The sequence below is a fragment of the Gracilinanus agilis genome, chromosome 3 (assembly GCF_016433145.1).
Source record: "Gracilinanus agilis isolate LMUSP501 chromosome 3, AgileGrace, whole genome shotgun sequence".
Lineage (NCBI taxonomy): Eukaryota > Metazoa > Chordata > Mammalia > Didelphimorphia > Didelphidae > Gracilinanus > Gracilinanus agilis.
In genome coordinates, this window is record NC_058132.1 from 478,796,944 (window position 1) to 478,869,032 (window position 72,089).

At 35.1% G+C, this 72,089-nt stretch overlaps 2 pseudogenes; both read right to left on the reverse strand.

The window, feature by feature from the left end:
* Nucleotides 1-10,421: 10,421 nt before the first annotated feature.
* Nucleotides 10,422-10,521, reverse strand: LOC123243397 (annotated as a pseudogene).
* A 48,911-nt stretch (nt 10,522-59,432) lies between these two features.
* On the reverse strand, nt 59,433-59,521 carry LOC123243514 (annotated as a pseudogene).
* Between the last annotated feature and the right edge of the window lie 12,568 nt (nt 59,522-72,089).

Genomic DNA, 72,089 nt, shown 5'->3' on the forward strand with positions numbered 1-72,089 from the left:
TAGAGAAGACAAATGTTTCAAGAATCATACAAGTGAAAATGAAATATCACAAAAGAAAGTACAGTAAAACATGAAAAGTGCCAAGAACTGACAAAATATTGATAAACTGATGAAATATTAATACTTAATAAGCTAAATAACTCTCCTATAGTGATTAAATACATAACAGTGACCTGGCAATTGAAGTGGCTATTACTGATTCCTTTACAATGTAGTGCATTTTTCTGGAATTAGGGCAGAAAGAACCTGTGGAGAGGCCATTTTTAAAAGACTATTAAGGAGGTGGAGCTAAAATGGCCACAGAGTAGCAAGAACTTTCTGAATCTCCTGCCAATCAATCACTACAAAACATCTCAAAAGGGAGAAATCAAAATCAGATGAGTAAAGGGGCTCTCCCATGGGTTGCAGCCTCATAGGTAGGCAGTGTTTGGGGATTTCCATGCTGTAAAGGTGCAAAACTACACTAATCAAAACACAAGCTGATCACCCCTTCCCCATGCCACCTACTGCACTGTAGGCTGAGCAATCTCCAAATTCCTGGGGCCTGGCTGAGGGCACCACAGACTTATCCTTGAGGGTAGTACAAGGCATTGGCAGTGAGACTTGGGACTCAAGGCTGAAGAGAGGAGAGCTTGGGGAGGAGAGCTCTGAGATGAGGCAAAAACAAGACTGGCCACAGCAGAGCCAGCAGGGACCAGAAAATAACCTCAGGATAAAACACTTTAAACTATTCTACCCAAAGAACTACCTGGAAGATACTACCAAGGCATGTAAATCTACTACAGATCCATGTAAGACAGAAACTAAGAAAGCAATATCCACCAACATGCAGGAACCGCAGTCCACAAGTAGCAAAAGAAATAAGTAGCAACAAAAAAATCTTTTGACCCTGGATAATTTCTATGGAGAAAAAGAACAAAATACAGAAGCAACAGCAGAGAGTGACAAACAAGCAAACACATCCAAACTTTCAAAAAAAATGGAAATTGGTCGCAAACTCTCAAGGAACTCAAAAAGGAGTTCAAGAAACAAGTAAGAAAGATAGATGAAAATGGGAAGAAAAGTAGGAAAAAGAAATGAGTGTAATTTAAAAAGAATATAACAACTTAAAATACAAAATTGCCTACATGGAAAAAGAAGCTTAGAAATCAGCAAATTGGAGACCAGAACTGACCTGCTGGAAACCATGAAAAGCAGGAAAGATCAAACCAAAAAGGAAAATCAAAAATTATAACTGAAAATCAGTCTTTAAAGACTATAATTGGGCAAGTAGAAGCTAATGATCTTATGAGTCAGCTGAATTAATAAAGCAAAATCAAAAGAATGAAAAAAATAGAAGGAAACATGAAATATCTCATTGAAAAGACAACTGACCTAGAGAATAAATCCAGGAGAAACAATTTGAGAATTATTGGTCTCCCTGAAAACTTGGAAGAAAATAAAATCTTGACATCATATTATAAGAAATTATCCAAGAAAATTCATCTGATATTCTTGAAAAAGAGGGCAAAATAGATATTGAAAGAATACATAGAACACCCTCTATGTAAAATTCTCAAAAGACAACCCCAGCAATGTAATAGCCAAGTTCAAGAGCTTCCAGAATAAGGAGAAAATATTGCAAGCAGCCAGAAAAAGACAATTCAGATATCAACAGTTAGGATTACATAGGATCTGGCAGCATCCACACTAAAAGACTGCAAGACTTGGAATATGATATTCAGGAAAGCAAGAGAATTGGGTCTACAACCAAAAATCACCTACCCATCAAAGCTGACTATATGCTTTCAGAGGAATGTATGGGCATTTAACAAAAGAGAAGACTTTTATGCATTTCTAAAGAAAAGACCAGAACTAAATGGAAAATTTGATGTCCAAATACAAAATTCCAACTCAACATAACCATAAAAAGGTAAACAAGAAAGAGAGGGAAAAAATGTGTAAGGAATTCAGTAAGGTTAAATTGATTATATTTTTATATGGGGAAAATGAGATCTGTAACCCTTAAAAGTTGTTTTCATTATCATAGTAGATAGAAGAATTATTCATAGACAGATGTCATGGTACTAAATTATTTAAAATGACATGTAAAAAAGGAGAGGAGGATAGAGGATGGTACTAAGAGAAACTTAAAGGAAGAAGAAAATAGGATAAATTATGCCACATAAAGAGGTACAAGCTGGGGGTGGGGGGTGAAGAATAGTATTATCAGAAGGGGAGGAAGAGAGAGGTAATACATAATACTTAAACCTTACTTTCAGTGGGATCAGTTCTGACAGGAAAGAGCAGTCAGAACTATAGGGATATAGAATTCTGTCTTTCCTTACAGGGAAGCTGAGAGGGAATAAGATGGGAGAAGTGGGGTGGGGAGTTGTATAAGGAACTAAATCAATTGTACAAAAAATCAAGTCATTCACCAATTGATAGATGGACAAGGGACATGAATAGGCAGTTTTCAGATAAAGAAACCAAAGCTATCAATAAGCACATTAAAAGTGTTCTAAATCTCTCATAATTAGAGAAATACAAATCAAAGCAACTCTGAGGTACCACTTCACACCCAGAAGATTGGCTAATATGACCGCAAAGGAAAGTAATAAACGTTGGAGGGGATGTGGCAAAATTGGAACACTAATGCATTGCTGGTGGAGTTGTGAATTGATCCAACCATTCTGGAAGGAAATTTGAAACTATGCTTAAAAGGGCTTTAAAAGACTACCTGCCCTTTGATCCATCCATACCACTGCTGGGTTTGTACCCCAAAGAGATAATAAGGAAAAATATGTTTACAAAAATAGTTATAGCTATGTTCTTTGTGGTGGCAAAAAACTGGGAAATGATGGTGTATCCCTCGAATGGGGGATGGCTGACCAAATTGTGATATCTGATGGTGATTGAAAACTATTGTGCTGAAAAAAAATGATGAACTGGAGGAATTCCATATGAACTGGAAAGACCTCCAGGAATTGACGCAGAACAAAGGGAGCAGATCCAGGAGAACATTGTATACAGAGACTGATATACTGTGGCACATTGAATGTAATGGACTTCTATACTAGCAGCAATGCAATAATCCAGAATAATTCTCAGGGACTTATGAGAAAGAAAGCTATCCACATCCAGAGGAAGAACTTTAGGAATAAGAACACAGAAGAAAAACATATTATTGATCACATGGTTTAATGTGGATATGCTTGGAGAAGTTGACTTCAAATGATCATTCTATTGCAAATATTAATATGGAAATAAGTTTTGAACAATGATACATGTAAAATGCAGTGAATTGCTCATTGGCTTTGGGAGGTGGGTAGGAAGAGAAAAGGTAAAGAACATGAATCATGTAACCATGGGAAAATATTCTAAATGAATTAATTAAATAATTTTTAAAAAAAGACTGTTGACCATTGCTCTGGAGGAGTTTTTTTCATAGGCAAGGTAATTCAAAGAGTGGAATACTAAAGATTGGGGGGGAAAAAGCAAGAAATATTATGGAAGAAATTCATGTTTTTGCTCAAGCATATACCAAAACTGTTGTCAAAAGAAGTTTTCATGAGTCTCTACATAAAAATAAAGGGAGGAAAATTGGTGGAGGCAGTAATAAGAAGCTAAATAGAATTTTTAAGGGGAGGGTAAAAAGAGAGAGAGAGAAACAGAAAAGAGAGTGGAAGGAAATGCACATTTAGTAATCATATCTGTAAATATGTATGGTATTAATAATTCCTGAAATATTTGGTAGAATTTACCAGATGGATTTACAAGTGAATTCTGCCAAATATTCAAGTAACAATAATCCCAATATTATATAAATGATTTGAAAAAATAGGTAAATAAGAAGTTTTACAAAATTTTTATGACATAAATATGGTTTTGATATCTAAACAAAGGAAAGCTTATTTGTCTTATTTGACAGAAAATTTTTAAGTCAATTTCTGTACAAAAATTTTTAAGTAAAAAATTTTTTAAGTAAAAAATAGCAAAAATATTACAGCAATATAAAAGTTGTCAAAATCTTAAAAATGTAATGCTATATTGCACAGAATAACCGATTGCAACCAAAAGAAAAATGATATATGAAAAATTGTTTAAAAATGTAAAAGAGTAGGTATATGATGGTGATAGAATAATACTATTGTACTATAAAGAATGATGAACTGGAAGATTTCTATATGAACTGGAAAGACCTCAATGACCTGATGTGGAGTGAAGTGAACAGAACCAAGAGCACATTGTACATAGAAACTGAAGCATTGTGGCATGATCAAATGTAACAGAAGGCTACTAATAGCAATAAAATGATAAAAGACAATCCTGAGGGACTTATGAGAAAGAATGATATCCACATTCAGAGAATGAATTGTGGGAGTAGAAATGCAGGAGAAAAATATATGAATTTTCACTTGGTTATATGGGTATGTGATTGGGAGTTTTGGTTTTAAAAGATTACTCTATTACAAATATGAATATTATGGAAATAGTTTTTTAGCAATAATAAATCTAGAAACCAATGGGGGAAAATGTAAAAGAGTTGTAAAGTTTGTTTTAGATCAAAAGTTACCAATTTTCTTTGTTCGAGTTAATTGATTCATAACTTTAGATGACTTTATTGTCAATGGAAAGACAAAAGAAGATATAAGAAGAGACTGATGAAAGTATTGGATTGGTTAAAGCACATAAGTCTGAAGTCGTGATCCAACAAGGGTCAGTTTTGAAGAGGTTCTCTCAAGTATGTGCTTCTCATAATATCTAAAGGTGTGAATACAGATCCAAAGCAGTTAGAAATGCTCCTTAATTGTCCAAATCCATGGAATATTTGATGTCTTAATATCTTTTCTAGGGTTTGGCAGTATAATTAAGAACCAGGCTGCTTTTATTGATAAACTAGCAAAGGAATTAACTTATGACTGTATGAATGAAAAAACTCACAGATCCACTTGGGAAAAACAAACAAAAACAAACATTGACAGACTTGATTAATACCCATGTATAGATTGTTCATATATTTATGTATATCAGTATTTTTATTTATGTATATTATATATCAATTGTATATTAAATATTTTATATGATTTATACGTAATTTATTTTTATACATGTATATATATATATTAGTATTTGTGTATGTGTGTGTGTATATATGTGTGTACCAGTAATAGATTATGTAGTTCCAAGGAAGCTTTTTGACTCACCCATAGTTGCCAGACTAGAGATTTGTCAAGAGAGCAAAGGTCCCAAGAAACTGAATTAACCAGCAGAGGACTGAATTCTATTAAGACTCAATATCCTATTCGCAAGGTTTAGTTTTCTTTTTTTCTGTGAAGTGTGCTATCCCTGAAAGAGTAAGGTTTTTTTCCCCCTATTCCTGTATCTCCATCACTGTGGACTCAGAGATGACCAATGGACATAAACATAAGACTCATCATAAAAAAATTAATGTGGCTGTTCCAAGGCAGAGGAATTTACCATGAAAGGAAGAAGATGGATATAGTTTAAAAATATAAAAGCTATGCTAACAGACCTGGGTCTGAAAGATACAGAATGAACTCTTTTAGATATGATAGGACAAGATTCCCTCAGTTCTATTTCAATCTAGGTAAATTCATATATACTCTCAAACCACTTTTTCATACTCCAGAATTCAGCATTTTTCAAGGGTCTCACAGCTAGGCCTGTGGTATAGGAAAGGATTTAGAGTAGAATCACTATAATGAATAAACTGAATGAGCAAGGTGAAGTCTGCCTTCTTAATGCCAACATTTCCCACTTTTTCAGTAGCCTACGTGTACCTCAAACTGACTATAACATCTAGAGGTTCTAGACAGTAATCTCTGTGGGAAAATGTTAGTGTTTGCTCTTGAATGGTAGATTGTTGAATCAGCAGTGTATTTTATTTTGACTTCAACCTGAGATCAAATCATAGTTATAGTTTCAAGAAATTCTACCTCATGAAGCATCTTACTGCTTATAACATAAAACATGATGTAGCGGTTTCTTCAAAGTCTGCAATGGTAGCATAATAAATGATTATCATTGAAAACATCCATCTGTGATACCCATTAAGCTTGCAGAAGTTCTTTTATAAGAGCTTCCAGCCATTTTCCTTTCTACCTAATTTATCAGCCTATCATGCAAACAAAAAAGATACAAGCCAATGATCATAAAAATTAAATAGTCACATTCTGGAACTTTATGTAGAAAATAACCTCATGAGAGTTTGCTCAAAGCCTGAAAAGCAATTCTTAAGGCTAGGTTAAATAGCTTACCATCCCTGAGGTTATGGAGACTGGACATCAAATTTTAAAGAGCAAACATCTTTAAAAATAGGAATATGAGAATCCAAGTTTGAAAGTCCTGATGTTTAGCATCTGTGTTGGTGATTTAGGGTGCTTGGTGAGGCATTTTTCAAGTCAAAATTTTCAATAGAATATCACCATCTTATGGCAACTGACAAACATCATATTTAATAGTGTGGAGGTAGTCTGGTTTTTCTCATTTTGCCTCATTTAATAATATCATATGATGGGCAGATGGGGCAAATAAGGGACTTTGGAGCATACCAATCAGTTTATAATAGATCTCTAGTTTCTGCTTACAGCTTCCATGATAATTAGTAATTCATAATAAATACTCATAAAAGTCATAAAATACCACTAATATATTGTATAAACAACCTTATTACATTCCTTTCCATGTTTCATTCCTGTCTACAATATGCCAGAAACATCTCAACCTTATCATTACCCATTTGGAAGGAACCTCTGCCTCTATGTCTTCTTCTATTTGATTGGTTCCTCTCAGAACATTCATTTTAAGGGAATGCCCACTACACACACACACACACACATATATTTCCCCCCTCACTAGGACATAAGTTCCTTGACGGCAGAGACCATATTTTTCCCTATTAAGTAAACACTTCATAAATATTTCTTGACTTAACTTGATTTGGCATAGATAATGAACGCTTCTTCTAGGCTATGTTGCTCTTAATTGTAACAAATTGCTAAAAAAATTGAGAGGAGAGGCAAGGAAAGGCACATTCCAGGTATGTAAAAACACTATTCGAAGGTACCTTTAAATAAAAATAAATAATGCCCCAAAAGCCTTAGATTTAGAAATGACTTCTGGATTACTGGCTCTGCTTTTGGCCCAGGTTCAAAACTATCAGCCAGGGAAAAGAGGTCAGCCATCCATGCTGACTGACAACCAACTCCCGCTCAAAGGCAGTCTAGCTTTCATTCATTCATTTAATCATTTATTCATGCCCATGCTCCCATTTTTAATGGAGTTAAGAACAAACTATTTTTGGAGGGGAAATTGTTCAGATAGACTATATATAAACTTATTAATTTATAAAATTTCATGAAGCCTTTAACATAGGATAGCATAAACCTTTAAAAACCTCAGTGGTAATTTCCTAAATACTCTTGTTTAAATTAAGGGCATATAGGTGGTGTAGTGGACAGGGTGCTGAAACTGAAGTCAGGAAGAGTAATTTTCTAAGTTCACATCTAGCTTTGTGACTCTAACAAAGTTATTTAATCATGTTTGCCTCAGTTTCCTTATTTATAATAATGAACTGGAAAAGAAAGTGGCAAATCAATTCACTATATTTGCCAAGAAAATCCCAAATGGGATCATCAATATTCAGACATGACTGAAAAATACCCAAAACTAAAGAATAGTAGTTTAAATTTCTCAAGTTACAAATTCATACAAATTTTTTTGTTCTCACATACATTTCTGTAGAAGCTAATTTTTTTATTCTCACAGAACTTATACAGCATAAATTTTTTTTCCCATTTTTATTTGTCAACTAAAACACACTTCCATATTGACTATTGTTGTAAGAGCAAGTCCATACATAACAAAAACCCTAAAATAAAACCAAAGATACACTCATGTGAAAAACAACTCCAATACTTCTTTCTCTGTATGTGTATAGTATTCCCCATCATAAGTCTTTCAGGATTGTCCTAGATCACTGCATTACTGAGAGTAGCCAAGTTTTCACAAATAATCATCATACGATATTGCTGTTATTGTGTACAATATTCTCCTGGTTATGCTTAGTTTGCTCAGTATCAGTTCTCACAGATCTTTCCAGGTTTTTCTGAAATTATCTTGCTCATCATTTCTTATAGCCCAATAGTATTCCATTACCAACACATACCACAATTTGTTCAGCCATTCCCCAATTGATGGACATCCCCTCAATTTCCAATTCTTTTACTACAAAGATTTTCATAGAACTTCTTAGATATTCAAGACTTTGTGTGCTTTGGTATAAACGAGTTAATATGAAGGGGCACAATATCTGTTATTAAGAGAAGACTTAAAATGATCTAGCCAAAATCAGAAGGGAAACAACAAATTGGGAAAAAATCTTTATAACAAAAAACTCTGACAGGGGTCTAATTACTCAAATATACAAGGAGATAAACCAATTGTATAAAAAAAAATCAAGCCATTCTCCAATTGATAAATGGGCAAGAGACATGAATAGGCAATTCTCAGATAAAGAAATCAAAGGTATCAATAAGCACATGAGAAAGTGTTCTAAATCTCTAATAATTAGAGAAATGCAAATCAAAACAACTCTGAGATATCACCTCACACCTAGCAGATTGGCTAAAATGAAAGAAGGGGAGAATAATGAATGCTGGAGGGGATGTGGCAAAACTGGGACATTAATGCATTGCTAGTGGAGTTGTGAACTGATCCAAACATTCTGGTTGGCAATTTGGAACTATGCTCAAAGGGCTATAAAAGAAAGCCTGCCCTTTAATCCAGCCATACCATTGTTGGGTTTGTACCCCAGATTTGAACCCAGGAGGTCCTCTCTCTAGGTATGGTTCTCAATTCACTGATCCACCTAGCTGCTCCTTCACCTATTAAAGCAGATGTTTTTAACTATAAGTTTGTTTTTCTGTATTTCCCTGTGTTTCTATGTGATTTTAGCAGGGCTAATCAAAATTCATTAAACCTTTTTGATTTTGTTACTTTTTTTCTATTTAAAAAAGACCTATTCCAGCCATACCATTGTTGAGTTTGTACCCTAAAGAGATCATAGATAAACAGACTTGTACGAAAATATTTATAGTTGCACTTTTTGTGGTGGCAAAAAACTGGAAAATGAGGGTATGTCCTGAAATTGAGGAATGGCTGAACAAATTGTGGTATATGCTGGTGATGGAATACTATTGTGATCAAAGGAATAATAAACTGGAGGAATTTCATGTGAACTGGAAAGACCTCCAGGAATTGACGCAGAGCGAAAGGAGCAGAGCCAGAAGAACATTGTACACACAGACCAATATACTGTGGTAAAATCTAATGTAATGGTCTTCCATACTAGCAGCAATGCAATGACCCAGGACAATTCTGAGGGACTTATGGAGAGGAATGCTACCCACATTCAGAGGAAGAACTACAGGAGTGGAAACAGAAGAAAAACAACTGCTTGAACAAATGGGTTGAGGCAGACATGATTGGGGATGTAGACTCGAAACTACCACGCCAATGCAAATATCAACAATTTGGAAATAGGTCTTGATCATTGACACATGTTAAAACCAGTGGAAATACACATCAACTATGGTGGGGCGGGGAAGTTCAAGAGGGGGGTCAAGGGGAAAGTAAGAGCATGAATTATGTAACCATGTTAACTTTTCTAAAAAGTAAATATTAATAAATGTTAAAAAAAATAGAAGACTTACTCAAACTCTTTTAGTAGTTTGTGTTTGTGTCAATGAGTTGTCTCAGCAGGAGTGCTACTCCAGGCTTAAGAATAAAATTCCTTCTTGTCAGTAATCCTCTTTTAATTAAAATTTTTTTTAATTTAATAACTTATTAAAAATAATTTTGTAAGTTTTTAAATAGTCACTCCTTAGTTTCTGGAGAAAAATGGGAGGAGACTAAATCTATTTTTATGCAAATTCCCAAAATCTCACCTTTTACTATCCCCAGCTCAATTTGGAAATCTGTATTTAAAAAGAACATGTTAATTCATCTAGGGTCATAAATTAAGCCTCAGTTCGTGTGAATCCCTTGAAGGCAGAGAGCATATTTGTAAAATGCATTGAATAAGTTGCACATAAATATGTAAAAGTAAATTCCTAAAAGGATGAATAGTTATAAAATATGGATTAAAAACACAATAACCAACTAAAAAAGCATTCAGACTTTTTAAGATTCAGAGAAAAAACAAATTGATACAACTCTGAGATTATAATGAATAACTTTATGCCCGTGTGCATATATATGTATATATATATACATATATATATACATATATATAACATTCTCGTTTGTTCTTCACAAAAAACCTGTGAGATAAGTATTACAGGTATTATTATCCCTATTTTACAGATAAGGAACTAAGGTTCTAAGAAGTTGATTAGTTAATAAACATTTAATTTTTTTTTAATATGGAGCTCTTCATGAATTTATATGCCATCCTTGCATAGGGGCCATGCTAATCTCTGTGTCATTCCAATTTTAGTACATGTACTGATGTAGCAAGCATTCAACAAACATGTTTAAAGCACCTAAAACATACAAAGCATCATGTTAAGGAATATAAAGAAGGTCAAAATATAATCCCTGATCTCAAGGAACTCAAAATTTAATGGGATACATGATACACAAACAACTCTTCAGAAAGAAAGCATATACAAGATATTTAGAGAAAATCAAAAGAGGGAAGTTAGCAGTACTAACAGGTATTGGCAAGGAAAAATGCCATCTCCATGTTAGTCATGGAAGACACCATAGGGAAAACAAAGAAGAGGGATTTATGTTTTAAAAAATTGTATAATGAGAAATTTTTTAGACAGGAGCAAGATGATAGGGGGAGTTTTAGGTAGTACAAGGTGGAATGAAAAGTTTTGGAAAAGTTTCTGTTTCTGTGGTAGGTGGGAGAGCAAGTCAATTAGGGAGATATAAAAGTGTTGAAGTGAGGATCTCGTTAAGATTATATAATAGCTATGTGATGGATGAAGTCAACATAGTCTCATGATCTTCTCTACCTTCATTCAGCAGCACATGAGTAGGAACTAAGATAACAGATGGTAAGACTAATCAAAGGCTGAAATTAGAGAGAGGAGGAGAGAAAGATAGAGGAGAACAAGAAAAGAGAAGAGTGTAGAATTGAAGTATTTTGCGAAGTAGTTAAAATAAAGGGAGAACAATGTAAACAGTACAGGGATGGTGGCTTGGGAAAAAAGTGTGGAAGTGGGGGATTGGAGGTCATGGTAAGAATGAGTTCCAGTGTTTGTATTTTCTAGACAGATGAGGATTTGAGAGATTGGATATCATGCCCCTAGTAGGAGCTCCAGGTATGCCTTGGCACAGATAAGGTAAAAGCTGACCTGTCTGATCTGAAGGATCCAAGCATATAATCTAGAAAGTAGAAAAAGCTGAACACATATGATAAGCTCAAGAATGGGGTCATAGTTTATGTATATGGTAGAGGGGCAGAAGTTTTTGTGACTAGATGTCTGGTTCTCCCCAGGCTTTTCTTGGGAATATTAATCTATTTTCACTCTACTCCTGAGATAGAGAACTAGAAGCTATGTCTGAATAGCTCAAAGTCTGGCTACAGCAAGAGGTTGTCTGCAGTTTTTAGAAGACAGAAGGTTTCCTAAATCTCCCAGGATGAATCTCAACTTGTTAGAAAGCCTCAGTCTTGCAATGTTAACTACAAACGTATCAGAAACATATGGCTTTATATTTCTGAAAATATACGTGGACTGGAAAATTAGGGAAAGCACTTCCACAAATACATTTTACAGGCAGCAGACATTTGAAAAATAGTTTTAAGATGTCTTGTTGACCCCAGAACATTGCCAAGTTGCCCAGCCCTGATTTAAACACAAGATGTCTTTGGAAGTTTCCTGTTGTTCAAATAGAGTTGCTCTGTCAGTTATACTTAAAATGTGTTTCTTCAGACTTGAAGGTGAATTTCAGCAACATTTGCAGCCCCAGCTAGCTAGAAGCTCAGTTTCAATTATGTTTCCTCAAAGACTTATAATGAGAGATTGCGTATTCAGCCTGGTTTCACAGAGATCCCAGAACAAGGCCTAGAGTTTGCATAAGGAGACGAGAGCAGCGCTCCTTCCCAAAAATTTTAATCAGAGACTTATGGAATGAGAAAGTTCAGAAAATCTGGAGTCCATTTATCAATCCTATTAAGAGTCTCTTCTTTCCTTTACTTCTTTGAAATTACCATGCTCTACATGTCCTACAATGTTAAGGGCATCTTGGTATATTTTTCTATCTAGGGGGTCAGAAGGACAAAATAAAATCTGAACAGTCAGAATCTAGTGGATATTTCGTAGATCAGCCAAGTTTTAAAGAAAAAAGGGAGGGAAAAATGTTCTAGACCAGTGATGGGCAAACTACTGCCTATGGGCCAGATGTGGCCCCCTGAAATGTACTATCTGACCATAGACACCATTCCTAATCTGATGAATACAATGAGTAGGATACAATACAATGAAACTTCGAAAGAGTTGCCTTAGAAACAGAATGATAGATGAGCACTTCCTTTCCTTTTGCTCCCTCTTTAAAAAGTTTTCCCATCACTGCTCTAGGCAAATATATTCATGCAGCTGGTCAGTCTGGATGATTTAACTAGAAACTTTTTTTCTTAATTCAATAAAAATTAAAATATATTATGAGCGAGGTATGTTCTTATGTGTTGGGGACAAAAAAATTAAGGTGGTTTGATGAAGAGGAAAGAGTGCTAGCTAGAGATAGCAGAACTTCTGATGCTTACAACATGTGGAACAATGGGCAAGTCACTTAAACTTATGGGGCTTCAGATACTTTATGAAGTGAAAATGTTACACAAGATGGACTCTGATGCTCTCTATCTATGATCCTAAAATATGGCTCAGGGTCTAGTGAGAATGTCTTTGCCCTAAAGTAGCCTACAACCTAACAAGTAATGGGATACTAGTTTGACCATATACATAAATTAAGGGTCAGCAAACTCTGGCCCAAAAGCCAAATCTAACCTGTCGCTTATTTTTGTATAGCCATGAGCTAAGCACATTTTAATTTTTAGATGGTTGAAAAAATAAAAAATGATAATATATCTGGATACATTGAAAATTATATAAAATTAAAATTATTTCATCCATAAATAAAGCTTTATTAACATATATCTATACTTATTTGTTTACATATTTTCTATGTCTCCTTTTGTGCTATAATGGCAAAATTTAATAGGTGAGACATAGACCATAATTGTGATCTCATCACTTTACACTGCTGTTTGGTGCACTAGAAATCACTGTGATAAATTATAACTCAATAACATTTCATTCTCTACCATAATATTTTATTAGTTTACTATTCTTATATTTATTTATTCATTCATTTGGTTATTTTCATTCCTTGTGAATTTGTTCTTGTTTAATCATTTTCCCAACGAGCCCAAATCTTCATGATCCCATTTGGAGTTCCCTTGATAAGGATACTAGAGTGGTTTGCTATTTCCTCTGCCAGATCATTTTGCAGATGAGGAAACTAAGGCAAGCAGGATTAAGTGACTTGACCTGAATCCCACAGAAAGTAGCTAAGACTGGATTTGAAATCAGGAAGAGGAGTCTGGAGTTCTATCCATAGCACCATCTAGCTGTCAACTTACAAGTAAATATTCATTTCAAAACAAGAGAAGAAAGGGAAGCTAGGTGGCTCAGAGGACTGAGAGTCAGGTCTGGAGATGGGAGGTCCAGGGTTCAAATCTGGCCTCAGACTAGCTGTGTGACCCTGGGTGAGTCACTTATACCCGATGCCTAACCCTTACTGCTCTTCCATCTTTGAACCTATACACAGAATTGATTATAAAATGGAAGTTAAGTTATAAAATGGAAGTTAAGGGTTTAAAAAAAAAACAAGAGGAGAAATGAAAGTTTCGTTATGATTTTTTAGCTCCTAATTTGGAGAAAGAAAGTGAATGGTTACAATTCCCTGAGATCAAAAAAAGAGGTATACTTCTCTCCTCGAGTGTCTGTAAGTGATTAGAGGAATTTGGAAACAATAACTAGTTGATCAATATGGGTACCAGTGTTCAGATAAGGTATTTGGATTGTTTGAGATGTACAATTTTGAGAAAACTCCTTGCATCAATCTTTGGAACTGAATTTCTGGTCAACATAGTCTAGAGCAGGGGTCTGCAACCTTTTTGGCCATGAGAGCCATAAACGCCACATTTTTTAAAATGTAATTTCGTGAGAGCCATACAATATGTTTAACACTGAATACAAGTAAATATGTGCATTTTCTGTAAGAACAACACTTTTAAAGTACAATAAGTCTCTGAACTATTTTTAATAACGTTATTATGTGCTAACCAATGATGAATAAAGTACTTCTTACCATTAATGTGACTTCTGTTGCTGCATGGTTTGCTGATGGATTTGTAGTCTGGTTGATATGTGGTGAGGTTAAGCTTCATGCAGGCATTGAGACTTCCATCTGTTAAACGTGATCTTAGGTTGGTCTTAATGTATTTTAGATGTGAGAAAGACTGCTCACAATACATACGTAGAGCCAAACATTGTCAGTACAGCAATACTCACATGTTGCAGTGTGTGGTATGTGACAGGAAGGGTGTTCCAAGTTTTGACAATCAGCTGATTCGCGGGTTAAAGATTTTTCATTTCTCCCCACTTGTGATTGCTCGCCAACTCTGCTTGCTGTAGTGCAAGTTTTTCCAAATCTTCATTCAGTGACTTGAACTTATTCACTCACATGTCTGAGGCCTTCAGATCAGCAGCTTGAAGCTCGAAAATCTCTGATGGAGATACCGGGGATGTAACTCAGGTCAGCACTGTCCACTGCACACTCGTGTGGATGGGTTATGAACTTAAAAAGATGAGTGTGCTCACAAAATTCTCCAAAGCGTGCTTTGAATGACTGCAGAAGATTAGATGTGAAGCCTGTTAGCTGCTAAAGATCGAGATATTGAGCAGGGTCATTGTTGTGCATGCATCTTTAAACTTTCCCAGTTTTTTAAAGTGTAGTAAATGACCTGTTTCAATGTCAGTGATGAAGAGTTCTAGCTTATTTTCAAATGCAAACACTGCTTGTTGAAGGGATAAGAATGTATTTCCAACACCTTGCATTTTCACACTGAGCTGGTTTCAGATGTTGAGTTCTGTCTACAAGACAGTAGAACTTCAGAAGCCACTCAGTGCTGGCTAACTCAGGATGCTCGACATTTTTCATTTCAAGAAAAGTCCGGATTTTGCTCAGACAAGCTACAAAAGGGTTGAGCACCTTCCCTCTTGACAACGAACGCACATTGCTGTGCAGAAGCACACCAGAATAATTATTCCCAACTTCTTCCAGCAGTGTTTTAAACTGGCGATCTTTTAAAGCTTGGGTATCAATAAAATTGACCACCTGAATAACCAGTGACATCACCTCACCAAGCTGCTTGCCACACATCTGAGCACAAAGCACCTCCTGATGTAGGATGCAATGAAAACTTAGGATGGGTCTCTTTTCATGTGCACGAAGAAGTGCTACAAATCCTCTGTTTTTCCCCACCATGCACGGAGCACCATCAGTACACACTGAAATAAGTTTATCCATCAGTAGATTTTTTCATTAGTGAGCTCAGTGAAAGACTTGAATAAATCCTTCCCTCTTGTTGTCCCTTTCAAAGGCAAAACAGCAAGACTTTCCTCACACAGTGTGTCACCAACAACATACCTTGCAATCACGCTGAAGTGGGATAAATGGCTTATGTCTGTTGACTCATTCACACAGAGAGAAAAGAATGGTGCTGCATTTAAGTCCTTCAGTTGTGTTTCCTCAATTTGATTTGCCATCATTATCATACGATTGTGAACAGTTTTTGCCGACAGAGGCATGCCTTTTATTCATTTGATTATCTTGTCTTTATCTGAAAAATCATCAAAAAGTTCACTGGCAACATCAAGCATGAATGTTTTGGCATACTCCCCATCTGTGAATGGTTTTCCGTTTCTCACAATTGCTAAAGTATCAGCAAATCTAGCCGAATTCCATTCACCTTGTTGGGTCCAAACACGGAGTTGCTGCTGACTAGCTTGCACTCTGCACAGTAGCTCTTCACATGCTTTCTTCCTGCTGTCCCCCGCAGGATATTTTGATGCAAATGTAGTATGGCGTAGGTCAAAGTGTCACTTTATATTTGACCGTTTCATTGATGAAATTTTTTCATTGCATATTAGACATACTGCAGAACCTGCTCTCTCTACAAAGGCGAATTCCTCTGTCCATTTCTGCTGAAAAGTACGATACTCATAATCCTTTAATACTCCTCTTCTTTTTTCAGCCATCTTCTTCAATAAAAGGGTTTCTGCAATTAGTTAGCTGACTACTTTATTAAAAGGAAGGAAAGTACAATTCAGTTTAATTAGAAAATTTGAAGTTAAATACCAGCAAGGGCTTGTCTCCTTGTCCAGCTGTGAAAACAAAAAGAAAGAAAAACATCCAATTCAAGCTATTTTATTAATCAAAAAACAAGACTTAATAGAGCACTATAGTACTGATATAACTGCACACACATATATAAAACTCCTTTACACTAAGAAAATTGCTGAAATAAAGAGATAAAAATTCAGGGAAGAGTACTTTTTCCTCTCCCTCTCTCAAGTCAGGCAACAGGAGAAGAAAAAGCTGCCGGCCTGCTAGTTAAGCCATTTGGCCATATAAATTAAGTAGGAGATCAGGAGATTACAGAAAATAACATGACTTGTGTGCAGGCATTAGTAAGTATTGGGGGAGGAGGATACCTTTTCATGGAAAACTGGCCAGGACACATCACACACATTTCCTGGTACAGGTATTTATCAGTGCTGCTTACTCAATCATTCTGTATCAAATGAAACAACTACTGGGGAGAAATGCTTCTCACTAATGAAGCATATGTAAAGATGTAATCTGACTATAGTTCCCCTTTAAGAGCAGGTAGAAAAGTTAAAAACAATAACAATCCCACAAATAAGGAGTGCAGACCCCATGAATAGAGGTAACAAACAAGGTAGTGTCATCACTGAAAAATAAATATAGTAGCAGAATAGGTAAAAAAAAAGTGAGATAGGATTGTAAATGTATATATGCACTGAGATAAAACTATGTAAATCAGAGGCAGAGGGGTAAAAAATGTAGAAAAAAGTGATCAATCACTATAGAGAACCCCAAGATGTCAGTAACAGGTGTGGAAAGAGTAAAAGGAGGGCAGAAGGAGGAACACACAGCTCACATACCAAGCCGAACTAAAGACCAGGATTCATCTTGCGTGGCAATATCAATGAGGGAGCCTTCTATCTTAGAAGATAGTCATGGTACCAAAAGGTACGTGATGCATGACATCATGATATTGATGTATGTAATATGGGAATAAAGCAAGTGGATGGGGTTTGTAGGTCCCTAAATCAGTAGGTGGGAAAGGAGGGTACAATGGTGGAGGTAGTAAATTGAGGTGATAGGAGATGTAAGGGAATGACTGAGTTTAGGGAAATATAAGATGTTGAAGTATAATGAGCGGCAAGGGGAGAGGATGAGGTAGTTGGGCAGGCAGCTGCAACAGGGAGACACAGCCTGGGTACACAGGCTTGAGACAGAGGACACTAAAGGGAAACAGGTTGAACCCTTCAGGTAGGAAGGGAACTTCTACAGACAAAAGGTTAGGGCCAGATACAAATGGTTTGAAACTAACTAGAGGGCTTGCTAGTCAGTTTCTCAGGTTCACAAAGACAGAGTCCCCAGGCTCTTCCCTGTCTGTGAAATAGACTGGCTTCTCAGAGGAAGTATAGAGATCACCACTTCCTCCAAGATGGAAGCCTCCAACTCCCCTCAGGACTGAAAGAGAAACTATTCCTTTCTCTCCTTATCCCTCTTTTATTGTTCAACCAACGATTTAGCAAAAGGTTTGATTAAATAACAACAGGGTTTATTAAGTTTCAGGGTTGATTATAAAGGACAGAGAGATACAAGGTTTCTCTAACAACCACCTAGGGAGAAGCTCCAGGTGGGGGAGGGACACAGCAATGGGGCAAACTGAGCAAAAGCCTGCTCCCACTCAGCCCCAGGAGGCTTTGTTGCCTTTAAGGTTAGGGAAGTTATATACAAGGAATCAGGAGATAATTTGTATCAAGGGTAAGCCCTACTTGTCTATAGGGAAAACCTAAGTCTTCAAAGTTTGATTGCTACCACCCAAATCCACCCTACTCCCAAAACCCACAGGAAATTAGGAAAGGAAATGGGGAATAGAATAGGGAAGTTCAGGGAGATCCAGAGGAATTAGCTAAGCTACAAAATCTCAAGAGAAAAGGCACAGAATCAAGGCCAGGTTTCAGCCCAAAGACCAAGCTCAGTTGACCCTTTCGCTCTCACCAAGCCTCCCGGATAAACTGCTGCTAGTCAGGGTTCTAAACCCTCTCAACTGTCAGAAATTCTGCAGTTCACCTTTTGCAGGGTTGATTGCACCTCTGCACTACATGTATCACGTGACGCACGTTGTCATGTGTAAACTATTAGTTACTGTGCCACGGTTCGTCTGTCAGTACTCACAGTGCGCGCTCTTGTAACAGAGCCTGAAAAAAAAAATTGACTTCATGGCTCCTGCAGAAAGAGCGATATGTGGCCCTTAAAAGAGCCAGATATGGCTCGAGAGCCATACGTTGCCGACCCCTGGTCTAGAGCTTTAGTTAAGGGTTTCTAAACAGAAGGTAGACATGGTCTAAATTTCCAGCCATTCAAAGCTAGGTTCAAACAATACAGCAAGGCTTTCACCTGGTTCCCACAACTGAATAAAATTTTCTCACATGACAGAAATAGAAATAGATCTATTTACTGAATACAAAAGGTCCTGAGATGCCTCCAGACTTGAGTCACAAAATGGTATTATGGTTCATCCAATTCCTTCACCTCAGATACTTAAAAGATATGTGACTGTGGGCAAATCACTTAACCTTCTTTGACTCAGTTTCCATCTCTGTAAAATGGGAATAATAATAGCAAACCCTTCAGGCTTATTATAAGGAGCAAATGAGATAGTTTATTGTAAACTACTTAGCAGAGTGCCCGAGTGAGTGCTACATAAATGTTAGCAATTGTAATTTTTGTTATTATGGAACACTAACTTTGAATACCAATTAAGTGAAAAGTTATCCTTCACCCTAAATGAATTCTGTAGATTTGTATTACCAAAAAATTATACCCTATGATTATCATCATCATTATCATTCTTCTCCTCATCATTATTGAATTTTGACATTAAAATTTAAGGAAATTTATTTGTCTTGTTATTGAAGTTAAATATTTCCAGCTTTATTTATCGGCCCACAAAGCCTGAAGTATTTACTATTTGAGCCTATAGAGAAAACATTTTCTGACCCCTTGTTTAATCTAACTAGGCTGCTGATAAAAAGACATGTATTTCCCCCCACTCAAGGACTGTCACTTATGCCAGAGCATCCCAGTAGAAGATATCTCCTTGATGACAAGAACTATTTAATTTTTGTCTTTGTTTCAGTAGCACCAAAATGACATTTTGTATTAATTGAATTTGTTTGTTGGTCCCAGGGCATTAATTAATTTGTTATAATATTCCTGAACCTATAGAAGTTGAGAAAGCCTGAAACTCTCTTCACCAAAGGATGAATAATGCCTTTCTTATTCTTCCCCCAAAAGTCTTAGCAGTCTGCTTGTGAAGACAGTGGCAGAAGATCTTTTGTGGAAATCACAATTTCAGAGAGAGGTAACTTGTTTGTTGTAAATATAATTTATATGATCTTGACCATTCCATTCCAATGCATTTTTAATTCAATCTTTATAAAATTATATAACATCTTTGATGTTGGAGAGAATTAGGATCATGGCCAGGATACTTTTCAGTGTTTTGAGCACAGATGGCTATAATGTTTGGTTTTGTTTCTTTGAAAACATACCTCTTCCTTGACTATCAATGATTTTCAGGGGCTTTTCTTTGCCTTTTTCCAATTTTTCTTCTTCATCTACCTATCTTTAATTCCTTCCTCCAGGAACATTTGCCAAAAGTACTTAATTTTGTGGCAGTGATGTGTTTTTTATTATTTTAATTGGTGCTTGGGATCCTGTAAGTTTACAATCCCCCTGCTTGTACTAACTATATTTTAATAAGAAACCTAATAGGTAACAAGAGCCTTGGGTTCTATAAATAGTACAAATTCAAACAAACCAACCCCGGTGATCTCATTTGCACCCACTGTGGTCAAAAATAGTGAAAGAAGAGTCGGATATCCAGTGGTTGTTTTACTTGTTCCCTTTAATCTTCCTGCCCCCCCTTATTTCCTCTTTATTTCTCTCTGTCTCTTTTTCAGTATGCTTGTGTGTGTACCTCTGCATTTTGGAATCACCAGTTCCTATCTCCACTGGTGCCCCTTATCCTTTTCCATATCCCTTCTCTCTGTTATCTTCCATGCTTTCTTTTTAATGTCTTCTACCTTTCTCTATGTTCCTGTCAACATCTTTCTGTCTCTATCTCTTTGCCTGTCTTTGTCTTTCTGTATCTATAAATCAACAATTTGTATTTGGTTTTCATTTCTATCTTGAGCTCCAGAGACTATTAATTGATATTTAGGCAAACGACTAAATAATTAGAAAATATCCCAGCATAAAAACTCCCTAAACTCAATCAGTAAAAGCACATAAGAGGAAAACACATTCATAATGACTTTCTTTCTTTTCATTTTTAAATTGTATTTTGATTCAGTAAATGTAAAAACATTCTACCATACAAGAAAACATATTTAAAATGTTACCAAATTCGTCATTTGTTTTTTCTATTTTCAAATGTATTACAATATATTTTGGTAGATGTGTTATGTCATGTAATACACTAAGTTTTACATAGTTCGGAAATTGGGTCATCTTACAATATTTTAAATGTATTTACATAACGTCACATATTTTAAACATATGTGCAGCACATGTTGTGGTACATGAAACACAACTTTGGAAAACATACTGCTTTCCTATGTATGAGATGAAATGCCAGAAGCAAAGAGTTTGCTACATTTAGAGACTTGAGACAAACTAATAGCAATAAATGTGCTTATTTAGGGGAGGATGAGACAAAAATTATATTTGTTTCCATATAGTGGATAGAGAACTGTGTTTGGTATTAAAAGACCATGCTTTGGATCTGCTTTTGCTATTTGACCTTGACCAAATAATGATTTCTCTGGGCCTCAGTTCCCACATCTATAAAATGAGGGTGTTGGACTAGATCAAAAGTGTATAACATGTGGCCCTCCAGTTGTATGCAACCTACAACATTTGCAACTGAACTGAGAACTAGATTTAAGTGAATGGGGAATCATTTAAGAAAAAAAATTAAATAATGTTAATATGTGATTTTCTAAGTCAATGTGTGGCCCAAAAGGATCTTTATTCATTGTTTATTAGCCCCAGTTTCTATTTGAGTTAACACTCCTGAATTAGATGAAAAGTAGCATCCATTACATATTTAAGTCTTGTGATCTTATACAGACATTATAGAAACATTTTTCTTTTGTTTTTCTTATCTTGTCAGTGGGTGAAGGGGGGGAGGGAGAAGGAAAAAAATTCAGAAATTAACAATTAAATAAAATGAAAAAAGGATAATAAAAATACTTTTCAAAATGTTTTTTTTATACAACTGTACATTGAAAGACCAGGGCTTTTAGGATCATTTAATATAATAGATTACTTTGTAGGGTGGTTAGGTGACACAGTGGATTTGAGTACTGGACCCAGAGTCAAGACTCCTCTTCCTTGATTTCACATTTGACCTCAGACATTTACTAATTGTGTCTGGATGTCACTTAACCCTGTTTGTCTCAGTTTCCTCATCTGTAAAATAAATTAGAGAAGGAAATTTGGCTCAAAGACCTAAGTTCACATCCAGTTTCAGATACTTAATAGCTGTGTGACCCTAGGCAAATAACTTAATCATGACCTCCATCCACTGGAGAAGAAAATGATAAACCACTCCAGTATCTTTGCTAAGAAATAGTATCATTTTCCATGAGGTAAAGAAAAGTTGGAGACATTTGAAAAAGAATGGATAAGATCATTGACTGAAATCTCATCATCTTGGAGATAGTTCTGATAATCAATACATTCTCAGCACCCCTTTTTGCCTCTCCTCTATGATTTGATGACTGGAGGACAGACTATCAGGAGAGTCTGGGCTTAAGATGACAATCACTTTAGAATAAAGAACAGGACCATCCCAGAAAGTTAATGCCTATTGTCATGGAATTTTTTCTTAGTATAAAGTTGATTTCCATCAATCAAACACCTACCTCTTTGTACTGATGGTGACTGTCCAGTGTGTGTCTTAAATTCTTACCTTGTTGGAAAGACTATAATTCAGGCTATAATCATTTCCCCAATAAGTATGAAACAACTCTAGTATTTGGGTTTCTCTAGAGTTATCTCACAGTTTCTCCTTTTCTCCAACCTAGATAAAAGGAAAGGCTAAATCTTCAAGTAATTTCTGGTCTTTTCATTTGCAAATGTTGATATTCAATGTATGCAAGAAAATTTTACCCACTCTTACATTTCCAAAAATCAGGTAGGTTCTATTCTCTCCATTTTATCTTTGAGGGAGCTGAGACAAAGAAAAGAATATGACTTTTAAAGTTCATACTAGTAGAGACAGAGGCAGAGATTTTTTGACTCCAGACTATTTGCTTTTTTTGAGGGGGTTTATGGGATGTTCAGGAAGGACTAGTATTTTTGATATAAGGGCTTACCAAGCCCTTTTCAGTGTTGCTCATCCATCTTTAGTGTACACATGTCACCTAGCTCTCACTTGTGGCTCCAAGAAGCAGTGGCATATCCAGAGGCCACACTCTAGTAAAACTGAATCAGCAGATGGGCTAATTCAGATTGATGGTAACTGTTAGTAAGGGGGATGTCTACCCCAACCATTTGAAGGCTTCCATAGAATGAAAAAGAATGAATAGGTAGATGAGAATAATTTGTTGTAATGCCCATGAAGTTGGCTGAGGTAGAAGTTATGGAGCATTTAGAGCTTGATCAGATGTCAAAGATGCCAAAGTTGTCCACTGCGTATCCAGCTATTGACAATTGTCTTGATTTCTGTCTTGCCATTAGACTTTAATAATTCTAGGAGAGTGAGGCTGATGACTTTGTACAACTTTGCCTCCCTTAAATCCAATCCAGGTGTCAGACATCATCTCATGATGTCATTGGTTCTCTTGAAGAACAACAACTATTTTTGAGTAGATGCCCATGCTGATTTATATAGAACCACTTTAGAGTGCTATAAACTGGTACCTACACCTTTATATTGTCATATAAAGAAACTAAATTTAGAAATATTAATTAAGAGTCTGTGAGAAGGCACTGTGTAGGAACTGTGGAGATAAAAGAAACCGGTAATAGTCTGGGTCTTTAAGGAGCATAAAGTATAGTGGGTGCACAGTAGCCTAGACCCAATGATCCAGAGACTATGGCAAGAACTCACTATTTGAAAAAAGAACCTGCTGGAAAACTAGCAACTTGTCTGTTAGAAACGAGGTATAGATCAATATCTCAAGATAGGCCCAAAATGAGTACTGTACATTATTTAGACATTAAAGGTGATATCATAAGCTAAATAGAGTAGCATGAAAGAAATTTCCTGTCAGATCTATAGATGAGGGAAGAGTTCATGACTAAACAGGAGATAGAGAAGTTCACAGGAGATAAAATAGATAATTTTAATTTGCTGTTGTTTAGTAGCTCAGTTATGTCTGTCTCTTTATGACCTCCATGGACCACAGCACACCAATACTAAACATAAAGTTCCTTTGGCAAAGATATTGAAGTGATTTGCAATTTTCCCCTTTGAAGAAAATGACTGCAAAGATTTTTTTTTCTCCTAGTTGATTACTTTTCTTCCAATTTTAGCTACATTGGTTTTGTTTATGCAAGAAACTTAAAGTTCCTTGCATAAACAAAACCAATATAGCTTAAATAAGAAAAAAAGCAGGAAACTGGGAAGGATTTTTGCAGCAAGTTTTTTTTTAATTTTCAAAAAAAATTTACATGTTGATACAACTTTTAATAATTGTTTTTTAATGCAGTAAGTTTTTCTCATGAAGACTTGATATCAACTCTTGCAGACCTACTTAAGAGCTCTAAGCCTTGGGTTCACACCCCCACCCCATCTTCTGAGAGATCTAGTACTGTTGCTATCTTCCAGAGGCTGTCAAAGATTAATTTTGAGTGACCTAGGATACTGACCTAGCTCAGAGCTCTGGATGCTGAGTTTATGATTTTTGTCCAAGCTCATTACACAGTTTTTGCCCTGTGCACTTTTGCCCAGGTATAATTTGTGATTATGAAATGGAAAGATGAACCACTGTAATTTCTTTCCTGATTTACCATTCATTTCTTAATCTGGCATTTTTCTTAGATCATTGTTGAAACAATTGTGAGGGAAGCTGAACTGTATTGCTTCCTCCTGCTTAGCCATCTTGATTCAATCTCCAGTCAGTCAGTCAATAAACATTTCTTAAACCTTTATGTGCTATGTGCCAGGCACTGTACCGAATAATGGGGATGCAAAGAGAGGCAAAAGACAGCCCCTGTCTCGAAAAGTACACAATTAGAAGGGGATGACAACAAGCAAACATACATATATACATTTTCTCTGTACATACATATGTATATATAAGTTCTATACAAAGTAAATGAGAGAAAATTAAAAGGGTAATAAAATTAAATGGGGTTAGAAAAATTTCTCTAAAAGATGAGACTTTAGTTGGAACCTAAAGTAAACTAAGAAAGACAGTAGGTAAAGATGAGTTAGTAAGGAATTCCAGGCATGGGGACAACTAGAGATAATGGCTGTTAAGGAGAGATTAGAATGCAAAACCGGGTTTTATATTTAATCCTGGGGGCAATAGGGAACCACTAAAGTTTATTAAGTGGGCTGGAGAAAGGAAAGAGATAATATGATTGGACCTACACTTTAGGAAAACCACTCTGGTGGCTGAAGGGGAGGATGGATTGGAGTTGGAGGACACTTGAGGTAGGTAGACCCACTGGTAGAGTATTTCAGTTGTTCAGGTGTGAGATGATGAGGACCATCACAAGAATAATGTCAGTGTCCAAGAAGAAAAGGGGAAAATCATGAGGCCTTCCCAATAGATTAGATATGGAAGGTAAGAGGTACTAAATCTCAATCTATATTTGGAGTCTAGGACTGAGGGATTGATATTACCATTTATAGGAATAGAGAAATTAGGAAGATAGAGGAGAGAAGATTAAGGGAGAAAATAAGGAGTTCTACTTTTGAATATATTAAGTTTGAGATCCTGTTGGTACAGTCATTGTCAATATAGAACTACAGTTCACAATATGAACTGAGTAATAGATTTACATTCATATTTGTGAATTTATGTTTCTAAAATTATATTTCTATTAGGTTATGGAGTTATAAATTTGAGAATCATCTGCATAGAAATGATCATTAAAAACATGAAAGCAAGTAAAATTGTTGAAGGACAGGACATAGAGGGAGAAGAAAAGATCCAAGATAGAATCCATCATATTTGATAGCCAAGATACAGATAATGAATCTGTAGAGGAGAATGAAATTGGAGTAGTTCGATATAGAGGATGCAAATGAATAAAGAGGATTGTTGCAGAATCCAAGGGTAGCTAAAGTATCCAGAAGTTGTAGTTAACTTAACTTCATCGAGAACCTACAGAGGCCAAGAGTGAAAACTGAAAGGTTCAAATAATTGACAATTTTTAAAAGAAAATTTCAGTGATATGGTGAGGACATAAATCTAATCTTAAGGATTTGAGAATTGAGACAGTTGTAAGGAAGTGGAGAAAGCAAAAGTTGCACCTCTATGCCTGTGCCAGAGTGATAGAGAGATAGAATGACAGATAGAAGAGATATTCAGGTGAAGGAAAAGGTTTTTAAGTATGGAGAAATAGGCATTTTTATAGGAAGCAGAGAAGTAATTAAAAAGGAAGAGACTGAAAAAAATATTGGTCTGAACCAAGGTTGATCTGAGAGGAAGATTTTGTTGTCACAGTGAAAGTAACCACCTTATGATAGACAAACACATAGAAGGATTTTACAAAATAGGGGAAATAAAGCAACGATTTTCTTAATAAAATATGAGGTGAAGTCATCTGCCAAAAGGAATGGACTAGGGATATTTTTTATTCCAAATTTTATAAAACCAGACAAAATATTTTCATGTATAAAGAAAAAAGAAGACAGTATACAAATGAGATCACAAATCTTCTATATGTTTAGCTTACTTTTCTTCATATCCACCTAATAAATCCCATTTGCAAGTGTTCCAGCCTTTCCCTGCCCTCCCTGCATTACTGACATAAATTGCCTTTCATGTTTCATCTTTCTGTTCACTTCCTGGAGGTAGCATTCGGTTTGTTCTTCCATTATTAATTCAGTGGTTGTATATAATGTTCTCTTGGTTCTACTCATTTCACTGTTCTTTATCTCATGTAGTTCTTTACAATTTTTTTAGCCCTTATCTTCCATATTAGAATTAATACTCTGTATTGGTTCCAAGGCAGAAAAGCAGTAAGGGCCAGGCAATGGGAGTTAAGTGACTTGCTCAGGATAACAAAGCTAGGACATGTCTGAAGTCAGATTTGAACCCAGGACCTCTTACCTCTATACCTGGCTCTCAATCCACTGAGCCACCTAGCTGTCCTGCCAAGTTTTGTTGTTGTTATTGTTTTTATCAGTCTGCTCATTGTTTCTTATGGCATAGTCATTTAACACAATTTGTTTAGCTATTCTCCAATTGATAGGCATCCCCTCAAATTCCAATTCTTTGTACAAGCTGTAATAAATATTTTGGAAAATATGGGTTCTTTCTCTCTTTCTTGATCTCTTTGGGCAACAGACCCAGAAATAGTATTTAAAAATATAGACAGTTTTAAAACTCTCCATAATTCCAAATTGTTTTCCAAAGTGGTTGGATAAATTCACAACTCCACCAATAGTGTATTAGTGTCCCCATTTTTCCACATTCCCTTCAACATTTTTCATTTTTCATTTTTTGTTATTTTAGCCAGTCTGATGGATATGAGGTGATAGCTCAGAGTTGTTTTGATTTGCATTTCTCTTATAAGTAGTGATTTAGAGCATTTTTTCATATTATGGCTTTGATTTCTTAATCCAAAAATTGTCTCTTTATATCTTTTACACATTTATCAATTTGGAAATGGTTCTTATTCTTAAAAGTTCTCTCTATATTTTATATATGAGACCTTTATCAGAGAGATTGTTTATAAATTCCTCCCCACCCCAATTTTCTGCTTTCCTTCTAATCTTGGCAGCATTTCTTTTTTGGTACAAAAAAATTTCAATTTAATGTACTCAAAATCATCCATTTTACACTTTACAATGCTCTCTATCTCTTATTGACTCATAAATTCTTCTCCTATCCATAAATCTGATAGGTTAATATGTTCCCTGTTCTTCTAATTTACTTAGGATTTCTTTTTTTATATCTGAGTTATGTATTCATTTTGATCTTATCTTAGTGAAGGGTGTAAGATATTGGTCTATACCTTGTTTCTGCCAAACTAGCTTCCAGGTGTGGACGGGGGACATTTTGGGGAGAACTAGAAGAGATATAAGTATTGTCATAGTTTTTAACAAGATAGAGAGTTAATCAAGGGGAAATAACAGTGAAAGAGCCCAGTCCAGATTAGATAATGTTAATTTGTAGCAGACTGAACTGACATAGTTGCCTGGCTTCTAGTGGTATTCAGATTCAGGGTCTCCTATGTATAGAATTGGAGAAGGAAATAGTAAATCATTCCAGTATTTTTTTGTGAAGAAAATCCTGAGTGGGGTCACAAAGAGTCAGAAACAACTGAAATGACTAAACAACGACAAATTCAAGAGTATGTTTTGCATTTACAACTTACATGTGTGTTTACATACACGTATCCATACCTACACTTATCTGCCAAAAGTCATAATTGATTTGATAGAACATCTGTGCTATAATTCTTCTCTTTCCCCCACTAATATATTTAAAATACTATCATTGTTAAAACTTGATTAAATCATCATTGCTTTTTAAATATGAGACTCGAAATGGTTGTGTGATTTTATTACATTTGTATATTTTTCATTTTATTTTAATTCAATAGCCACAAAAGAAAAGAATGTGTCCCAAAGCAGGGCAGTCATAGAGACGGTGAAACATAGCTGTCTTTTTATTATTGATGCATATTTGTTTGGACTCTCAAGAAGACAGATATTTCGGACCTGCGTAAATGTGTGCCATTGCAGTTTTCTGCCTATGGCTGGAACAAGATGCTTACCAGTTTGGTCTCTATGAGCCTTTTTGTAAAAATCATTTTCTTTTGGTAGGAGTTGTACTAGTGTCTCTGTTCCCTGCTTCTTTTATATGGAACATTCATATGTTGTTTGAGATAACAAAAAGAGGTTTACTTGGTTTGCTGTGCAACTTCATCTGTGCTTATCACTTATTGTGCTTCTATGGACCTCATAAAGTGCTTGATATGACATACATATAGTTCTATATGCAGGAGTTTTCAACCTGGAGTCCATGAACTTAAAAAAATGTATTTTTTGATTTGAAAAAAATTGTATTTCAGCATAATTGGTTACTTTCATAACCTATTTATTTTATTTTATTCATTTAAAAACATTATTATAAGAAATATTACTTATTTATCAAATGGCCAAAGGGGCCAAGACACCAAAAACATTAAGAGTTCTTGCTCTATAAAATGATCCCCTTTACATAATATAGAAACATGGCAGCCCTTCCCAACCCTAATGCCACCAAAATAAAGTATGACAATGTATTTCATTCAGTGACACACATTTTCCCCTTTCTTCTTACCTTGGGTCTCCCATACAAAAATATATTCATGTAATTACTTCACATAATAGGAATATGATCAATTACTGCCTTAAGAAAAACATATTTTGCTACCAATACTAATAAGAAGGTTACACTCAAATCCTTGAATTCAGATGTTCCATAAATTGACTGGGAACCTTTTAACTAAGTCTACCAAGATATAGCCACTCTATTTATCTCTACTATCCTAACATACATCAATCTAGACAGCTGGTAAATTTGCTCTTATTCTCATTTTTTCTTCTTAGGCTGTTTTAAAAATGTGTTTGTTCCATTGCCCTCTACCCCCAGATCAGAAGTTTCTCTAATGCACTGACTTCTTTCTCTTTCTTTTGGATATCTTCTAAAAGTCAGTAGTAAAGCAGTGCTTTACACATGATGGGCACTCAACAAATGCTAGAGGATCATAGAATGTGGGAGTTGGAATGGATCTTGGGAATGACCTCATTTAGGACTTCATCTTAAAGATAAGCAAACTAATACCTATAGAAGTGAAATGAGCTAGCCAAGATCATAGCAATAACTTGTGGTTGTCAGGATTTCCTGAATCTTAATTCTTCTTGTGATTTTTTCATTTTCTTTTCACTTTTTAATTCCAGCTGTCCGATGGAGTCATGGTTTCATTCAAGTGAATATAAATTCTATAAGATCGTTTTGACATTAGCAAAGATTTCCCCTATGAAATTGTAAATATGAAATGATACATCAAAATAATTTTTGCTTGAACCTTTGATTTCATTGTTTTAGGACTTCCTGGGTAGAAACTGCCTTTAATAATGTGGCACCCAACTAGTATGTAACATAATCATAGAGAATTTGCCCTGGGCACTGAGACAGCAAATAATTTTCCTGTGGTTATACTTCTTTTTTTGTGCCAGAAGTAGGACTTCAGACCAGGTATTCTTAATTTCAAGGCCATTGTCTAGCCATTAAACAAAATTGACCCTTTTTTTTATTTTTATTTTTTTTTATTTTTATTTTTTATTTTAAACCCTTAACTTCTGTGTATTGACTTTATAGGTGGAAGATTGGTAAGGGTAGGCAATGGGGGTCAAGTGACTTGCCCAGGGTCACACAACTGGGAAGTGTCTTAGGCCGGATTTGAACCTAGGACCTCCCGTCTCTAGGCCTGGCTCTCAATCCACTGAGCTACCCAGCTGCCCCAAAATTGACCCTTTTAAAAAAAGAAAGAAAAACTTTTTGTGCAATCAATTTGTAGAATGAAAATAGATTTAATTTTCTGTATCTTGATCAAAATTTCTCACTTCTTTTATCCCAAGGGTCTTTTGTGTTACAACATGTTCTAAGCCAGAATTTATGGGCTCTATCAGTCCATTTAAAGCTCTGTAATGGTCTGTGACTACATTTTTGGAAGATATAGTTAGAAATAGACATAACCATAGATGAAGTGATAGAAGATAGGTAGGTAGGTAGATATGTAGATATGAAAAGAGCAATATGAAGAAATAAACTCTAATTAACTTTGACACAGAAATTTGTAATTTCAATGACAGTTTAGAAAGTCCATTCTCTGAACAATTAATTGACATGCATTTACTATTTACCAGACACTAAGATTATGAAAAAGGGTAAAAACAGGGTTCTCCCCTCAAGGAGCTTACTTTCTAATGGAGGAGATAGCATGCAAATTATGTAGATACAAGCTAAATGCAAATTAAATCAGTAGTATCAGAGGAAAGACCCTAACAGTAGGAGGAATAGGGAAAGGAAGCTGGGAGCTTCTTTACAGAAACTTTACAGAAACAGATTTGAATTTAGGTTTATAGAAAGCCAGAAGGTGGAAGTGAGGAGGTGGAGTATTAATTTGTCTATAAAATATAATCATATACAATTGTCTGGTGCATCAAGGAGTTAAGTGGCTTTGAACCTAGATTTTCTTGACTTTAAGGTCTGTCTAATATCAACTCTGCCTCATTGCCTCTCATTGTATATCATGCACAAATTATATTGGAGTGGGGAAGGGGACTGGGTAGCTAATATGAGCTTTTTATAATTTAGGAGGGATGGATCAGTGACCTCTGAACTTTGCCAAGTGGTTAGCCATCACGGGAATTTGTCAGTTTTATTTTACTCCTGTTTCCGTGTCCTACATAAATGTTTAAAAAATGAGATGCCAGCTAAAATATTCACATGTTAGAATCTTTACTAACTACCTCCATCCCTTCTGCAGTTCCTTTTTTTTTTCATGGCAAGATAGCAAGATCCAATGCCTGACTCATCCTAAGATTACTCCTTCTTTCATTTTTTCCACTGAGGTGGGTTGGTGAGGCTATGTCTGTTTGGGTGAACAGATGGTGTAAATCTTTCTGCAGGCACTCGAGTAGGGCATTAAAACAGAATAGAAAAATTATCTCTTATTTTATTACTCTGCCACTTGTGACTATTAAAATTGGATTTGTGTTTTGTTTAGACTTTCCTTTCGTTCTAATAAAGCGATTCAGTAAATTTCTCAGTCCTCTGTGCATTCAGGTAAAAGGACTTTGTAACAAAGATTTTTTTTTACTTTGTTTTTTTTTTTTACGATAAACCCCTAAATTTTCAATGGCTCGATGATTTGTTTTTTATCTAGATCTTCCTTATTTAAAAGAAGAAGTTGACAATTCATTGCACTTTTAAATATTCTCGATTTAAAATTTATTCTTATTTTTAAAGTTATGGATCACTGACAATGCTGTTTGTTCTTTGATTACGGAGTATCAACTAACAGGCTTAACAGTTGCTGTTCATAGGCACTTTTTCTTTCATAGCTTAGTTAAACACATAGGAAATTAACAAAGTCTGTGACCTAACAACTGGCAATTCATAAATTCATTAGATTAAAAAGACTAGCAACATAGCAATCCCTTTAATAGGTTTCCTTCGAATGTCTAATTTACATTTCTGCCTGCCCTGGCAAAGATATTACTTCATTAAGATTTTTTTCTAAATTAGAGAAATTTTAATGACTTCTCTTATTTATTGCTTCCATATGTAAGTAGTTATCTTTCTTACAAATGGAAATGAGACCCAAAATTGCAACAAATGGGGCCAAGCCGCTGAGTGCATGTGTTCCCTTTTGGAGAAAGTACACATGCCTGATTGAATTAACTTTAACCTCCCTGTCCATTGAACAGACATCCTCTAATGTGGGGCTTTTAAAGTTGCTCTCGTTAAATTTATTTTGAATCGCTGAGAACACTCTATCACGGTTTCAGCAAATAACCTCTGATAATATTAAACACCTGGTAAGCCCAGACCCCAGGGGACCCAGTGCTGCCGTGTTTGACCTCTGACCCCTTGCAGAAAAGTTCGGCCCTTGTGATCCACTTGGATTCAGACAAGAAAGCTATTCTGAGGGAAAACACCTGTTTGTAATGCTGACCCCAAGCCAGTGTATGGATGAAAGAAGTCAGCTGAGCAGAGAGGGGAACCACAGCCCCAATGCAGGTGTTTCCTATAGTAGGGTCTACCAAGACAAGAAAACCAGGGGAAAATGGAGATCATGTACAGAGAGCAGTACAGCATTCCTGTTGGTTTGAGTAAATGGAACTTCTATCTTTTAAGGGTGTTTAGGAAATGGGTTGGAAGCCAAAGAATAGGGGGAAAAAAGTGAATATTCCTAAGGCTTCCTCAGAATTCATTTCAATTGTGGGTATAAAACTTGTAGGATTTCTTCCAATGAAACTCCACTGAAGTTCATTGAATGAAAAAAAATCAGATATTTCATGAAAAAGATATTAAAAAAATTTTTTAAAAAATAAAAATCATCCCTAGCCCCATTTCTTCTACTTCTGTGTTCGTCTCATCCCTTTGGGAGGTTTCTTTTGTTGCCTTCATTGAGAACCTCTTTATACTTCTTAGTCCTTCTCTCCTTTTTGAAAGGGGTTTATCATTGCAGATTGCCATTAAGGAGTAGGTCTTCATCTCATGTGATGGAGGTCTATGGAGAGTTTGGAGCTCCTGGTATGGTTTCTTTATTACTCAGTTTCCTTTCAGAATCCTATAAACCACTTTACTCTGTGTACTAAAAAGTGATAACACTGGAGTTGGGGCTTTTATAAAGGAAACAAAAAACAATTTAGGGGAAGCAAATGGCCCAGTGGTTGTTTAATGAAGTTCTAGTTTTTCCAGCATCCATGTTTTGTAGTACTTCAACCAGCCTTTTCAAGTACAGTAGATCTCGCCTCAAATTCAACACTTTCTCCACACACGTCACATTACTCATTTTTGTCAACAGGTCTGCACGAGGACAGGGTAGTGAAAGGAAACTATTTAATCTATCTCTTTATTTATTAAGTGAGTATCATGAAATAAGATGACAGGGCTGGGAACCTAAGCCTCTTTAAATCCTTCCGTTAATTTCTTCATACACTTTTTTTTCCCAAGGTCACTTTAGGATGGAGGACTGGAATGTCACTTAGTCTCACACTCAGGGGCTGTCAACACACCCCCCCATTCACCTGATGGGAGCACCTTCAGCTGGCCCCAATAAAGGCCTTCCATTTCCTAGAGTCTCCGGCTCTAGAGCTCTCAGATATTAAACAGCCAATTTTGGACCATTTAAAAAGAGGAGAGGAGGGGAGCAGGGGGTGACTGTTTCTGTGCTATGGGAATTCAGCTACGACTTGTCAGAATTCATTTCAGCTTTGACCATTTATAGCCTTCAGATCCAAATTGCTTTCCATCACTCTGGCTGAGGCAGGATTTGTATGCCTGTCCCAGACGTGAAAGGTCAGTGCAGTGTGCATTGTGCAAACAGTCTCATTAATGCAACCAGATTCTTGAAAAAAAAAATGATTATTGGCAAGCACAGTGGCACTAACAATTTGCCTTCATCTTTTGCCCAGCATTTGGGGGCTGATAAAGACTCAACATCTGAAACCAATCACTGAAGCATATTAGATTTTTTTCCAAGTCATATCAAAATATAGTATAATAACAAGGCATTTATTCTGCAGCGATTTAAGATTTAAACAATTTGCAATCTATTTCCAAGATGACTGAGATGGAAGTGGGAAGAACACAAGTTCTTTAAGTAACTTCCTCACTTTTCCCTAGTCGTACACCAAGAACAACTGAAACCCAATTGCATTCACCCTCCTGGAAGTAAATGCAAGTCATCACTTCGCATAAGGCTGTTGGTATGATTTCTGCCAGGGCTGATAACAATGTCCTATTGTTGATGAGCCTCTGTCAGTTCCACTTAGCAGTGAGAATGTCAAATTGTCAAGTGTTTTTAAGACTGGAAGGCGAGAGACAACCAGCACCAATTTCACTCGGAGCCAGAGGGTTGAATCCCCCCCAAATGTCCTTACTATACAGGGTAACTTAATGTGATAGGAGGCTCTAGCCACTGGAAAAACAGTGAAGAAATTTTTAAAGATTACTCTCCTGGGAGAGTAAAAGGACAACATCATTGCTTCTTCTCTAGAGAAACTCCGGGCTTTTCTACCGGCAAAATAACAATTAAATGAAAATCCGATAATGAGTCTTAAAATTTTCAATCTGTCTGTAAGTCGCACATATTTAGGGAAATGCTTTCCGGGTAGCTGTGTAACACTGCCTCTGAAGGCCAGCCTGCGTACCTCAGGAGCAGCATTCTAGGGACTTGAGGAATATATCCAGACCAAGGAGAACCTGTATGAAAAGAAGGATGTGCCACCAAGAGGATGGATAGAAATGGTGGCTGGATAATAAGAGAAGCAGGACAGCTGTTAACCCCACAATCACCATCCTCGTGGAGGCTAGAAAACAGGCTGGTGCCCAGTGTAAAAGGCAGTTGTTAGCTGAGCTAATGAATGAGTTATCCCCTTAGCTCCAGGAAATGGTCCCTTCAGAACAGGGCCCAAGTGCAGAGCTGGGGGAGGCTACCTATTCTTGCGTGTAATGCCATGGTTCATGCCAAGCTTGTTCTACAAGGGAAAAAGAATTACAACCAGTGGAAAGAGGCCAGGAGATTTCTCTTTAGCCTTTGTAGAATCATTAAATTTCCCACTTACCTGGAATAATCAGCTTTCAACACCACCTATTTTAATTGCTCATATATTGTGCTGGTTCCTCAACATTAATCATCCACTCTAAATCTCCTCTTGCAAGAACACTGGCAGACTACTGTATACAGGCACTTGAACCTGACCTGGCCCCAGGAGGGCTTTCTGCTCCTGCCACGTTCTATGTACAGGATCTCTGCTTAGTTTCTTTCCCTGCATCTTAATCATCTCTGTTATGCTAGGGTGTTCTCATGGTTGCTAGTCAAGCACTAATCCCACTAGGACCCTTTCCATAAAGTTTTATTCACCATTTAGCAAATTGAAAATAGAGGATTTCTACAATTTGGGAGTGTTAATGAGGATCATAGCAGGGAGAGAGAGTGTATGGTTTCTCTATGAATTGGCTCTTTCTTTCCAGGGCCCAGCATTGTGCATTCGATGTCAAAATGTACCACAGAAAATATGACTAAAATTCTTGCAGCTTCCTCTTTTCTACACTCCCTTTCCCCCAGCACTTGCCTATCACCCCAGCCTTTGCCTTCCGCCTCATCACAAGGGAATGGGCAAACAGGAAACTACTTCCTGCAGCCCTCTTAATAAATCTTTGCTCAAAACTCAAGTTTGATTCAAACTGAAATATGTTTTAAGGTTCAAAATAGCTCATTTTTTACTTTTTCAATTTCTCAAGTATCTCTTGTGTTCAGGTAGGACCAGAAGATTAAATTCCACAAAAATTCTAATTTGGCAAAAGATGCAAGGGCAGACTTTTATCTAATAGAAATAAGTTCCCCCTTTCTCCTCTTCTTTCCCTCCTCTGTCTTTGGCACTGTGGATGATGAAAGTCTGGCGTGATTTCTTTCTAGTATTCCACACTTAATCAGAACCAAACAAAACTGCATTTCACAAGATTTCCATTGTTTAAAATGTAAGCAATGTGGATAGTCCGATTACAGGTTTGGCTCATCTGAAGAACCTATGTTTTATACTTAGTTGTTTTTTATATTTCAATTCATTGGTACACTGGAAAATATGAATACATTCTCTCCTAGTGACTTGAGCCCCAACAGTTTGTTAAGCATTATGCACCGCATGCAGTAAGAGGTATGGCCTCTCCTCAGAGAAGCTTACCAAAGGAACATCTTAATTCAATTCAGTTCAATAAGTATTAATCATACACCCATTATGTACCTATCAATGAGTTAATCAATCATTAATTCAGAGGCAATTTTAAAGCACCTGCTATGTCCTAGGGGCCATGTAGGGCACTAAGAATTCAAAGACAGAAGTGGCACAGTCTCGACTCAGGAGGAGTTTGTCTGGGGAAGACATCATGTAGATGTATTTTAATATATAAATAGATGCAAAATAGATACAACATAATCATTGGGGGAAGACCCTAGTTTCTTAGGGGGTCAGGAGAGGGAAGGCAGTGAAATCAGGAAAGGTTTCAACCAATAGACAGGAAATCAACTAACATTTAATAAGCGCTTAATATGTGCAGGGCACTATAGGAAGCATTGGGAATACAAGTGAAAGCAAAAGAAAATTCCTTACCTCAAGTTGGTAACATTCTAATGGGGAAAGATAATAATACATATAATGGAGCTGACAAAAGCGCTAGGGAGAAGGCAACTGATGGGAGGTGGCAGAATGAGGGATGATTGATGGAAAACTCTAGAGAATTGCAATCTGATGAGAAATGGCTTGCCTGGACATCCTCCTTAAAAGAAAGTTCTAGGAGGAGCCCTAAATCTAGGGGAAGAGAGAAGAGGGCGCTTTGATGGAGTGAGCTCCAGGGTTGAAGATATCTTCTAAGATGAAGAGGTTTCTGGGGCCTGATGGATAAGTTCATAAAAATGCAGCCTGGTGGAAAATGAAGAGCATTGATTTATATAAGCTTATTTATATAAGTACTGACTATGTGCCAGCTCTCTGTTGGATTCTAGGGATACAAATACAAAAAAGGAGACAATCCTTTCTAACAAGAAGTTACATGCAGTAGGTAGCCCTTAGCTTGTACTCTAGAAGAAAATAGAGATTATAAGAGTCAGACAGGAGAAGGGAATGCATTCCAGGAATGGAGGAGAATCAGGGCACATGTATAAAGCTAGGAAATAGATTGCCATGAAGGTCAGCTTGATTCAACTGTAGAGTGAGTGAAGAGAAACCACATATAATAAAGCTGGAAAGGGCAGATTAGGGCCAGGTTGTAGAGGACTTTAAATACCAAACAAAGAAGTTTATATTTTATCTTGGATACAGTAGAGAGACCCTGAAGTTGATAGGGTAAAATTACAAATTATTTTGGGTATCCTGTCACAAAATGGCAAAGTACAACATATGCAATAGTTTCTAGCTTCAAGACATTTAGAATCTAGTTTGAAAGAAAGGAAATGCAATCCAAAAACAGTTAAGAAACAACCCCAAACATAATAGACTAAAATGAACAAATGAACATTGCCAAGATGAAGTTAAATAAGAAAAGCAGGAATGAAAGAGATCAGTTTGTAAAGAGTAGGGCTGGATCCTGAAAAATGAGTAATATTCTGAAAGATGGAAAGATAATAAAGCACTGTTAAATAGATCTTTGTTTAAATATTTTGGGAAGACCAAAGCATCTGGATGAAAAGTTTGTAATATTGGCTCTTTGGATGTTTGGCATGGTGCAAAATCAATCAATCAATCAATCAAATAAATTATTAAAAGGATAAAGGCTAGAGAGGGCAGGTTTGAATCAACCAAAGTATCAAATATCAAAAGAATCCCCAAACAAGTAATGTTATTCTTCTGATTTGTCTATGCCATATAATTTATTTAATAATGATGATAGTGAACATTTATATTGTGCTTTAAGGTTTGCAATGCGCTTTACAAATATAATTTTATTTATCTTCCCAACAACTCTGGGAGGTAGGTGCTTTTATTAACTGCATTTTAGAGATGAAGGAATCTAAGTAAATAGGTTATAAGGAACTTGCCAAGGATGAAACAGATAGTAAGTGACTTAGGTAGAATTTGAACTCAGGCCTTACTGAAAAGTCCTGTGTTCTATCCATTGTGATGCCTTGATGCCTGATATCAAGTAATACATTCATGTTCATGCAATTCACCAGTCATACAACAGATACTTTGAGGTAACAGCATTGAGCCCCTTGTATGTGAATCTTTGGCCTTGGTACTAATTTCTCCTTACCCAAACTCCTCAGTGATCCTGAAGAGGTACTTCCTACCTAACTGATGATCATTTAGCTCTGCAAATGTTAATTAAACCAAATTAAACCTGGGAGCTAGGTGATACAATGGAAAAAGCTCTGGGCCAAAGGTCAGGAACATCAAAGTTCAAATCTGGACTTGGACATGTATTAGCTGTATGATCGTGGTCAAGTCATTTAAGCCTATTTGCTTAGCTTTTATTAATTGTTGTTTATTATAACTATAAATATTATTATTCTATATACCTATAATAGCTATATGCTTTATCTCCTTTTTCAGGTTGAAAGTTCCTAGGATGCAGACATATATTTTAAAATAGGTTTTACATTATACTTTTATTAAATATATACTGTGTAGGCACATAAATATAGCTTAAATTTTATATATCAATTATGGCATTGATATAGAACCTTCCCCCTTTTCTCTTCCACCCATAATCAGGGCAGAAAACAGTATCCATCATCTTAGATGTGTAATGTCAATCCAGTAAATTACAAGCTGTTATCATCATTATCATTATCATCATCAAAAGCATGTAGATATTTCTCCTTACATATTAACTTATTTGCCCCTTTCAACATCCCTTTGAGGAAAGCTTTCCTATTGTCTCATTTTACAATTATGTTAACTGAGGTACAGAGAGGTAAATGAATGATCCAGTTTCACACAGTGAGTAGATGTTTGAAGCAAGATTTAAACTCAGGTGATTCTGACTCCAATTTAACTCTTTTCTTTTTTCTTTTTTTTTGACTGAACCACCTACCTACATGATTCTTATGATCTTTTAATTTTTAATATTTTGTGGATAGTTGTGAAGAAGCTTTTAGACTTAAAATAGTATCTTATTCTTACCTAGTGCTTTACAGTGTACAAAGTGATTTCCTAGGTAACAAGGAAAAGTATCCTTTTCACCATTTTATATATGGGGTCCCAATAGATACTTAATAGTTAGTTGGTGGTGAATGACTAAGTGATTGACTACCTATAAAGTGAGGCAGGAGTATAGTAAAGATTGCATAGATAGGCAAAGTAATAAGGAGGGAAGAAAATTAACTTTCCTAAGATATAAGTGTGCTTTAATGAGATAATTTTTTTTAACATTTATTAATATTCATTTAATGAGATAATTTGGTTTAATGACAGGCTCATGACTTTAAAGGACACGCAAAACCTTGTTCATGCAAAAGTATTCTACTTGGCAGTCAGCACTCTCCCTTGAACATTCAAAAATAAAACTTGGGCAAGTGACTGCTTTCCATATGTAATTGACAACCCCTTATTTAAAAAAGTGGCCCGTTTCAAATCTCTTGGTTCTTGAATGCACCCCCCCCACCCACACACGTACACATTTACAGTTTTTACATGGCTAATGATGGAAAAGTTCACTGAAAGAACTCTGAAGGAGGAGGAAAGGAGGGAAGGTGTGTAAATTATTACAGTCCTGGGACAGTGTGTGAGTTTTACAGGCCTATATACTCTGCTGTTACATAAAAATGGGTAATAGACCCATTGGACCTATTACTTAGATTGAACTAGGGGTGGCTAGGTTTTGAATGACAGCCGAGTTTTCTCTAAGTGAGCTTGTGAGAGTCTCTGGCAACAGCTTCTTATATCCCCATGTTGGGGCTCTTCTGTTCAATTAAGGATTTGGCCAAGTGTGCAGGGAGAGAGGAAGAGAATCTGTGGTGAACTAGAGCTCTAGAGGCACAGGGCGAAATGTCACCAAGATAGTAAAGAAAAGCACATCTGAGTTTTTTGTATCTTAGCCAAGTCTCCTCCACGCCTGATATGTGTAACAGTCAGAGCTGAGTGAGTTACAGAATGGCAGCAAGTATGACAGAAGCTTTTAAAGTAGGGAGAATTGGGGGGGGGGAAGAAAAATATAAGAATTGGAGAGTAAGACTCGCCTTTATATCCCATTTGTCAAACAATGATGTCAATGATTTTAAAGAATCATTTTATATTAGCTTATCTTCATCAAGTACTGAGTCAGGGTGACTGTACATTCTGGGTCTTACCTACTTGAGATAAATTTATTAATAATGTTTTCTTTTTTGAGTATGCCCTCAGCATTTGTTAAATCTTTTTTATGATGAGCAGAGTTCTTGGTGTTTAGTTAATATTCATGACATTATTCTTGACCCCAAAGAGAACCAAATTCAATGAGGTAACTTTGGGATAAGTACTATTTATTTTTCTTTAAAAACACACCTGGGGAAATGCCCTTTTTAATCTGATTTTCTTTTCTTTCTTTCTTTTTTTTTTTTACTGAGACCAATACTTTATTTCTGAACACACAGGATCACAGAATTTTAGAATCAAAAATTTTGATAGAAATCAGTAATCAATCAATTCAATTAAAATAAAAAACAAATTAATTCATGATTTGCTATTTGCCAAGTGTAATTGTTAAAGAACCTTGGAATCTAGTCTCATCCTCTGATGCTTTCATTTTACAAGGAAGGAAACTGAGTGGTTAAGTGATTTGTACAAAATCACATATATAATCAGTTTCAGGGATAGGGTTTGACAGGGTGAAATGATTTACATAAGGCCACATAGGTAAACCGAGTCACAGACTGATTAAGTGATTTGTAGAAGGTCATACACGTAATCAGGTCAGAGATAGGATTTGAACTATGGTCCTCCGATCTTAACATACATTTGTAAAATGAGAAGATTTACCATTACACTGGTAAATCTCCTTGGTGATTTAGTTTGTGTAAAATGTGTACTTGAGAGGTAAAAAAACACTTCTCACAAAAAGTGAGGTAAGCTCAAAACAGACTGAGAAAAAGAATACAGGAATTAGTAACATATCTGAAGCTGAATTAGCAGCAAACTTATTTCTCTATAAATAAGATTTTTTTCCCCCTTAAAACCATACTTTCCTTTCATCATTTGGAAAATAATGCATTCAAAGGAATTTTTTGTAGCCAACAAAGCAACTTGGAGAATAGGAACTCCCCCCCCCCTTTTCAGATCACAGTTTACATTAGTGAGATCACTCTACCCCCAAATCTAATGCAATCATACAAGCTGCAGGAAAGATAGAATCATAAATTTTCAAGATCAAATGAAGGACCAGAGCACGTGTGGATTTTCTTCAAGCCTCAAAGTTACACTTGCCTTTATGCTGAAAAGATTTCATTTCCTCTAGACAAGTTGTGCTGGCAACAGGGCTAACCATTTTGTTTGGTAATAAACCCATAGTTGCTAATTAACACACAGAAAATAAAGGAGAACTGGTATTTTGTATATTTTTCTAGCTGCCAGAAAGTTATGTATTACCAAGCCCAGTGTCTGCTGATTGAATTTTCATAGTAGTAGGTTGCCAGTAGAGATGAATCTCCCTACTTACTTTGTGTTCATTTATTGAAAGGAAAGGAGTACCAGATGGAGGAGGAGTTTATTGTTGCATTGGCTGCCATTGGAAAGTTTTGTTGTACCTGGATCCATCCTGCAGAGATTAAATTTCACAGCACATAATAAATTGGGCCAATAGCTATTAAATCTCTATTCTTTTAAAGATAAGCTAAAGTATCCTCCCAAAATTACAAATATACTAGCTAGCAACTATAGTTTACATTTTAAATGGTTACATTATCTGTCTTATTTTAATAATAACTTTATTTCAGTTTGTAGATATATTGTACCTGTGTTATAAATGATGTAGGTATTATCATCATCCCCATTTTTCAAATGAAATTACTGAGGCAGGGACTTACCCAAAGTCAGAAACTATGTAATTAATGAGTCTTGAGGTGGGATTCAAACTCAGGTCTTCATGTCTATAAATTCACAAAGTATTCTATCCTCTACTACTTAATTCTACCAGTGCCTCTTAAATGTCAGTCACTGATCACAGATTTAAAGCTGGAAACTGAAAAAAGGAGGGGGGGGAGAATTGAATTGGGAAACTAAGCAAATTTAAATGCCTTTGCCCGGGGTGGGTGGGTGGGGGTAAGGCAGGGTGTCCAAAAACTGAGGAAGTATGTGAACTCAGCTCTTTATCCTGACTCAAAATCCAGTGATCTAACTTCATGACTACCCATAAGCCTCAAAAAAAAAGTTATTATCAAGTCATCTCTATCATCTAAGAAAATGGTGTTTGAGGTTTCATAGTAAACCTGTGTCAGAGCTTAAATATTCCTAGTCCAGACTTAGGAATGTGAGAACCTGCCAACATTTAAAAAGTAAAATCAATCTAGGAATGGTGTCAAGTAGGTAAATGAGAGGCTCAGGTACTGTACATTATAGTTACTTCATGAATATCTAACTTCCTGAATTGATTTAAAGAAGAAGAATTTTTTGTATAGATTCCCTGATATCTGTTTGCAGGAATGAAGATCATGTTAATTAACTAAACTCTTAAAACAGGGTACATGCAAAAAATTCTTTAAAATTTTTTTCTGTTTCAATTAGTAAAAAAAGATGCTGAGTGTAAAGGAGAGTAGGTCAAGTCTATCTACTTTGAAAAATCTGACATATTCAAACCAGGAGCTAGGATTGTAAGCTCTATAATTAACTATTTTTGGAGAATTGTTTTGAGGAGGCTATTAAAGAGCTAAACTATCATGTAGAAGAAATATAAAAGAAAGTCAGTGACCTACTTTCTTTCTCAATTAAGGAATGAGTCTCTAATAGAACAAAAAGAAATAGACCCCCCCCTTCTTTTTTTTATTTGGCCCTATTCCGCGAAAGAGGAAGGGCAATAAAGAATCAAGTCATTGGGAAACTTAATCTTTATTGCAATATTTGCATCAAATTTCCATGTTTTATACCAATAAAAATGCTGACGTCAGCTGCCAGGGAAAGTACTAAGCTAATTTTAAGGTTCATAATGACACATATTTGTAGAGACCTCCCTGACACTGAGTCACAGAGGCTCCCATGCAAATCTAGCCTAATATCACTCATCCCATTGGTTGAATATATTAACACAAGAAGCTTAAGGACATAAGGAATTATTCAAGTCACTAATAACTCTTATGACATTTTTAATGTTCCTTAAATATAGGCATGATCTTTTATGCTTAAATTTATTTTCACAATTAAATTGCTTAAGAATTTTCATAGTTAATAATATATTCCATTCTTAGAGGAGGAAGGACCTATCAAATTGAGAGTTTCTAAAAACCTTCATGAAGAGAAAAAATATGCATATAAATGTATATATATATACACTTATGTATATATCATAGGGAACTAAATATCATGTGTGTGACTGTGTGTGTTTTAAGGCACTATGAACGCATTGTGTGCTGTGCATAAATACAAATCAAAATCATATTTCAGTGAACAGTTCTTAGCTCATAAGACAGAGCTGGAATTTCAACCAAGGTCTGAGAAAAAAATTATAAAATTTATACAAGGTTTCATATTTGGTCATGCTGGAGAATTCATATTCATATCACATTTCAAAATATGGATTTTATTTCCAATGAGCAAAAGCAATCAGTACACTATTATTAAAGGGTATTATGTACAAAAAAAATCCTATTCTTTAACCTAAGATTGTTGTGTAGTTTCTTGATGCTTCAGAAAAAGCTTTTACTGAGGGATCTTCCAATAAATACTGATGGGGCAGATAAGTGAGAGCAGTGGGGAAAGAGACTGCATGCAGAGAAAGGAGGAAGATGCAACCGCAAATGGAAGCTTTGTCTCCCAAAGAACAGGAGAACAATGAGAGGGCACAGCTCTGGGAACACCGGTCTAAAAGTGCCATGGCCTCCCAGAGGGATTTTGAAACTACCTTTAAAACTGTAAGGTATAATGTGCCATGATAGCTAGGACTCAGGACCTTCCTCTCTGCTGTAACTGTAGGCTCTAATATTTGGCTCTTGGGAATCCAAAGCAATTTAGACTGGGCCCCAAGTTAAATCTGGCTTTCACTGGAGAGTAAATAGAAGATGGAACTGGAACAGTGAATTTGTAGTAAAAATTGATCTGCTCATGAGATCGTCAGCCCCCTCTACTGACTGAGCAATGGTGTTGCCTACTTAGCTCACCCAGACAAAAATTTTCTTTGCTCTCTCTGTAGCACCACATTCTATTTCCAATACTGTGAGCCGAATTGAGAATAGCACTGTAACATAAATGTAGAAGCTTTTGTTATAAAAAGTGATTGAACAATTCCTCATTCAAAAGTAATTCCAACTATGCTTTCTCTAACATAAACTCGACCTGGAATTCTAAAAGTTTTTTTATGTTAAGGTTTGTTTGTTTGTTTGTTTGTTTGTTTTTTAAATCTGCTTCCTATTTTAGTCTTTTAGAATGATAAATAAACATCTACCTGTTATCTATCTCAAAGTTCTTATGATAAAGGCTTTTAAAACTCTCCAAAATGCAGGGAGAACAGAAAAGCCTTCCAGAATTCCTGGGGGATAAAAGGATCCTAAATTAATGGTATATGCCAGTCCAATATTCAACCACTCAAATACTAAATCCTCCAGAGTCATGGGAAATCTTAAAATCTTCTTGTTGAAATAAATACTATTTCTATGTGGAAAGTAAAAAAAAATTAATCAATCCTCAAAGTGCTACATTGAACATAATAATTATTGCTCACAGTTTATGGGTTAGTGAACTATTTCTAGGTGCATAACATAATAGGGAACCAGCAGGGCAGAATTTTTCATTTGAGAACTGTTGTGAGGATTATTTAGGTATTAGTTTATATATAGTTAATGTGGACCTAGCAGGAAGGGCTGGAGAATTTCACATGGAATGGGGAAGCAGGAAGTTGCTTGCACTCTCTGAGAAGGACTCCATGGTGGGAGTTACAAGCAGTAACTGATTCCCTGGGAGACCTCAAAGCTAGTGGAGTTGCACCCCGATTCCCTGGGATCTTGGAGTGTGGTGAAGGTTGGAAGCAGAGGACATCTATCCTGGACAACAGCACTGAGTAGGGAGTGATCTGCGATCACTTAACTATTTGAATCTCAAAATCACTGGTAACCCGGTCATAGAAATAGAGCAGTATCATCACTACTAACTGATCAGAACTAATCAACTGATCAGATATGGTCTGGCTATGTACTCTTTATGTGTCCAATATGAAATAGAGAGATTAAATGACTTACCTATCTAGGTGGAAATTCTAAATTAGTAGTAAAGCAAGAGTCAAGACTAGTAGACACTAAACTTCCAAATCTTATTACTAATTTCTAATAAAATAGATCTAATTATTTAGTTAATAAGAGACAGTCATACTATTGTGAACAAAAATCAACTGCTAGTAGAAAATCACGTTTATATATTAACTTATAATAATAAAGAAAGAAACAGCTAAAAGCATGGATTGTTAAAGAAAAGCACAACAATATGTTAAACAAAGGAATTTTTTCATCCAGTCATCAGGATAGTCCTGTGAGGTGTAAATAGTATTATTATTCTCATTTTACACATTTGAAAACTGAGGCTCAGAAAAAGCTAATGATTTGTCCAAGGTAACTTAGCTAGTCAAGTACGAAACCAATATCCAAACTCATGTATTCTGATTCCTGGTCCAGCATGGGTAGATGGTGTCTAATTATCCTTAAATAGTCATATTTCTTCTACTTATTTACAATGTTGTCTACTCAGCAACAAAGTAAAATGAGAATTTGATCAATTATTTGGCCACTTTCAAATCAAGTCCCACCAACATGCTTTTATAAGAGTTTTCTAGATGCAGGCATTGTGTTAAGTGTAGGGCATACAACGAAAGTTCAAAAGGAGTCTCTGCCCTCAAGTAGTTCATACATTAACAGGGAAGATAATATACAAATAACTATATTTTAAAAAGATAGGGGCAGCCGGGTAGCTCAGTAGATTGAGAACCAGGCTTAGAGAGAGGAGGTCCTAGGTTCAATTCTGGTCTCAGACAATTCCTAGCTGTATAACCCTGGGCAAGTCACTTGACCCCCATTGCTAGCCCTTACCACTCTTCTGCCTTAGAATCAATACAGAATATTTACTACTAAGTAGTAAATATTTACTAGTAAGTATTTACTACTAAGGGTTTTTAAAAAAAAGATAGTCAAATATTCCCTATGGTTTTTTTTTTGGGGGGGGGAGAGGGAATGGGAAAAGACAGAATTCTATTCTGATTGGATCTTTATAGTAACTTATATAACACCATTGTCACCAAATATTCTTTTCACTTTGGCCTAACATTACAAGAAAGTATGATGTAAGTAAACTGACTTCTACAGTGTCTCCGTTCTATATTCTTTATGATTCATATTGAAACCATTTGTGTGAGGGGCTAAGAAAAATCCTGATAGATTCACAGGAGCCAAAAACCACCCATTATTCTACATAAATACACTGCCAACTTGTAGTCATTGGGCAACATATAAATATATTTTAAAAAATAAACCAGATAACCCACCTGTAAAGAAACTTGAATGGAAAATGCATTTGTGCTAAAGTTGAACTTATTTGAAATGTACCTACAGAGGTCCTTGGATGCATCATTTGTGTTTTACACAAATGATTCACTCTAGAAGAGGAGCACATTTTTAAAATATCTATATCTATATATTAATATAATAACCTATTAAGAAAATGGCATAGAAGTTGATTAAATGCTGAGAAAATAAAATAATTTAAAGAGAGTAACAGAAAATTTTTAAGAGCAAAGAGTCTGAATTAACAAAGGATACAAAGGGAAAACTGATAAGAAGTGAAAAAAGTTAGCTCTAGAAAGCACAGAAATGACTTGAGATTTTTGCACATTTTTGTCCTGGAATGGAAATCCATTGAAATAGATTGACACACATAATTCAAAACTAAAGTTGCAAATTTAGCATACCTAAACACCTGTGTGACATTTTTTTCATCTCTTAGAGAGCTGAATTGCTATAAGTAAATTATTTGTCAGTAGATGATATCTTAATTCTAATAAAATGTGTCTATAGCATAAAACCGTAGTCAAGATAACCAGCATTGTAAATGCCATTCTAGCTTTCATTTCTACTTCCATCGTTAGTTCTCTTATTAAGTGTATCCCAAAAGATAGCCATTACATCCTGACAAGTATACCTGCAGTTACTGCATAATACAAGATCATTTGAGGCCAAACATATAGCTATTTGTTCTGCCCTACATCATCAAAAAAAAGCATCAAAACATCAAAAATTAAAACAAATAAAAGCTATTACTTTTTCATCTTAAAATGTATTCTTCATACTTCTTTTTTTTCCATATGTGAGATGTAACAAAAATGATCAAATTATGACAAGAATAAGGAAGTGACAATTGATACTGATTCTTATTAAATTGCAAATATTTCCAGGCTATTTCTAAAGCATCATCGTTATCTTTCTTGCCCTATAGTAAATAGAAGCTGAATACATGAATTATTGAAGAAAATAAAATGATGTGAACTTTAAAGAAATCACAATACTGTCTAATATTTGCAATGGCCATTAGAGTTAATTTAGGCTCAAATTAACTTGCTTTAGTTACAAAGAAAATTTGATTTAGTTCTGTTAAAAATGGAATTAGAGAATTGCCTCTTACATGCAGACAATTTAAGAAAAATGTAGTCATTGGAATAATTTGTATTAAAGGCTGCTGCTATTTTTCCATTTCTTCAAAGAACTATTAGAAATCCCTCACTATTAGGCCATACATGTATTATATTTTATTTTATTTTTGTATTAGATCCCAGGTATTCTGTAGGAAAATGTTTTATCAACAAGAGTTTTATTTGTCCATTCTAGGGGGGGAAAGTGTAGACCTATAAAGAATGGGTTTATTTCAAATTGTGGATCTCTCCAGTACATATATTTTGAGCAAGGGAAAATAATGTGAGAATTGATGTGCAAATACAGCACATTCATTATTCGACCAGGCATACTGTACCACATTCAGCAAAAGCTAAGTAAAAACATCCCAGAAATGTGTGGGAAAATATTTCATATACGAGTTCATTTTCATATGGCTTCATTTTTACTGTACTTTTTTTTGAGGCTGAGGAAGAAAAAAAAAAGGCTGGATAAAATTGATTTTTAGCCTAGTTTCCTGGGGAAAGTGCCAAGTAGACCGAACTACTGCCTAAGTCTTACTGTTTTTACTTTTCAATCAGCTGAAAAGTAAATGTTTGAAAATTTCATTCCTCCAAGAAAGGTCAAACTGGAAAATTTCAGTAATCTACATTATTTATGAAAATTTCACTAAAATGAGAGGAATTGAATTACAGGCAAGTGGAATAGATTTGTTCCACCCATCTTGAGCATCAATATAAACAAAACAGTAAGCATGGCAAAATGTCTCAGTACATATTCCTGTGTTACTGAGCTTTATATAGCCTCTGGAAACCACATACTAGTAGAGATAGGTAATCCCATGAAAATCTATAACATAAGGGTATGATTGGAATCTCAGTTTATAAAAATGTAGCAGACCAGAAAATAGTTCTGCTCTCTGAAGGAAGGAGAAAAGAAAAACAACAATGCAAAACTTCTGTTTTTCACATTTGATTAGTTGTTGGATTTCAATTTTATGTAAACAAATTACTTTTATAAAACATGTCTGCAAAAAAGTAAGTTACAGGGAGTTCAGAATAAGTTGAGAATACATATTACTTAAAATTCTACTAGCGTGTTTGGAAATTAAACATCTATTTATGGATGAAATGTGACTAACACATTCAAATGGCTTCTCTGTTTAATAACAAGACAACATAATTCATTTGGGGAGAAAACCTGGGGTGTGACGTTAGTAATTGAACATCCTGTCCATTTAGGGATCCTTAATTACAGAATAATAATGGCATAACACAAAGAAAAATTTGATGGCCAGAACTGCCATTCAATTATGAGTGGTGTACCTGTGATTAAAAAAAGAGAGTAAAATAACAGCAGATAGAGAAACCTTTGCCTTTCCTGTTTTACAAAATCACTTGTTTTCCCTGAAATGCATGAGAAATAAACTGTTCACAAGCTTCATTAGAAAAAATACACTCAAGCAGAAAAATCCTGACAGATTCATAGGCCTCTTTCCCAAATGTTAAAAGGATGGAGGTCCTTCTTTCCTCCAAGTGCCTTCCTTTATGGATAGATTAGGTCTTCCACCTTTTCTTTTCCTTCAATAACCAGTTGTGCTTTAGAAAGCTTTTAGGTTAGGAAATGATTATTTTAGTTTCTCTCTCTCTCTCTCTCTCTCTCTCTCTCTCTCTCTCTCTCTCTCTCTCTCTCTCTCTCTCTCTCTCTCTCCTCTATTTTTCTCTCTTCTCCCTCTCCCCCTCCATCTCCCTCTTCCTCCTTCTCCCTCCCAGAACAAATACAGTTCCTTTCCCAAAGTATAACAGTAACAAAAGCAAACCTAAATCAAAAGGGAAGGGAGAAAGTTCAAAGCCTTTTTTTCCAGGTCTGAAAGGAATTTTTACCTGTGAGTTGCTAATCCCAACTCATTCCCTCAAAACAGTTTTATTGCTTTCAAGGGGAGGGGGAACAGGCTACTTGACAAATGACAACTAAAAATCATTTAGAAGAAAAACAAACAAAATATCTTTATTCCATATATGTGTGTGTGCAGATATATATGTGTACATATATGTAGGTACACATAAAATATGTTTGTACATATATATCTGTATACATATACATGTGTGGGTGTTTATATGTGTATATATGTATATGTATATATATATATATTTACACACACAGATATGTACATATATTTGTTATTGTTGTTTTAAGTCACCAAAGACACAAAAGGTTAAGCAGATCGGCAGGCATCTGCACGCTAATGACATGACTGTTATGATAGGTGTTTGTTTTACCCTGGAGTGTCAACATTCTAATTCATCCACCTCTGAATAAGTGGGGACAATTAATGCAGTCAATGTGTCCCACGTGTTCCCTGTAGCATTAACAAGGCAGCTCTAGGCCCCTTGGCAGACACTGAGCTGAAAATTGAGACTGCTTCCCAGTTGAATGTGATCCTGATTACCTCAGCGGGGCCACCTGCTGCTTAGTAGCTGTTCTTTTTCTGTGTTCACAGCCTCCATTTGTAGTGCCTCAGGGGAGTGCAACCTTAAGGGCAAACCCAGCTGACACCAATCTGGTGGAACACTGGCTGAACAATCAGGTATGCACAGGCTGACCATTTTTCAGATGCCACCCCCTTCAAGGAATCAGCCAGAACAATGGCCCTGTTTGTTTTGCTGTGCTGAGCCCTCCTTGGGCAATGGCTGTATGGAAAGCTGTGATTTATGGAGGAAAATGCCCCTGCTTTTGTTTACCAAAATATAGATATGTACACAAATCGTTTTTCTTGAATTTTTGCATAACTTACCACAAAAGGTTTCCGCATCAGGAAAAATGGATGAGACTTTGGATACCCAATGGTGTTGACTGCTTACCATCTCCACTTATGTGTCATTAGGATGAATAGGGAAACCACTTCCCTATCCTATTTAAAATTACCTTCATGGAAATCAATTTCTAAAAAATGAATGGAATGAATTAAAAGCCACATTATCATTGTTTACCAGCCACCTGGAAAAAAATAAGGAGAAAAGACAGTGAAATTCCCAATATCAACAGCTAGTAGAGGCAATGGACTGAAACTATAGAGGCTGTGTGCCTGTGTGTATGTTTCTTTCTGCCAGGTTGGTCCTTGTGGGAAAAAAGAAAGTGGTAAGAAACATGAAACTATTTTGCCATAGCAGAGTGATAGGAAAAAGACACATCTGAAGAAATGTGACAACACCTGAGACTAAGGAGCTAGAGAGAAGAAAATTCAGGAGGGGCAGGGGAACAAGCAGAAGAAATAAAAATAATGCTAAGCTATTAGCACATCTTTCATAATAAATAAAGTGTATTCAAGGAAAGTTTTAAATGATCAAGGACCTGATTGAGGACTAAGAATTGCAAAGCAGGTGTTATAGAAAGGATGTGATTAGAGATAGGTCTGACCAGGAAAGTTGAGATAGTGATATCCCAAATAAAGGAAACCTAATGCTCTTTATCATTTGAATATTCACACAATGGCAAGAAATATAATAGAAGATCTTTGACATTTTGAGAAGATCCTCTTTAGAAAATTTGCAGAAAAAGAAGAACATGATTCAAACAAGGAAAAAGGGAACACATGGGTTGTGATCTGTATCCATGCATAAAAGTATTCACATTGGAGGATTGGAGCTAAGATGGCAAAATACAGGCAGCAACTCAGCAACGTTTTCATATTGTTCCCCTCCAAAGAACTTTAACATAAGACCTTAAATAAAATTTTGGAGTGACAGAGCAGACAAAAGCTCAGAAGGGGACATTTTACATTTTAAGAGATGGTCAGGAGAGGTCTGTGACACCAGGGATGGAGCAAGCCTGGTGTGTGGAAAGAGCACCAGTGGTGGGACTTGGGGACTACTGTAATAAAAGCAGCAGTGGCAGCAACTTCAGGAACACTGAGTTTACCTGGTACTGAGTGGTAACTCCATAGCCCATACACATGAGGAGCACTTATGATCAGTCAGGAGGAAGCAAGGGCTTTTGTCACAGTTCCTAGGCAGAGAAGAGTACTAGCATTTGAATCTGAAGGAGGGCAATGGACCTGGTCAAAGTTCCAGGGCCAAGAGCTTGCAGCTACAGGAAAGTAGGGGCCCTTCCTGGGTAAAGACCAGAGAACAGAGTAAGAGAGTAGTAACCATACCTCTCCCCAGATCAAATCACTTTGGAAGCAATGAAATCTTGAAAACCCCTAGAATTAACTGAGAAAACAGAAGCAAAAAAAATACTGAGGACTAGGACAATGCTTCTCCAACACCAACTTAGAAGAACAAGTAGGCTGGAAAAATAAACATCAAAAACAATAAACAAATTAATCATAAAATTAACTATGGTGGCAGGAAAGAACAAGACACTCAAGAAGATAACAATGTGAAAACATCTTTAGCAAAGTCTGAAAGAAAAATACTAATTGAACTCAAGCCCAAGAAGAATTCCTTGAAAAGTTAAAGAGTAAGATGAGTGGTAGAAGAAAAAATGGGAAAAGAAATGAGAATGATGCAAGAAAATTATGAAAAGAAAATTAATTGATTTTTAAAAGAGGCAAAAAAATGCTAAAGACAATAATATCTTAAAAACAGAATTGGCCTAATGTTAAAAGAAGTAGAAAAATTCATTGAAGAAAATAAAATCATAAAAAGCAGAATAAGTCAAATGGAAGAGGTACAAAAACTCATTGAAGAAAAGAATTTCCTAAAAAATTAGAATTGGGAAAGTGAAAGCTAATAACTCTATGAGATAGTAAGAAACAATATAACAATGTCAGAATTTGGAACTTAAAATTTAAAAAGAATTGAATGTTTAAAATAAATAAATAACATTTGAAAAAAATATTCACACATACATATATGCCTAGTTAGATATGGGAGCTATAAAAAGAAGGGAGAAATAAAGGAGTCAGTGGTCTAAAGCAAAAATAAAATGTTTGAGGAGGGACAGAATAAAAAGGAAGATGAACAGAAAAGAATAAGATGGACAATACTATACACAATTACTAATGATAACTGAATGGTAAAAGGATGAGTTCACACTTAAAAATGGAATCAAACAGCAGAATGGATTAGAAAACATGATTCAACAATATGTTTGTATACAAAAAACATTCTTGAAACAGAAAGATACACAGACAGTTGAAATAGAGCTGTATCAGAATTTATTGTGCTTCAGCTAAAGTAAAAAAGATAGGTATATCAATTATTATCTTAAAGCAAAAATGAACCTAATTAAGAGAGGTAATCAGGGAACTTACATTTTGCTAAAAGATATCATAGACAATGAAGCAATAAAAAATTATAGTAAGTCTCTCTGATTCATTCATTTCTCAAATATATTGGGAACTGAGTAAAATGTATAAAAATAAAAGCCATTCTCCAACTGATAAATGATCAAAAGATATGACTAGACAAATGCTCTAAATCACTATTGGTAGAAATATGAATTCAAAAAATCTCTGAGGTACTATCTCATATCTCTCAGAAATGACAAATGCTGGAGAGGATGAGGAAAAAATAGTACACTAATAAATTTGTGGAGTGGTAATCTGGTCCAGCAATTCTGAAGAACAATTTGAAACTCTTCCCAAAATAGCATAAAATTGGGCATATCCTTTTACTCACGGACACTACTACTAGATCTGTATCCCAAAGGGATTTTTTTTAAAGGAAAAGAACATGCTTCTACAAAAATGTTTATAGAAGCTCTTTTTCTGGTGATGAAATATTTGATATTAAATGGATCCTCATCAAATAGGGAATGACTGTACAAGTTGTAGCATATGATTTTGATGCAGTATTATTTTGTTATAAGAAATTATGAGGGAAGCCATTAAAAACAAAACAAAACATGGCGAGACTTATATGAAGCAACTGGGATATCATTGTACACAGGAACAATAATGCTGAAATAATGACAAACTGTGAAAGACTTGGTTACTCTGATCAGTACAGTGATCTAAGACAATTGCTGAAGACTCATGATAAATCAATGCTATCCATGCCAGAAAAAGAACTGATGAACTCTGAGTACAAATTGAAATGCAATCTTCTGGCTTTATTTTTATTTTTATTTTTTTGCAATAATGCTCAGGTGAAATATGTTTTGCAGGTTTTAAATGTGTAATTAATTAATGAATTGATGTTGCATGCCTTCTTAGTAGCTGAAGGAAGGGATGGTAGGAAGGGAAGGAATTTGAAACTAAAAATTTGTTAGTTTTCTTCCTTTTTTATTTTTACATTTTTCTATGGTTTCATGATTTATGTTTTCTCCCTCCCCACAGCTCTCCCCCCTTTTGGGGGTCGACAAACAATTCCATTAGGTTATACATAAATATATTATCATTCGAACCTATTTCCATATTCATTTTTGTAAAAGAGAAAGCCTTTAAAACCAAAACCCCAAATCACATACTATGATAATGAGATTAAAGCTCCCCTGCCCATTCTTAAATCTAATCACCAAAAGTGTAAACAACTCCACTTAACTCTCAAGTGGGGAGATCTGTGACCCATGTGTGCAAGAATGGGTGATGAATCAGAAATTATTGTCTTCCCCCTAGGCAGTCCTAAGAAAAGCATCTTTTGTGATTGGACATGTAAACTAAGAGGAAGGCACAGGAAGTGACAAAAGAAATGGCCTGGATAAATTGAAAGAACTTCTGGGCCTTGACCCTCTTGGCTATTGGCTGCTTCCTTCTTGTGGTGGGTGACTAGGACCTGGAGGAGCTCAGAACGCTGGCTGAGACCTTGGACTAAGTGAGACTGCTGTTAATCTCTCCCTTGGAATTACACATGGTGAGTGTAAAGACTAAATTTTCCTGGACTTCTCTAAAGGAACTGTTCTTTCAAAAGAGATTCTGTGACTGAAGCTTCTGCTTCATTCACCTCGGGGCCCTCCAGCCCTGGGCTGAAGGCTAAGCCTCCTCCAACTGAAGATTAATTAGATCTGCCTGGGTTAAACTAGGGGGCCAGAGCAAATTACTTTGTGTGTTAGATTACTTATCCTATCCTCTCTCTGATTTTCTTATATTGTCTTCCTCTTTTATTTGTAAATAAACTTCCATAAAAGTCATTTTGACTTGAGGTTATTCTTTAATTGGGGATTGATAATTATTCAATTCCCTGGCGACCAAACCTTTTAATATTCACCCAACCAAAACCCCTTTTTACCCCTTATAATACTCATATAAAAAAGTGATGAACCACATGTTTTCTTCTGGATTTCTACTCCTGTAGTTCTTTCTCTAGATGTGGATATCATTCTTTCTTCAAAGTCCCATAGAATTATCCTCAATCATTCATTGCTATTAGTAGTAAAGCTAATTTCATCTGATCATCCCACAATGTTGTAGTCTCTGTATAATATTCTCCTGGTTCTGCTCATTTCACTGCGCATCAGTTCATGTAGGTCTTTCCGTTTCTTATAGAAGTCCATCAATTCATCATTCCTTGTAGCACAATAGTATTCCATTACCATTATATACCACAATTTGTTCAGCCAACTGAGGGATGCCCCCTCATTTCCAATTTTTTGCTACCATAAAGAGCAGAGCTATCAATATTTTTGTATACACAGATCCTTGCCCAGTTTTTTTTTTTTTTTTTATCTTTTTGGAAAATAAACCCAAAAGTGGTAATGCTGGATCAAAGGGCATGCATTCTTTTAAAGCCCTATGGGCATAACTGAATATGCAAAATTTATAAAAGAAATGTTTAAATTAAATAAATTATATATATATATATGTATATATATATATTTTAAGTATTCATATTGTTGAGATCACAGGTCCATTAAAATATCAAGGACCTGCTTTCTTTTTTCCTTGTTTTTTTTCTTTAAAAGAAAACAGTGAGTCATGAAAATCCTAGTGTCTGAGGTATGAATGATAATTATCAACACTGATTTCTCCATTGAAGCTACTCTGCTATCATTCAACTTTCTATGAATTTGCCCTCTCAGCCCAAATATGAACTTTTTATTCACTATTATCTGTTATACAATTATCTGACTTAAGAGCCAAATCACTTCTGGTTCTTTCCATCCCTGAAATATAATCTAGGATTCTTATTCTCATATCGAATGTAAGTTCCCCCACAGCAGAAACTGTTCATTTTTGTTGTATTATTAGGATGTAGTAGAGTACTAGTACAAACTGAATGCTTATAACGAGTTCAACATAAAATCTACACCAAAACTTTTTGTAATTGATTTCTGTTTGGTTTGTTTTTAAGTTAAGCCCAGGTTATATCTTTCCCTGGTCTGAAAAAGATCAAAAAGCACTGTTTCCTAGAACAATCTAAGTTTCAACAAAACATGGGTTAAGATATTAGTCTGTTATGATTGAACAATTTAAATATCTTTCAGGATTCATTATTGTTGAGACTTTATTATTATAAACATTCCTGCCAACCTGGTTAATACTGAAATAAATAGAAATGACACAAGCTTCTGTAGTGTCATCTTTCCTTCTCAAGTGCGATGGGAGTGGTATGAAGAAGCAACTAATTTCTGGAATCTTTCTCATCAGTTATCTGTTAGGTATTACAGAGCAACTCTTGCCATCCAAGGTGTTGAAAAGGAGAAAAGGAGTTGGATGATTACTAGTCAATAAGGAAGACAATTAGAACAATTTGAGATCAAAGAAACTGCAACAAGGCAGCAGCTACAAGAATAGTTTGGAGGAGTACAAAGGCTCACTCCTATGTTAGACATGCTATAGCCTAAAAATAAAAAAGAGAGAGAGAAAAAAACATATCACTGCTTGTGTTTGAGATCCATCTTCATGATACACTTTGTTTAAAACCTTACATTATTGAGACATCAGGGGTAAGGAAAGAAAGGAAAGATAAGATTTCATTCTAGGGAAGGCTGAAATTCAGATTCTGGTATCCACAGGTGTCTTTCTATGTGTGCCTGGGTGTGTCTTCCTCAGAGAATCTTATGTTCTAGACTGTGCTGCCAAGATGCCTGAGGTCAGAGGCACAGAGAACACCAGAGAGATTGGCAGCAGTGTGTCTGTCACAGATCAGTGATATGTGGTTCCTTGAGAACACTTTTGTTCCATAACCAATTCCCAAGGGTGTGTCATTATCAGAAAAGTCAACATCTTAACAGTCACAGATATCAGGTTTCTGAAAATGAGATTGTCCCAGGCTAGAATAAAGGAATGTTAAGCTTCTGAAAAAATTATAACCAAAAAATAGATTTCAATTTTTTCTATTATTAGTAAAACTATATTTTTGTGTTCTTGTTCACTTCATTGGGTTTTGCCATTTCCACCTTCAAAGTAATAATCTTGTGACTGACTCTTCTTATAAAAGAATGGTTCTCTCAAAGAAAAAAATTATGACATTTTTAAAAAATAAAAGAATGATTCTCTTTATAAGGCATTCACAATGTCCTACACTGTCCAGTGCAATGGAAATATCTGTCTCCTTAACTGTCTTTTTTCTATTTCTCATTTTTATAGTCAGTAAGGCTATCAATTCCTTGAAGCCTAGAAAAGGATAGCTCCAATCCACCTCTCAGTTAGAAGTGATATCTGATTTCTTTCCATGGTGAATTCTTTTCCCTTCCCTTTCCCCCTCTCTTTTCCTTTCCCTCCCCTTTTCTCCCATCTGCTTCCCCCTCTTGATATCTCTAGAGAATTTTAAGAGAATTTTGGACTAACATTTAGACCAGATGAACAAGCTATTTGCTTTTAAAAAACCATATTTGCTTTTATACATACATACAGACAGACGTATATATATATGGTAATATATAAATATATTACCTTCCACCTTAGAATCAATACTATGTATTGGTTCCAAAGCATAAGAGTAAAAGAGTAATACAGGCTAAGCAATGAGGGTTAAGTGACTTGCCCAGAGTCATACAGCTAGGAAGTATCTGAGGCCAGATTTGAACCTAGGACCTCCCATCTCTAGGCCTGGTTCTCAACCCACTGATCTATTCAACTACCTCCTGCTTATATATTTTTAATGTTTAGAGTTATAGTAATAATTAATATCACTACTAATTATTTCTGACTGTCTTTGACTTCCTTAGTGTTTAATTCCTAGTAGTTGTATCTCTAGAACAAAGGACATGGGTATCTTGGTTATTTTCTTAAAATAATTCTAAATTGCTTTTTCAGAACAGTTGCAATAATTCTCAATTACAACAATAGTGTATTAACATGCCTACTTTTCCACAGCCCCTTCAGTGCTCCCTATTTCTATCTTTTCCCATTGTTAATATGCTAGATATGAACCGAAACCTTAAATTGTTTTGACTTGAGTTTCTCTTTTGTCTTAAGGATTCAGAATGATCTTTCATTTGGATTATTCATTTGATTCATTTTAATATTTGCATTTCATTTGGGAATTGTTTGTTAATACATTTGAGCATTTATTCATTGGTAAGTAATCTTTTTCTTATTTGACTTAATTCCCTATATATCTCAGATATCAGACTTTTATCATACCTATTTGCTCCAAATATTATTTTTTTTCAGTTGATAGCCTTACTTCCTAGTTGAAATGATCCAAGCCTAAAATGTCATCATTTATATCATATCTTAGAATGGATTTGATTCCAATATGAGATTTCATAATAAATTTTCATAGTGAATAAGAAACAAGAACACCAATTTGGCTGGAATACAGAATATTGGAAGGGGAAATTAGGTTCACTGAAGCTGGGCAGGTAAAATGGATTAAATTTGTATAGGGCTTTAGAAAGAAAACAGAGGTGTCTACAGTTTATTCTTGTAACAAGAGGAAGCCAATAGAGATGAATGAGTTGGATAGTCACATAGACATAACTGTGCTCATGAAAATTGGCAGGAGTATATAGAATGTATTATAAAATGAATTATAATGGTAAGAGAATTGCATAATGGAGATCATGTAGAAGGCTATCTACGCAAGAGGTGATAAGGACATGAACTAAGATATTAGATCTGTGAGAAGAGAGAAGGCATCATCTGTAAGAAATATTGTGAAGGCAGACATGTCAAGATTTTTCAACAGACCAGACATGTGGGGTGAAGAAAAATGAAGATTCAAGGAAAATGCCAAGAAAGGAAGAATTATGAGTGGAAAAAAGGGTTAGTGTGTTGCATCATAAGATACTTAAAAGACGGATCCAAGCAACAGAACAATACAGATAGGCTAACATAACCTTGTAACCTTATCTTAGCAGTCTGTTTATCAGAACAATATTTTTTTAGAAAATAAATACTAAAACACTAAAGATCTCAAGAGAAAAAATAATATTTGTAGGACAGTACCTAAGATAATAAAACCATAAAAGAATGCTAAAACAGGAAGAATTAATAAAACATCAAAGATAATTTTTAAACCCTGTAAACAAATATTAAATGAAAAATGTAAATCAACACTATTATTAAGGAAAGATAGAATCTTGGCAAATCACAAAAGAAAAACAAACAAAAAAAGAAATTCAAGAATCATCAAAAAGGAAAATAAAATCAATTAAAGAAGAAAGTAGGCATTAATATAGGTCAGGATTGAAACTATAAATGAAAAATTAAAAAAAAAAACAAGTTTCATAGTAGAAAAAAGTTAACCCACCAGGAAAATCTCTGAAAAAGAGAAAATGAGGTTAGAACATTTAGAGCATCAAAATACTATAAAGATATTTTATTTTATCAATTACATATAATAATTTTCCACATAAGTTTTCTGAAGTTATATGATCCAAATTATCTTCTGCTTCCCTTCCTTCATCTTTCTCAGAACTTATAAGCAATTTTATCTGGGTTGTACATGTGTTATCATCCAAAACAAATTTCTATATTGTTCATTTTTGTAAGAGAAGATAACAGTCTTTGTCAAGGGAAGTGCTAAACTCCTCTTTTTTCATACAGTACCACAGTAACACTGAAGTGGAGGAAAAATTTGGCTGAAAAAGCAAAAAAACAATTAAAATAATATATAAATAAAATATTATAAATACTACATAAACCAAAATAATTGGTATTGAAAACAGAATACAGTGACATAATTTAATGATCATAGGTTTATCATAAGAATTTTCCAATAAAAATATTGAATTCTGTAATTCAGGAAAAATTCAAGAAAACTGTTGAGAGCTTTTTATCAGAAAATCATCAATTAAGATCTACAGATCAGCATTTTCTAGGAAAACAAAATAAACAAAAACAAACAAATTTGTGTCTCCAAACAATTAGACACAAAATTTCTCAGAGGAAATCTAATAATTTCACCAGATATCTCATTATTTAAGCAATTAGGGGAATGACTAAAATATAAAAAGATAAAATTATTCTGTAGTCACAAGAAATGTTAAAAGAGAATACTACATAAATGATAAATAGATATTTTTTCTATATTCTATTAATTATATTGCTACATATTACACAATAATAATAGAATGTTTAATAAAAAAAACTCCTAATAATGGAAAATAGACATACATTGCCACCCTAAGCCTAGTCAACAATGAGAAAAGATGAACATTATACAAATGAGCTCTTTTAGGCTTTACTGGCAAAAAAACTCACCTCATATGCAAGCAGATAATAATAATAAAAGTGGCAGAACAATAAAGAGTTTTTAAAAAGTACACTCAAGGAAACAAGTACTGTTGAGGAAAAAATAATGAAATAAATCATCTCATATTTAGAATTTAGCTGTGCGTAAGACAGACAGAATCAGAGACACCTAGAGAGTGAGAAAGGGAAAGAGTGATAGGAAGAGATAGACAGGCATTCAAATGGACAGAGACTCAGAGAAAGAGACAAAGACAGAAAAAGACAGAGGCAGATACTTCCTAGCTGTCATTTAATCTCTAATTGCCCACTAAAATGATACACCAAATCCAATGGTGAAAGAAAATTTGCAAACTATCCCAGTATCCTAGTCAAAAAAAAAAAATCCCATTGTTAGCTATGGTCTTTGGAATCACAAGAGTTGGAAATGACTGAACAACTGAATGTCAACAGTAAGGCTTAAAAAACAAATCACAGAAATCACAGCTATATGAAATAGAATGAGATGATGAAGTGGCATATTCAGATTTATGCAATATAGCTAATGGAGCTATCAAAGGCCAAATTACATCTCTTGAGGACACCGACATATGTAAGCAAAACAAAATTTAAATTAAATTCAAGATTACTTATAAGAATATAAAATACAACCCCCCCCAATATAAAATCCTACCAAATAGAAAACTTAAAGAATTCAATTGTAGGAAAAGCAGTTACATAATGGAAAGAGTATAGTTATGGGGTTTGGACCTTTGACTTTAAGTGTGTGTGTGTCCCTTTTAAAATTACCACAAAATATATAAAATTTCTAGTTGTTAATCTACAAACTCATATTCAAGATCTATATCAAAACACTCAATATTGTCTTAAAAAACTAAAATAACTGGAAGGATCACTAGATATCATGGCTAGAGTATGCCAACATAATAAAAATAATGAAATCACGTAAATTTGCTCACAAATTATCAATCTCCCAATGATGGGCTTCATAGGGGAAGAAAAACATTTTTTCAATTAACAGATTATTTAAAATCTCAAGGAAAGTACTTTAAAACAATCATCAAAATAATCTGGAATTAATTAAAATGTATAAATGTTGATTAGTGAAACACCACATAAAGAAAAGAATCAGAAACCAGTGAATTCAATAACAGAATATATGATATATCAAAGAACTGCAACATGGAAAATGGCAGGGTGGATTTGCTGCAAGATACAGGGTCAAGCCATGTTGCAGAACATAAATATCAAAGAACATAAAATGGGAAAGAACTTTCAATTGATAAGAATTTCTGGGGAAAGGGAAAAGCAGTTTGACAGAAATTAGGTTTAGGTCAACAACTTAGAATACATAATCATAGTAATCTCAAAATGTGACTTGAATATTAAAAGTTACATATAAAAAGATGTGGTTCTTCATCCTTCATTATGAAGAAAACCAAAGATAACAAGGGGTCTTGACTCTATTTTGGATTGGAATTAAATGAGATAAAGAGTTGCATAAAATCATCAGCCTCACTTTCTTCCAGAATCACTGGATTCCAATGGCAAGACTAAAGTCAGCACAAGGTGAGGATAAAGTGGATAACTCTGGGCGTCTTCAATGTCTCACTAAGCTCTAAGTGCTTCATCTACTTTCATAGCTTTTGGAAAAAATTGTTCTCTTCCACCCATTCTTCTGGAGGAAGTCTTCACATGATTGGGTAGACATCCTCTAATTCACCAATACGTTTAAAGCCTGTAGCTTACCATCAATATGGGTTACCCTCTCTGTTGAGATGATTTTACCTGAGTATAGCTCCTGTACATGCTACAAGTTCTTGGAGCCAAAGGTGAGAGATGGGTAACAGGTAGACACAAAAGTGGATGATCAGTCTTGAAAAAGGCTCAGTAAACCCTCATAACAGAGGTGCTTGTGCTCCCAGAAGTTTCCATATGTACGACTATAAAAATTTTTTAAAAGATACTTCTAAAAATACCTTTTGTAGCTATACCAAAGGGATAGATTTTTTTAAGGAAACAATGGCTAGAAATAGTCACAAAAGGTAAAAATTAATTATTTAGACTAATTTTGAGAAAACATTTGCATGAAAAAATTAACATAATTAAGATAAAGAAAGTAGTAAATGAGATGGGTGAGGCATTTTATCAAATATATCTAATGTGAGGGTAGAACCAAGATGGTGGAGAAGCTATAGGGAACTATCTGATTTCAACCAAACTACCTTCCAAAAATCAATGATATAAAGCCTCGAAATGAATTCTGGAGCAACATAACCCACAAAAAGACAAAGTGAAATTATTTAATTTTTTCAATTATTTTTTTATTTTGAATATTTTCTCCTAGTTACATATTTCATGTTCTTTCCCTCCCCTCCAATCCTCCCTAACCCACCTTAGCTGATGCACAATTCCATTGGGTTTTACACGTATCATTGACCAAGACCTAATTCCATATTATTGATAGTTGGACTAGAGTTATCATTTAGTGTCTACATCCCCAATAATATCCCCAACAGCCCATATGTTCAAGCAGTTGTTTTTCTTCTCTGTTTCTCCTCCAACAATTCTTCCTCTGAATGTGGCTATTTTTCGTTCTTATAAGTCCCTCCTCCTTGCTCTGGATCCTTGTATTGCTGCTAATATAAAAGTCTGTTATGTTCGATTGTACCACAGTGTCCATGTATAATGTTCTCCTGGATCTGCTCCTTTCACTCTGCATCAATTCCTGGAAGTCATTCCAGTTCACATGGAATTCCTCCAGTTCTTTATTCCTTTGAGCACAATAGTATTCCATCACCAACATATACCATAATATTTTCAGCCATTCCCCAATCAAAGGACCTTCTCTTATTTTCCAATTTTTTGCCACCACAAAGAGCACGGCTATAATGTTTTCGTACAAGTCTTTTTCCCTATTATTTCTTTGGGGTATAAAACAAAGCAGTGCTATGGCTGGATCAAAAGGCAGATAGTCTTTTAAAGCCCTTTGAGCATAGTTCCAAATTGCCATCCAGAATGGTTGTATCAGTTCACAACTCCACCAGCAATGCATTAATGTCCCAATTTTGCCACATCCCCTCCAACATTCATTACTCTCCTTTGCTGTCATTTTAGCCAATCTACTAGATTTGAGGTGATACCTCAGAGTTGTTTTGATTTGCATTTCTCTAATTATTAGAGATTCAGAACCCTTTCTCATGTGCTTATTGATAGTTTTGATTTCTTTATCTGACAATTACCTATTCATGTCCATTGCCCATTTATCGTTTGGGAGATGCCTTGATTTTTTGTACAATTGATTTTGTTCCTTGTATATTTGAGTGATTAGACTTTTATCTGAGTTTTTTGTTATAAAGATTTTTTTCTCAATTTGTTGTTTCCCTTCTAATTTTGGTAGCATTGGTTTTGTCTTTACAAAAACTTTTTAGTTTAGTAGTCAGAATTATTTATTTTACATTTTGTGTTTTTTTCTAACTCTTGCTTAGTTTTAAAATCTTTCCCTTCCCATAGATCTGACAATAGTTTCCTTCTTTATATTCAAGCCATTCACCCATTCTGAGTTTATCTTGGTATAGGGCGTGAGATATTTATCTAGGCCCAATCACTCCCATACTGTTTTTCAATTTTTCCAGAAGTTTTTTTTAATAGTGGGTTTTTGTCCCAAATGCTGGGTTCTTTAGGTTTATTGAAAACTGTCTTGCAGAGGTCTCTTACCCCTAGTCTATTCCACTGATCCTCCTTTCTGTCTCTTCGCCAGTACCATATTGTTTTGATGACTACTGCTTTGTAGTACAGTTTAAGATCTGGTACTACTAGGCCACCTTCCTTCATATTTTTTTTCATTATTTCCCTTGATATTCTTGAACTTTTGTTCTTCCAAATGAACTTTGTTATGGTTTTTTCTAATTCAATAAAAAAATTTTGGTAGTTGGATAGGTATAGCACTAAATAGGTAAATAAATTTGGGTAGGATGGTCATTTTTATTATGTTAGCTCCTCCTACCCATGAGCAATCAATGTTTTTCCAATTGTTTAGATCTAGTTTTAATTGGGTGGAAATGGTTTCATAGTTGTGTTCATATAATTCCTGTGTTTGTCTTGGCAGATAGATTCCTAAGTATTTTATATTGTCTAGGGTGATTTTAAATAGAATTTCTCTTTCTAACTCTTCCTGCTGCGATGTGTTGGAAATATATAGAAATGCTGATGATTTATGTGCATTTATTTTGTATCCTGCAACTTTGCTAAAGTTGTTGATTATTTCCACTAACTTTTTAGTTGAATCTCTGGGATTTTTTAAGTAGACCATCATATCATCTGCAAAGAGTGATAGCTTGGTCTCCTCATTGCATATTTTAATACCTTCAATTTCTTTTTCTTCTCTAATTGTTACTGCTAATGTTTCCAGTACAATGTTAAATAATAGAGGTGACAATGGGCATCCTTGTTTCACACCTGATCTTATTGGGAATGCTTCTAATTTATCTCCATTGCACATAATGTTTGTTGATGGTTTTAGATATATACCATTTATTATTTTTAGGAAAGGCCCTTCTATTCCTAAACTTTCTAGTGTTTTCAATAGGACTGGGTGTTTTATTTTGTCAAAAGCTTTTTCAGCATCTATTGAGGTAATCATGTGGTTTTTGTTGGTTTGCTTATTGATATGTTCAATTATGTGGATGGTTTTCCTAATGTTGAACCATCCTTGCATTCCTGGTATAAATCCCACCTGATCATAATGAATAACCCTCACGATCACTTGCTGGAGTCCTTTTGCTAGTATTCTGTTTAAGATTTTTGCATCAATGTTCATTAGGAAGATTGGTCTGTAGTTTTCTTTCTCTGTTTTTGGCCTATCTGGCTTTGGGATCAGTACCATATTTGTGTCATAGAAGGAGTTTGGTAGAACTCCTTCTTTGCTTATTATGTAAAATAGTTTGTATAGTATTGGAATTAGTTGTTCTTTGAAGGTTTGATAGAATCCACTTGTGAATCCGTCTGGTCCTGGGGATTTTTTCTTAGGGAGTTCTTTGATGGCTTGTTCAATTTCTTTTTCTGATATGGGATTATTTAAGTATTCTATTTCTTCTACTGTTAATCTAGGCAATTTATATTTTGTAAATATTTATCCATATCATCTAGATGGCTATATTTATTGCCATATTAGTGAGCAAAATTTTTTTAATGCTTGTGTTGATTTCCTCTTCATTAGAGGTGAGGTCTCCCTTTTCTTGTTTGATACTGATAATTTGGTTTTCTTCTTTCCTTTTTTTAATTAGATTGACCAGTACTTTGTCAATTTTATTTATTTTTTTCAAAGTAACAGCTTCTAGTCTTATTTATTAATTCAATACATCTTTTACTTTCAATTTTATCGATTTCTCCTTTGATTTTTATAATCTCTAATTTCGTTTTCTTCAGGGGATTTTTAATTTGTTCACTTTCTAGTTTTTTGATTTGCATGCCCAGTTCATTGATCTTTGCTTTTTCTAATTTGTTATTATATGCACTCAATGATATAAATTTCCCCCTGAGTACTGTTTTAGTTGCATCCCACAGATTTTGGTAAGATATCTCATCATTGTCATTCTCTTCAATGAAATTATTAATTGTTTCTATGATTTTTCTTTAACTATCTGATTTTGGAGAATCATATTATTTAATTTCGAATTAGTTTTCATATCATTATTATGATATGAAAAGTTTACATTTGTTATTTCTTCTCTTTTGCACTTGTTTGCCATGTTTCTATGCCCGAGTACGTGGTCACTCTTTGTGAATGTACCATGTGCAGCTGAAAAGAAGGTGTACTCCTTTTTGTCCCTATTTATTTTTCTCTATATATCTATTAACTCTAATTTTTCTAGGATTTCATTCACCTCTTTTATCTTTTTCTTATTTATTTTTTGGTTTGATTTATCTAGATCTGATAGAGGAATATTTAGATCTCCCACTAGTATGGTTTTACTATCTATTTCCTCCTTGAGCTCTGCCAGTTTCTCCTTTAGAAATTTGGATGCCATACCATTCGGTGCATACATGTTGAATACTGTTATTTCCTCATTAGCTATACTGCCTTTTATCAGGATGTAATTACCTTCCCTATCTCTTTTAATCCGATCTATTTTTACTTTGGCTTTATCACAAATCATGATTACCACTCCTGCCTTCTTTTTCTCATTTGAAGCCCCAAATATTTTACTCTAGTCCTTGACCTTAACCCTATGTATGTCCACCTGCCTCATGTTTGTTTCTTGTAGACAACATGTGGTAGGATTTTGTATTCTCATCCATTCTACTATTTGCTTCTGTTTTGTAAGTGAGTTCATCCCATTCACATTCAGGGTTATAATTTTTAGCTGTGTATTCTCTAACATTTTGGTATCCTCTCCTAGTTAAGTGATTCCCACACCTTCAAGTTAAGGAGAAAATATGGCAAACAACCAAAAAGAAACAATCCAAATATTTTGAAGCTATAGTAGGATAACATAAAACTTGGCAGCTTCTACATTAAAGGATTACAAGGTCTGGAATATAATATTCTAGAGGGCAAAGGAGCTAAGACTTCAACTAAGAATCACTAACCCAGAAAAACTGAGCATAATTCTTCAGGAGAAAAAAAAATTGTTATTCAATGAATTAAGAGAAATTTCAAATGTTCCTGATTAAAAGACCAGAGCCAAATGGAAAATTTGACTCTCAAATACAAGACTAAAGAGAATCATATAAAAGTAAACAGGATTGTGTACATCCCTACATGTTTAGATGATTCTTATAATACCAAAGAACTTTGTCATTATTAGGGCATGAAGAGGAAAGATCAACTAGTCAGAGATCAAACTGGGCTAAGTAATCCCAAGGGTTTTGTCACCTGGGACTCTGGGTTATCTCGGAAGCCAATCCCTGGCTTGAGAGGAGATTCAGGCTAATGCTGAATTCTATCTCTTCTGACTTCTTAAAAACAATCTGGGTAGTTAGCTTAGCAAATACTCAGATAGCATTTGGGGTTTTAGATAAGAGCAGAGAGTGTACAGGCAGGGCCTAAAGAAGAAACAAAGAGCAACCTCTTGGGAGGTGCATAGAGGTTGGGTTGAGTCTAGATTTTGTAGTGTTAGGACCCTATCTACTCTTTTCCCTTACTCCAATTATCAAAATAAACTTGGTTTCTAAAGCCCAAAGGTTTTGTGCTTTACCGGCCCTGGGAAGGTCCCTAGGTGAGTGTTTCTCATCTCCCATCTATCTAGGCCTTTCCCAAATAATCTGCCTTCATTTGGAGGTAGTCATCTCTTTCACTACCCCACACCAATCAGATTAGCTATTATGACAGAATAGGAAAATCTCAAAACTTGGAGGGGTTATGGAAATATTGGTACAGGACTGGATTATTGGGGGGGGGGATTATATACTAATTCAATCATTCAGGAGAGTAATTTGGACCTATACCCAAAGGGCTTTAAAATAGTACTTTGATCCAGCAATACCATTACTAGGTTTGTATCCTAAAGAGATAGCTACTGCTAATTTGGTTTTCTTTCTTTTAAAAAATTAAATTAACCAATGGTTTATCTATTTTTTTGTATTTTCATAAAACTTACTCCTTGTCTTATTTATTAGTTTAATTGTTTTCTTACTTTCAAGTTTATTCACCTCTGCTCTGATTTTCAGGATATCCAATTTGGTTTTTAATTAGAGATTTTTAATTTGGTCTTTTTTCTAATGCTTTTAGTTGTATGCCCAATTCATTAATCTGCTTTTTCTCTATTTTATCAATATAAGGATTTTGAGTTGTAAATTTTCCTTAAGTGCTACTTTGGCTAGATCCCCCAAATTTTGGTATCTTCCCTTTTCATTGTAATTCTCTTTAATGAAATAATTGAATATATTTATAATTTATTGTTTGACCCATTCATTCTTAAGGATAATTTTAAATTAATTTTTATACCCTTTCATGAATGTAATTTCATTGCATGGTGATCCAGAAAAGATGCATTTAATATTTCTGCTTTTCTATATTTTGTTATGAGTCTTTTATGTCATAATATATTGTCAATTCTTGGGAAGGTCTCACCTAATGCTGAGAAAAGGTATATTCCTTTTTGTTCCCATTCAATTTTCTACAGAGCTTTTTCATATCTACCTTTTCTAAAATTCAACTCACCTCTTTTTCTGTTGTTGGATTGATCCTTTGTGTGCTATTTGGGCTGCATTAAGTTGGATTCTACTCTCCAACCCCCAGCTTTCACAAGAAGTGTGCTGCTCCTCCTCCTGAGAATTATTCTACATGCATTTGTACTAGGTCACTCTTTCCGGTTCCAGTTCTCCTATTGCCCAGATACACTGGGATGGTCTTCAAGATGTGCTGGGATTCTCCTCCCATTGTCAATTCTGTTGCTCTCCTTTCTTACCACAATGAAACAGATCCCTCCATGTTTTCTTGGATGGAGCCTTACTTCATCCTGACTTTTGTTGGTTCTGCGTCTCCAGAATTTGTTTTGATGCTTTTATTGTAGTTGTTTGAATGAGCTTGCAGTATTACAAACTCCACTCTCTTAGCTCTCAGAAGTGGAATTACTTGATATATTACTTTTGTTGAACTGTTTTTTGGTTTGGTTTGTTTTTTTTTACCTGTTTCACTTCATTTTTTTGTAGTAAGAAATAATTCTCTGTAAGAGGGAGGAACATTTTGGGACTTGCCAGTGATATTAATTAAGTAAAGGATATTAATTATTTAAAATAAATTATCTTGAAACCTCAAGAAAGTCATTTTAATTTGTTTGGAAACAAGTTTATAGAGTATTAAAGAGAGGAAATATGGTAAGAAATTAAAGGCAGCATTACTCTTTCTAGAATTTTAGCAGTAAAAGGGAAATATACAGTATGGTGGTATGAAAGAAACACAATAGGTGGATTGGATTAGACTTAAAGTCATAAGATCATATCATAGATTTACAGCTGGAAGGAACCTTAGAGGCTTTTGAGTCCAACTGCCTCATCTATAGATGAGGAAAATGAAGTTGAGAGAAATTTTGCCTAGGGTCAGTCACACAGCTAGTAACTGCCTGAGGCAGGATTTGAACTCAAGTCTTCCATACTCTAAACCTATTTCCCTATTTACTATGCCACCTAGTCAATAAGATCAAGGTTTAAATCCTGCCTCTGACACTTTTTAGCTTTATAACCATGATCCCTGAAACTCAGCCTCTTTATCTATAATATGGATACTATAATAACCTGAAGTTCTGACTTTATAAGATTGTTATGAAGTGCCATAACCAATTTATAGTGAAGCACAAATATCAATGTTATTGTGATACTATAAAGGAAACAATGTTTATAGATAGTTAAGAACTGAGCAAGGTTGAAGGTATTAGATAATGGAGTCAATAAAACGGGAAATTGAAGAGAAGAAGAAGAAAGAATAATTGATCCTATTTGAAGAGAAGGAATTGGAAGTAAATAAATAGGATTAAATGAAGAAAGAAGATCTAACTTTGATAAGATTCTCTTTTTCCAAAAGAGAAGGGAAAGATGAAAAGATGGTTTGAAGATAAAGAGATTTTAGATGAAGTCAGGGAGATGTAAGTCCTGGGAGAGAGAGGGGGAGAGAGAGGGGGAGAGAGAGAGAGAGAGAGAGAGAGAGAGATGGAAGTTGAGATGTTCAGTTAAGAAAGGACTGAAGTAGATTCAGAAACATCTGGAAAAGTGGCTGCTAAGAATATGCATCCAGTAACATTCAGCACTTTTGAAATAGACACAGAGAACTGGGGTGGCTGGACAACTCAAAACTGGGACTGGTAAGCTTAAGAGCATTAGGTATCTTAGGTGGAAAGTTGGGAGTAGAGAAATACAAACAATTGCAGAAATAAAGGAAAAATAGAGAGATACCAGAGATTGACATAATCTACTCCTTGGAGTTAATTATTTTAAGAAGAAGCTCAATGATATCTTTATTCCAAACCCCTGACTGAGCACAGAATACTAATGCTTCTTAAGAGTGTTTGGCACAACATTCTATAGCAATATATTTGTCCCATATACTATAAGAAACGTCATCATTTACACTTTGGTGAAAAATGCAAAACAAATTTGTAAGGGTCAACTAAAGAAGATACAATTTAGGTTAATTTATGATTTCTCCTGTGGTTCATAAACCTACTCATGGGAATATGAAATTAGAGTACAAAGGGAAGATCAAATTAACCTTTGCTGTATTAATTTTAGCTTAATTCTATAAATACAAAAGCCTTTTAGAACAAGAAGAGAGATAATCTGCTAGCAATTGCAAGTTCCATGTGTACTATCTGTAGTCTATTATTTTTTCTTACCATAAGAGTTTCTCTTTAATTTCTCAGTCAGTCAATAATCATTTATTTTTACTATACATCAGGTATCATTATAAGCAGAGAACCACAGCCTTAGCCTTCAAAGACCCTACATTCTAATTAAAGAAACAATAGATACAAAGGAAACTGAAAAGCTGTGGGAAGTTGGAGTGCTGATGGAGGGGAGGTGCCTAAGTGGGTCACAATGGCCAGAAAAGAAAATGAGGGATGGCTTGTCTGTGCCCTTCCCCAAAATGGAAGTTCTGGAGGAACTCACCAATAAAAAAAATCGTGATCAATAAATATAATTACAAAAATGTATTCCTGTTCCCATTTCTCTTTTATTGATAACTCACAACAATCTCTCACAGGATTAATATTGGATCACTGACCAATTAAGCCAGGATTTTAGCAAGTCTTTTTGAGGCACTATTTTCCTGAAAGAAATGTAACTCCACAATCAGTAGTCAATCCCTTTTTTTGTTTGTTTTTAGAATAAATAGATCTGCCTTCCTTATCACAAGTTCCTAGGAACTAGAAGGCCTTCCTGGGTACTCTTATGAGCAACTAAAAACAAGTTTATTCATAACAGAAAAGAATTAGATTTTTTCAAATGTTTGGTTTTGTGCTCTCCTTTTTTAATGTTCTTAAGTTTCTGAAAACTTTCAAAGTGGTTATTATATTTTCAAATGTAGTTTGGGAGTTTTAATATATTTAATAACATCAGATCAATAGCGTCAGTGCCACACAATGTATTGCAGCATAGAGAAATGCCTAGATTATAAAAGTAACTGAATTTACTGGTATGTAAGCTCTAGATAGCTTGTCTATAATCAACCAGAAGGCTTTCAGGGTAAGAAAATTAATGTACTGAATTTTAATGCTAGCACTTTTCCTTTATATAACTTAATATCCCCAATCAAAATTTCCAACTGCATTTAGGGAGGAAGGACCCATACTCATATATACATATCTTACATACACACAATTAAAAAAATAAAGGCTATTTTTTATCTCTGGCATAAATCTCAGTATGGCATCATGCAAAATGGGTAGTGGAACTGAGGCTTATTTGAACTGTTACAAGCAAATTCATCATTGTATTTTTCGTTTATAAATGTCTCTAGCAGAACAGTAAGACACTTGATTCTTTTTATCTATATTCAAGATGAAACATTCTTTTAAAAAAGGAGGGGTAGACATCTTTAAAAAGTAGACTTAGAAAGCTAGGTATGTGTACTCTGTATAATCTTTTCTATACTGCCTTAAACTTCATCTCTCTAGCAACCTGAAGGAGCATAGAAGTCATTTATATTTAGCCTGCTGACAGTTATGCACCAGGACCTGCCTTAAGCAAAATTTCTAAAGTAGGTGAAATTTGTCCTTTTTCTCCATAGTGGTGAACCACACTGGAGAGTCATGATTTCTACTGAAGGAATTCCCATTCCTGGCAAAGAAATTTTTGTATGAAAACTCCACGTCAATTTTGTATGGGTTGGTATACTCTAAAAACCAAACTATTCTGAAGTATTAAGAAATATGTATCTCTCTTTCCCCTCTACCTCATCTGCTAACCTCATAAGTCTTAGAGGCCAACT